The sequence below is a fragment of the Macaca mulatta genome, chromosome X (genome assembly GCF_049350105.2).
Source record: "Macaca mulatta isolate MMU2019108-1 chromosome X, T2T-MMU8v2.0, whole genome shotgun sequence".
Lineage (NCBI taxonomy): Eukaryota > Metazoa > Chordata > Mammalia > Primates > Cercopithecidae > Macaca > Macaca mulatta.
In genome coordinates, this window is record NC_133426.1 from 99,933,534 (window position 1) to 100,005,622 (window position 72,089).

Here is a 72,089-nt window from a genome sequence, read left to right on the forward strand (position 1 = left end):
TAGAGAAGAATATAAATGACCTGATGCAGCTGAAAAACACAGCATGAGAACTTCGTGAAGCATACACAAGTATCAATAGCCTAATCAATCAAGCAGATTAACATTTTAATATTAAAGGATATCAGAGATTGAAGATCAACTTAATGAAATAAAGTATGAAGACAAGATTAGAGAAAAAAGAATGAAAAGGAACAAACAAAGCCTCCAAGAAATATGGGACTATGTGAAAGACCAAACCAATGTTTGATTGATGTACCTGAAAGTGATGGGGAGAAAGGAACCAAGCTGGAAAACACTCTTCAAGATATTATCTAGCAGAACTTCCCCAACCTAGCAAGACAGGCCAACATTCAAATTCAGGAAGTACAGAGAACACCACAAAGATACTCCTCGAGAACAACCCCAAGCACATAAATCATCAGATTCACTGAGATTGAAATGAAGGAAAAAATGTTAAGGGCAGCCAGAGAGAAAGGTCTGGTTACCCACAAAGGGAAACCCATCAGGCTAACAGCAGATCTCTCTGCAGAAACCCTACAAGCCAGAAGAGAATAGGGACTGATAGTCAACATTCTTAAATAAAGGAATTTTCAACCCAGAATTTCATATCCAGCCAAAATAAGCTTCATAAATGAGGGAGAAATAACGTCCTTTACAGACAAGCAAATGCTGAGAGATTTTGTCCAACTGGATAAAGAGCCAAGACCCATCAGTGTGTTGTATTCTGGAGACCCATCTCACATGCAAAGACAAACATAGGCTGAAAATAAAGGGATGGAGGAATATTTGCGAAGCAAATGGAAAGCAAAAAATAAAAAATAAAAAATAAAAAAAAATAAAAAAGCGGGGGTTGCAATCCTAGTGTCTGATAAGACAGGCTTTAAACCAACAAAGATAAAAAAAGACAAAGTAGGGCATTACATAAGGGTAAAGGGATCGATGCAACAAGAAGAGCTAACCATCCTAAATATATATGTACCCAATACAGGAGCACCCAGATTCATAAAGCAAGTTCTCAGAGACCTACAAAGATGCTTATACTACCACACAATAATAGTGGGAGACTTTAACAATCCACTGTCAATATTAGACAGATCAATGAGACAGAAAATTAACAAGGATATTAAGGACTTGAAATCACCTCTGGACCAAGAGGATCTAATAGACATCTACAGAACTCTCCACCCCAAATCAACAGAATATACTTTATTCTCAGCACCACATCACACTTATTCTAAAATTGACCACATAATTGGAAGTAAAACACTTCTCAGCAAATGCAAACGAACGGAAATCATAACAGTCTCTCAGACCACAGTGCAATCAAATTAGAACTCAGGATGAAGAAACTCACTCACAACCGCACAACTACATGGAAACTGAACAACCTGCTCATGAATGACTACTGGGTAAATAACGAAATTAAGGCAGAAATAAAGATGTTCTTTGAAACCAATGAGAACAAAGACAAAACGTACCAGAATCTCAGGGGCACAGCTAAAGTAGTGTTTAGAGGGAAATTTATAGCACTAAATGCCCACAGGAGAAAGCAGGAAAGATCTAAAATTGACATGCTAACATCACAACTAAAAGAACTAGAGAAGCAAGAGCAAACAAATTCAAAAGCTAGCAGAAGACAAGAAATAACTAAGATCAGAGCAGAACTGAAGGAAATAGAAACATGAAAAACCCTTCAAAAAGTCAATGAATCCAGGAACTGGTTTTTTTGAAAAGATTAATAAAATAGACCACTAGTCAGACTAATAAAAAAGGAAACAGAGAAGAATCAAATAGACACAATAAAAAATGATAAAGGAGATGTCACCACTGATCCCACAGAAATAGAAACTACCATCAGAGAATACTATAAACACTTCTATGCAAATAAACTAGAAAATCTAGAAGAAATAGATAAATTCCTGTACACACACACCCTCCCAGACTAAACCAGGAAGAAGTTGAATTCCTGAATAGATCAAAAACAAGTTCTGAAATTGAGGCAGTAATTAATAGCCTACCAACCAAAAACAAGCCTAGGACCAGACAGATTCATAGTTGAATTCTGCCAGATGTACAAAGAGGAGCTGGTATCATTCCTTCTGAAACTATTCCAAACAATAGAAAAACAAGGACTCCTCCTTAACTCAATTTATGAGGCCAATATCATCCTGATACCAAAACCTGGCAGAGACACAACAAAAAAAGAAAATTTCAGGTCAATATCCCTGATGAACACCAATGCGAAAATCCTCAATAAAATACTGGCAAACCAAATCCAGCAGTACATCAAAAAGCTTATCCACCACCATCAAGTCAGCTTCATCCCTGGGATGCAAGGCTAGTTCAACATATGTAAATCAATAAATGTAATCCATCATAAACAAAACCAATGGCAAAAAACACATTATTATCTTAATAGATGCAGAAAAGGGCTTCAATAAAATTCAACACAACTTCATGCTAAAAACTCAATAAACTAGGTATTGATGGAACATGTCTCAAAATAATAAGAGCTATTTATGAGAAACCCACAGCCAACATCATACTGAATGGGCAAAAGCTGGAAGGATTCTCTTTGACAACTGGTGCAAGACAAGGATGCCCTCTCTCACCACTCCTATTCAACATAGTATTGAAAGTTCTGGCCAGGGCAATCAGGTAAGAGAAAGAAATAAATGGTATTCAAATAGGAAGCGAGGAAGTCAAATTGTCTCTGTTTGCAGATGACATGATCATATATTTAGAAAACCACATTGTCTGAGTCTAAGTCTCCTTAAGCTGATAAGCAACTTCAGCAAAATCTCAGGATACAAAATCAATGTGCAAACATCACAAGCATTCCTATACACCAATAATAGACAAATAGAGGGCTAAATCATGAGTGAACTCCCATTTACAATTGCTACAAAAAGAATAAAATACCTAGGAATCCAACTTACAAGGGATGTGAAGGACCTCTTCAAGGAGAACTACAAACCACTGCTCAAGGAAATAAGAGAGGACACAAACAAATAGAAAAGCATTCAATGCTAATGGATAGGAAGAATCAATATCATGAAAATGGCCATGCTTCCCAAATAATTTATAGATTCAATGCTATTCCCATCAAGATACAATTGACTTTCTTTACAGATAGAAAAATCTACTTTAAATTTCATATTGAACCAAAAAAAGAGCCTGTATAGCCAACACAATCCTAAGCAAAAAGAACAAAGCTGGAGGCATCACGTTACCTGACTTCAAACTATTCTACAAGGCTACAGTAACCAAAACAGCATGGTACTAGTACCAACACAGATATATAGACCAATGGAACAGAATAGAGGCTTCAGAAATAACACCACACATCTACAACAATGTGATCTTTGACAAGCTTGACAAAAAACAAACAATGGGGAAATGATTCCCTATTTAATAAATGGTGTTGGGAAAACTGGCTAGCCATATGCAGAAAACTGTAACTGGACCCGTTCCTTATGCCTTATACAAAAATTAATTCAAGATGGATTAAAGACTTAAGCATAAGACCTAAAACCTTAAAAACCTTATAAGAAAACCTAAGCAATATCATTCAGGACCTAGGCATGGGCAAAGACTTTATGACTAAAACACCAAAAGTGATGGCAACAAAAGCCAAAATAGACAGACGGGATCTAATCAAGCTGAAGAGTTTCTGTACAGCAAAAGAAAATGTCATCAGCAGGAACAAGTAACCTACAGAATGGGATAAAATTTTTGCCATTTAGATAAAATCTATCCATCTGACAAAGGGCTAATATCCAGAATCTACAAAGAACTTAAACAAATTTACAAGGGAAAAAAAAAAATCAAAAAGTGGGCAAAGTATATGAACAGACACTAGTCAAAAGAAGACATTTATGTGGCCAACAAACATGAAAATAAAAGGGCATCATCATTGGTCATTAGAGAAATGCAAATCAAAACCAGAGATACCATCTCATGCCAGTTAGAATGGCGGTCATTAAAATGTCAGGAAAAAACAGATGCTGGAAAGGATGTGGAGAAATAGGAACAACTTTAGGCTGTTGGTGGGAGTGTAAATTAGTTCAACCATTGTGGAAGACAGTGTGGTGATTCCTCAAGGATCTGAACCATTAATCCCATTACTGGGTATATACCCAAAGGATTATAAATCATTCTACTATAAAGACACATGCACACGTATGTTTATCGCAGCACCGTTCACAATAGCAAATACTTGGAACCAACCCAAATGCCCATCAGAGTGGATAAAGCAGTGTGGCACATAAACACCATGGAATACTATGCAGCCATAAAAAAGGATGAGTTCACATCCTTTGCAGGGACACTGATGAAGCTTGAAACCATCATTCTCAGCAAACTAACACAGGAACAGAAAACCAAACAGCACATGTTCTCACTCATAAGTGGGAGTTGAACGATGAGAACACACGGACACAGGGAGGGGAACATTACACACCAGGACATGTCAAGAGGTGGAGGACTAGGGGAGAGATAGCATTAGGAGAAATTCCTAATGTAGACGATGGGTTAATGGGTGCAAAAAACCACCATGGCACGTGTATACTTACGTAACAAACCTGCACATTCTGCACATGTATCCCAGAACTTAAAGTGTAATTAAAGAAAGAATATAAATATAAAAAATGTACAATTATTACACATCAATTATAAATCAAATACAACTAAAAAGAGTGAAGATTTACATGCACTGATGTAGATAGTACTTCAAAATATAAGAAATGAAATACGAAAAGTATAAAATAGTAGTGATGTTTAAAGACATATACATAGATATGTTTTCATATAAAATGTCAAATTTCAAGTAAAGTTTTAAATTATTTTGTACTTTTCAAAATATCTTCCAAATTTTCTATAGTGAACACATTTTATAATCAGAAGATGTAATAAAACAATATGATAGCTTTTAGTGAAGCACAATGCAAAGAAAATATGCTTAATCATCTTCAAACTAAGGTGATTAAGCATAATAATTTAAAAATGACAAATATAATTGAAGAGTAAAAGATGAATGAAAAATCACTTGCAAACAGTAACTTTTAATGACACTACTATGGGAAGCAATAGTCTAAGTATTATTTTATTTTCTTTATAAATTTGTGTCATGCAAAATTCAAAACTATAAATAATCTAGGAGAATTTATGTCAATGGGTTTCTGAAAATTCTTAGCTCTATGTTGCTTTATTCAAGAGGTAGTTTGTAATGTACCATTGCATAATAAATAAGTCTATTTGTATAGCAAAATAATGCATGTACACCTGGTACAAGATGACTTAAACCCTTCCTACTTCTGAGCTGGAGGCGAACATATACTTGGATTCATTCTTCAAGTGTATTTTTCCTCAAGTAAATATTAGCTTTACTGAAAATTTCTGATAATTTTTACTGTTGCTCTCTAATAGCTATATGATAAAAATATATCATGAGGACTAAACTACATAGCAATAAATAAAGATTTCCTAGAGAATTTGCTGTGTTCTTCATCTCAAAGAAAGGTATACTTCTAAATACTATGTCTTTTAATACTAAAACATTTCACTTTTGATATTTTGAAAATATAATCTATAAAAAACACAAAATGTAAAATTTTAAGTAATGCATAATTGTATTGAAATATTATACTGCAGGTTATATACTCTGCTTCTTCAAATCATGTTGTTTTCTGAGTTCAGATGTTCAAAGTATTTTCCAGATCTCGAAAACTCAGCTTTTCCGTCTTATAAATAGTTGGATCAAGATCTGTCAGCCTTCCAGTTTGCTGTCATCCTAGGTTCCAACAGACTCTTCTGTTTAGTGTAAGTCTCTTTGCTGAATTAGAAAAGAATGTAACTTAAATTCCAGCAATCACAAAGTTACAAATGAACCTGACTTATTTTCTTCATGGGTTCCACCTTCAGGCACTGTGTTTCAAGAGAACTAAAGGAAATAAAGCACTAAAGGAAATAAAGCACTGAAGGAAATAAAGAGACTTTGGGAACTTCTTCAGTTTGGGTTGGAGTGTCCGATTTAATATGTGATGACCTTACTTTTAGAGGGATGTTTTTTATTTTCCTGTGATCTATGTGACATTCTTTACAGACCTCATTTTCTGAATATTCAAAGAGGAAGGGATCAGGAAATCTCATTTTAACATCAGCTCCTATCTTCTTCAACACCTTAATTTTGAAATATTTTGTTAAAATAAAATATAAATTATAACTTCAAAAAGTCAGCACTTGCTCAGTTCTTTAAGGAGTTTCTTCCTAAATCATTTTTCTCCTTTCCCATCTTTGCCCCTCCTTTTGTTTCTCAGCTTTACCAGTTACCTTAGAATCCAGATTCTCCTTATTCAAAACCTCATCACTGTCAGGACATTCACTTTGTAATCTATAGGCGTAATCCCACATCTTCATACATGTGTTGGTGGGCTCAAACACCTCATAAAGTGAAGATATATACCTTTTCCCAGAGCCTGCAATTCCTGATAAAAAAAAAAATCAGCTTCTATCTTATTACATCACCCTGAAGCTTTTTAACGGCAGATGAACTGGCATTGCCAGATAGTGTGGCACCTCCAGGCTTGGAGCACTCCAGGCTGCAGAACGTTGACGTTTGCATCCTTTGACCGTGTTGTCACTTTCTTCGCTCACAGCTCAGGTTCCTTCCATTACCTTTTCAGTAGTCTCTGCTGCTGCTGCTTAGAGATGTCTCTTGTTATCTGAGTCTGCCACATTAAACAAAAAAGACCCAACATTTAGAATGACTAGGTGGATGCTCAGAGCCCAACTCAGGAGGGAAATGAGCTCATTAACAAGGAGGTGGTCTGGACTGCAAAGGAAGATAAAGAGGGGGTGGAGGAGCAGTCTGGAGGAGGAGGTGACCCTTTCCTTGGGCTGGGGGCAGCTGGCCTCGGCTTTGAGTTACAGCAACAAGAAACAGCAAACCATAAGGAAGGTGCAGAAGATGACTCATTGAACACTTCTCACTATCTTCTCTTCCCCTTAGCTTAGTTCCCAGCGGGCTGCTCCTTCTAACATCATTCATTGTCTGAGCCAGTGTGATGGGCAAACATGCAGCCCAATACGTGTGCCAGCCCACGAGTTTTCTGGCTCTACCCATCTTCCTTAACATGCAGAGGTGGCTGAAGCATCTACTACTGGCTGATTGCATTTCCGGTGTCCCATTTTACTGATGCATAAATCTTTGGCTCTCTGAAACCCTGCCCCGTCCCTAGATCTAACTTTAAAGTTAAAAAGAGCAGTAATAAAACCTTATCAAGAGATAAACTGGGAAAAAATACACTAATCCACAAAAGAGCGTATCTTAGTATAGTGTGCTTCTGAGTGATTTTTATCTTCTGCATTTCTGCTTCTATTTTGCAAATATTCTATAATAACATGTGTTCCTTTAATATGGAGAACACAGAAAGGGAAGGTGTTAAATACTTTGCTAAGAGTTCTAAGATGCAAAAAGTATATTGCATCCTATGCAGAAGTTTTAAGGGCTCTGCTCTTTGTGATGTCTGGCAAGTACAGTTTTTATCCAATTTGGGTACCTATGCATCAGGAGCCAGGTACACTATATTTGTTACATTCTTCATTTTAGTTTTGGCATATAAGTGAATCTGCCATATCCATTCTTCATGGATGCAAAAATCTCAAAAATAAAATAGGAACTGTAAAAAAAAAAAAAATGCAGTGGGCTAGACGCAGTGGCTCAGGTCTGTAATCCCAGTACTTTGGGAGGCTGAGGTGGGCAGATCACCTGAAGTCGGGAGTTCAAGACCAGCCTGACCAACGCGGAGGTACTCCGTCTCTACTAAAAATACAAAATTAGCTGGGTGTGGTGGCACATGCCTGTAATCCCAGTTACTTGGGAGGCTGAGGCAGGAGAATCACTTGAACCCAGGAGGCGGAGGTTGCACTCCACCCTGGGCAATAAGAGTGAAACTCTGTCTCAAAACAAACAAACAAACAAAACAAAAACAAAACAAAACAAAACAAAAAATGCTGTGGTATTGCTAGAAACAATAATTTGCTTCCTCATGTTGTGGAAAATCATAAAGTAAACCTAACTATCTGAACACGTGGTTGGTTAAATATGACATCGGTTTTAATATTTTTACATTATAGAAATTGGGGAGTGACTATTGTTAAGCAGAATAAAAGATGCTAAACTATATATGGTGTGGTATGGAAGACTATTATAGATTATTTTATGCCTAGAGAGCCAGAAATTCTAAAATCCTGTCTTACTTTGGCTACAGTTTCCTATGAGGTTTTCAAGGAAAACATATGTGGACCCAGAAATGACAAATGTGAAATAAGACACCACTTTATTATATGTTGTGCTTTTCCCTTTATGTCCAGTGCAAACTCCCTGGTAAACTGAGTTTAAGTGTGAGGGAACCTCCTCACACTTATCTCAAAGCAAAATCTTAGGATCTCTCTGTGATCAGCTGCATGGTGAAGAGATGAAAGCCTGGTGTCACCTGTAAGAAAAAATGAGTCAAGGTAGTGTGACCTTCCATAGCTTGTCTTACATATAAGTGGCGTTGTGAGTGAGGTACTCCTGCTCTCCCTCCCCTCTTCTCTCCAGTTCCCTTTGCCCCCTCCATTCCTTCTGCTACCCACCTTCCTCCCTTTCCCTTTTTCACCTTTCTTCTCCATCCCTCCTTTTTCCCTCCTCCCTTACCCACCTTCCTCTCTTTCCCTTTTTCACCTCTCTCTTCTTTCTCCTCCACCCCTCCTTTCTCCCTCCTCCCTTACCCATCCCCACCCTCTTCTACCTTTCCCTTCCTTTCCCTCCATGCCCTGTTCCTTCTCCTTGTCCCATTGCTCTCCAAAATCTTGAATGAGTGTCCTCCAACAGAAAAGCTAAGATGTGGGAAATACATCAGAATGTTAATAATAGTTATCTTTTTATTAAATTGTCCCCTTCCTTGTGATCCTCTACTTTTTTCTATGATAAGCATCCCTCTTTTATAGTCAGGAGAAAAGGCTAGATTTTCATAGTATAACACACTTTAATATTTATTTATTTTAAGTTGCAATAAAAGAACATGAAAAACAGTATCAAATGAAGTGATCATTTTCAGTGAAAGGGAAGGTAGAACATAATACAAAGAAAACATGGTATCTTCAGTTTACAATTACACAATATAAGATGAAGAAACTTTTTTAAAAATACTATGTCATATTAACACCTCGGTGGTAAACAGTAACATCATTATCATTAAATTTATAGGCCACTATATGTCACATACACAAGGTCTCAGTTGAATCAAATGTGGTCTTGACATTCTTAAATGTATGCTAATCTTTTTCAAGCAGTCAAACTTCAAAATACACTGTTTTAGTTACTATAAGTACTGGATTTCTATAGCAAACTAATGAAGGCACAGCTAGTGCAAGCAGATTTAAACGCTTAGTCTTCTGGGCTGGAAAAAAGAAAAAAATAAAGCACTTGCATTGGTACTTCATGAACTTTTTTTTTTCAAGCAAATATTTGTTTCAGTTAACAATTGTGACAGTTTCACAGCTACAGTCTAACAGAAACATGACCAAAGGACATCACAAAAATCAACACTGTAGCACCAAACTAACATGCTTTAGATAATTGACCACAGCTTACATATTTTGAAGAATATTATACTACAACAGTCTAGATAGAATAAACTGGCGCTTAGACACTTTTTAGGACAATTTTTAAAATACAGACTACCAAGAAACCACAAAAACATGACTATAAGGAATAAGAGTGTTCAGGTTACAGGTCAGGGTTTTACTTTTTTCAAGGCTGTATGAATCTGCTTCACTTCTTGAGATTTTAAGATTCTTGAAAGATCTTTCAGATTGACTTATTTTCTGTATTTCCTGTTTCCATAATGTTTGCCAAATTGATAGTAGGTACCATTGACTTCTCCAGTATAGTAATAGATTGATTTCAGGATGACATTATCATGTAAAATCTGCCCAATTTCAAAATCCTCATCCAGGATAGCATCTTCTCGTGGTTCCAGCTTCCCAATCATAGGAATCTCAGGAGGACTAAAGAAATTGAAGAATGATGCATTAGGAACCACTCTTGGCTGGATTTCAATTTCTCCAGTAGCAGTTGTGCGACTCTGAGTAGTTGTCACAGTAACATCTTTTCCTCTTCTCCAGTCTATCTTGCAGCCTTTGCAATCTTCAATTTCCCATCCCCAAGAAAAGAAGGGATCATTGTGATCTGGTTTTGACTTTATTATATATGTCTTCACCAGCACCTCATTTCTGAAGTATGGATTGGGTAGAAAATGAAATTCAAAGGTGTAACTTACAGGCTGGCCAGGTTTTGAGAACTTCAGGCTAACATCCGACAAGAACTTCAGAATGGGCTCATCATACTTCTGAATCATAGGCCCGAGCTTGTCAACATTCTTTAAAACAATCAGCCAATAGTCAGGAATGCCTTTAGGGTCTTCTCTTTTAGGCTTTCCCCTCCTAGCTCTTTTAAGATCTACACTGTCCTGAAGCCTTTCCTCAGGAACTCTTTTATGAGCCTCTCTTACTGCAGGCCTTGCCTTAGCCTCTGTTGCTTTAGGCTGTTCTTTATCATCTGCCTTTACCTGGGGGGCTTCTTTAGGATCTTCTTTTACTTCAGGGGTTGCCTCCATACAGTCTGCTTTAGAATCTGCTTTTTCTTCAGCCTTTATCTCAGGGATTTCTTTAGGAACTTCCTTTTCTTCATCTTTTACCTCAGGAATTTCTTTAGGAACTTCCTTCTCTTCAGCTTTCACCTCTGGGTTTTCTTTAGGGGTTTCTTCTTCCTCACCCTCTAAGGGAGGCATTTCACTAGGGGTGTTATCCTGCACCTCCTCATCACTGCTGAACTCCTCATCCTCTGAATTCCATTCACATTCTTCTTCTGTAGGCTCGTATTCTGCATTGATGATTTGAAACCGCCTATCATATAGAGGCTTGTTGAGTTCAGCATATTTTCTTTCAAGATCATGAATTGCTTTTAAGAACAGGGTGTCTACCTTGTCACATTCTTCTTGAATGTTTCTAAGCGCTTGCACACGATTTCTAACTGCCTGAGGCAGCCTATCCACGAAATTTGTTCCCAAGGGGGCCCGCCGCGCCCTGCTGGAAGGCTCAGGTACCCTCTTCTTTCTATATAAGCGGCTGCGGCTGCTAGTGCTGCCGCTGCTGCTGCTGCTGCCGCTGCCGCTGCTGCTGCTGCTGCTGCCACTACTGCTGCTGCCGCTGCTGCTGCCACTAGTGCTGCTGCTAGAGCTACTGCTGTCAGATTCTTCCCCAGAATCACTAGTCGAGCTAGCCATCTCCTCTTCGGCAACCCCATGGGCGACGGGTTCCGAGACCATTTTAAAATCTGCTTCTGCCATCTTGCAAGCCTGAAAAACTCTACCGCGGAGACCGCGCGACCAGAGATGGGCAGAAAATGACTCACGGATGCTTGAGTGGCGGCGGCGGAGGCCCGGGCTGCGGAGGTGGCAGCGGCGATGGCAGCAGCGGCGCAGAGCGGAGCTGGAGCTGGGGATGCAGAGGCCGGCGCTGAGGTGGCAGCGGCAGTGGAGGCCTGGGCGACAGCGGTGGCGGCAAGGCCTCTCCCGGCTGCAGCTACACAGTGCCGAGATGTACCGCAGCCGAATGGCGCAGTATGAGACCCCGAGATCTCTTCTCGTTTTAGATCGCGAGCCCCCTCCCCTCGCAGTCAGACCTCCCGTTAATTTCGTTCCCAGTGTGCCTTTAGTTCGCTCCTCATTTGCTGGTCCACCTTAATTGACAAACCGTACGCCCAACGAACGGCCAAACGCCACTACTCCTGGCTCCGCCCACCTTCCCAGACGCTGCTCGCCGGCTGAGGTGCGACCCCCTGGAAGGTGTCCCCGAGCCCCCCAAAAAGTCTATATTTATAGTTTTATAATTAAAAGAGGAAAAAAAAGCGTAGACATGAGGTAAAAATACCAGCCATAGTTCCTAACAAGGGCAGAAGAGGCGTGTCTTCCTTCTCCCATCCGCCCATCCTGAATTCCCGTTTAGTTTGTCACGGGTCTCTTGACAAAAATCTGTAAAAGAAAAAAAAAAAAAAAATTGAATGAAAATGGTCCAAATGGCGTCATTGGGTAGTGTGACTGTGGACGATTTAAAAACAAAACGATTTTCTCTAAATATTCTATGAGCAGTATTTTTACACTGGATAAAAAAGGGGAGAGTCGGTTATTGGCAGAGGGGGGAGGGACTAGACAGCAGGCGTATTGCATTCCACGAAGCTGATTTAATAAGTGCTGTCTGTGATGTTTGGCAAGCCTGGTTTATATCCATCTACAAGGTTTGCGAACCCATGTTGCCGTGAGTCAGTTACACCATTTTTATTATATTTCTCTTTTTAGGCTGGCATATTATATACCCCAACCTTGCTGCTAACTTGCCACGTAGCCCTTCTCAATGCTTGCAACAACCTTGTAGATAAAACAATGAGTGTATTAAATGTTAGGTAGTATTGTTAAAAAGCAAATGATTTGCGTTATACTTTTGTGCAGCAGGTTTCAATTCCAAGAACAGTGGGATGGGAGGGGGAATTTGTGCTAATGAATGTGCATCTTCTGTCAGTGTATGCGATGTCATCTGCCACCAATTTCCTTCTAATGTTGTAAAATTCTAGCCATACTATAGTATGATTTACAAGTCCAGTAATATGTGAATAAACTTTTGCAAAATGAAGTTTAAAAACGGGTATTTGTTATTTTTATTTACAGGATTTTTTTTTTCTGCTACAGAACAACTACCTTGGTACAATAAAAAAGACGAGTATTTACTTTTCATTGAAAGGTAAGGATCATATTTAGCACATTTTAAAGAATGACAAAAATTACTCATCTCCATCTGAATAAAAGTTTACAGGATGCAGTCATTTAGAGATTTATTTTAGATAATAATCTTGATAATTCTATGGAAACAGGAAAATCCACAGAGGTAATTTGGCATACTAATGTAGACAATAGCCTACTTAACCACATTAACTATCTTAACCTGGTCATAGAATACAAGTTGTAAATTAAAATATGAAATATGATAAATTATTCATTTCAAATGAGGAACTGTATTAAAGTTAGATTAATCTTTATAGAATTTGTGCTTTGTCATGTAGTCACGTTTTTAAAAGTTATGAAATGCTTTTCTGTCTCATAAATGCATTTACTTTTATTGTATATCTCTAATTGTCAAAGTCTGTGAACATTGCAAAGATAAAACCTCAATACAGAAAATTCCAACAGTAGTAAAAACACACAATCTTAACCACCAAATGATAAGAATTACTAGCATTTTGATGCACTTCCTTCTAGAAATTTCCTTGTGCATATACATACCTGCCTATTTATGTATACTGCTTTATCTATGTGATACCATATTATGTTTTGTAGTCTTTTCATTTAATTTATCAGTTACTAATGGCTATATTTTCATGGCAAATGATCAACATCTTATTTTTAAATAAGTGCATATTCCATGGAAATAATTGCCTTAATTTATTTGAACAGATTCCTCTTATAGGGTGGCTATTTCTATACCATCTCTCCCCTTATATACATATTATTTTCCTGCTATAATAAAAGTGTCCCTGGATACCTAAAGCATATATTTCTATGCACTTCTGAAAATTGGTCATAAGATAAATTCCTAGAAATGAATGGCCTGGGAATGATCATTTCATATTATGGAATTATTATTGTATACATATTGCCAAACTCTCTGCAGAATGATTATCACAATTTACAGTTCCAACAGTGCATAAAGGTTCATTTTTTTTGTCATTCAGCTAATATATTTTTGTGCCTGTCGTATGCTGGGCAAATGTGGTAGAGAATTGTAGTATAATGGTGAATGAAACTTACTAAGTGCATATCCTTTCGCTGAATAATTTTAATCAAAGCATATGTTATAGAAACAATGATTTACATCAATGGTGTTATACCATAAATATTGTTCTGAGACTCACTATTTCTTTTTAAATTATGGAGATTTTACAAAAAGTATGCTCTTATGTTTTAAACTTTGTAGCATCAGGAATTAGTATTTTAGAGTGAGTCATGAGGTAGGGATCCAGATTTTTAAAATACTTATTTTTATTAGCTAGCTAATTCTTCTAGTACCATTTATTTGGTAATCTTTCTATCTCCTGCTTACTTGAAATGCTACTTTGATCACATTAAATAAATTGCTTGGGTCTGTTTCTAAATTCTTTTCTGATCCATTAGTTGCAAACAACTAATGAGTCGGTGTTAAGATAACTTTACATTTTGTGAAAATGATATGTGTTCATTGATAAAGTCAGACAATACATTGAAATACAAAGAAGAAATTAAAAGTAACTCAAAATAAAACTGAGAAGTAATCACTACTTACATTTACATTTGTAATCAACATCTCCAAATTAATTTATCAATATTAGTATTTGTATTTCTTAGATTAGTGGTAAGATTGTGTTTTCATATGTTTATGTTTATTTGAGAACTGTCTATTCATATTTTTTGTTTTCTACTGAATTAAGCAAGAAGTTAATCAATGGTGAAATCCTAAAGGTAAAATGATTTTGGCCTTGACTTACTTAAGACAACTATGATTTCTTCAGGAAATAATGCATGATATTGGGCAAATGTGACTAAATTTCATATTAAAATTGGTTGGGTTTTTTTTTTGGGGGGATGCTTGGGGGTTTTTTTGGATGCTTTTCAAGGATTACGGATAACTACTTAACCACTCACACTGATCCTGGAAAAGTTTGGAATGGAACATGGAGATGAAAAATAGAAAAAAGCTTACAAAAGCATCATATAAAAATAATGTATTAATCAACAATTGTGATTTTCAATTTGGAATTATTTTTTCCTAGATATAGGCAATGAAAATGTTGAAAGTAGATGATTTTTTCTAATCACAATTCTCTACTTTAATTGTGTATCCATAAGTATCTTGTAACACACTTTTATTTTTGTAGCTTTTTTTTGGTTGATTAGTTTATTTAATTTTATGTAGTAGGTATCTAAAATAAAATAAGCTTTTTCTTCATAATCAATTTAATTGCTGCATTATATCCTATTTGTTCTACTGTGAAATGTACATATTAGTTTTATCATATCATATGCTTATTTTTCTTAATAAGGTTATATATAAATTATTTGCATAGTGATATGTTCTTTGTTCAATTACTAGATGATTTTTTTGTGGGACGGCGGCTAAATGTTAATGCTTCTACATGAGATGATACATAACACAGAATCTGATAGTATACTCAGACTGAACATAGTACATTAACATCTGTTGATACCTCCCTTAATATGAATATACACACAATCCCTTCCACCACCCACTCCTGCCACACAAACACACAAAGTGTATAATGACACGTGTAGCAGCATTATCTTTTTTTGTAGGTATCTAAGAAGCGAAGCATTGCAAGTTCATTTATTTTTGAATGACTCTTCCTCCTGTTCTTCTTGGACAAGTTTTATCTGAATATACAAGTTAATTCTTTTTTAAAAACCATTTTATTGATGTATAATAGGCACACAACAAATGTGTCTATCTGTGAAAGTATCACCACAGACAAAATAATGAAAATTGTATCATCCCTGAAAGTTTCCTCATATGCCTTTGAATCCCTCCTCTTGTCCCTAGACAATAGCTTATCTGTTTTCTGTTCCTATAGATGAATTTGCATTTTCTAAAATTTTATATAAGTGGAATAATGTAGTATGTTCCTCTTTTTGCCTGTCTTTGCAGAATTATTTTGAAATTTACCCATGTGGTTGTGTGTATCAGGAGTTTACTTTTCCTGTTTACTGCCGAGTAATTATTCATTACTTGGCAATACTATGATTTGTTGATGGGCATTTTTGTTGTTTTGAGTTCTGGGCTACTACAAATAAGCCTGCTATGATCATTTGTATATAAGTTTTGTATGGACATATGTTTTAATTTCTTTTAGCAAAATACATAGGAGTGGAATGACTAGATCACATGGTAGGTGTATGTTTCACTTTTTAAGAAATTACCTATTTTCCAAAGTGGTTGTTTTGCATTTCCACCAACAGTGCTAACATTTGATATGGGCAGTGTTTTAAAAGTTAGCCATTCTAATAAGTATTCAGTAGTATTTCATTGTGATCTTAATTTATATTTCTTTGAGAGTTCTTTATATACTCTGGATGCAAGTTCTTTGTCAGTTATAACTTCTGCAAATATTTTCTCTCAGACTGCATATTTTCTTTGAATTCTCTTAAGGGTGTCTTTTACTGTTTTTAAAGAGGAAACATTAGTAATTTTTATATTGATACATCATACATCATATTTTGGGGCACATGTGATTTTAATACATGAATACAATGTGTAATGGTCAAATCAAGGTAATTGGGATAAGAAGTTTGCAATTTTGATGAAGTACAATTTATCTTGTTTTTCTTCTATGGAGCATACTTTGGGTGTCATCTCTTAGAAATCTTTGCTTAACCCAAAGTCACAATTATTTTCTTCCTTTTTTTTTTAAGTTTTATACTTTTAGGTTTTGCATTTAGGTGTGATACATTTTTGCGAAAAGTACAAGGTATGGATTGAAGGTTTATTTCTTTTGATGTAGATATACAGTTTTTCCAGCACTGTTTGTTGAATAGACTGTCTTTTCACCACTGACTTGCCTTTGCACATTTGTCAAAAATTAGCTGTCCTTGTATATGTGGGTCTGTGTTGGACTCTCTAATCTGTTCCTTTGTGTACTGATTTTAATGACACAATCGGTAGTTATCCATTTGTTAGATACATTTGGGAAAGAATGAGAACAAAATTGTGTGATAACAGAATTTCATTACAATGGAGACAGTCACAGGAGCTGGATCTTCATCCTTGACCTTTCACTTCTGCTCCCAACTATGTGAGATAGAGGGTCAGATAACAGCAGTAAAAACCTAGAACAGAATAACAAAAAAAAAAAACATAAATGTTCTTCTATTTTGTGGAGTTGCCAGTGTGTAGATGTCTACAGCCCAGCCACAAGAATGGTAGTTAGCATTATTCAGGAGCACAAATAATGCCCTGTTTTTCTCACATCTGATAAAGAGAGACCTACTTGCTAAAATGGAAATATTAAGTAGAAAGTATATTCAAGCTGTTAATAAATTATGGTTCAAAAAAGAATAATAATAAAACATTGGTTGTTATGATGTTGCTATTATTAATAGTAGTAAATAAAACATTTGCTGTTTTATAACATTTTAAACGATAGCAGTGGTTTTCAAACAAAAATATTTCATTTTATACTTATTCTTATAATATGGATATACTCAAATGAACAGAAAATGGTATGTTGTTATAGATTTTTATTTTTTAAGGAACCATTTCTGAATTGCATTTCTAGCACTATACCCTTAACTGCATGGCGTTTAAAAGGGAAGTTAAAATTAATGCAATGTAAGGTAAGGAAAATTATTTCCCAATTTGGATATTTAACATAGCGCTATTTTTTTAAAGAAAATTTAATTGTCATGTAAAAATTACATATATTTTTGCCATATAACATGATGTTTTGGTATATGTATACATTATTGAATGACTAAATCAAGCATTTTAACATATATGTTACCTTAAATACTTATTTTTTTCTGGTGAGAACCCTCAAAATCTCTCTTACCTCCCTCCTGTCTAGCTGAAATGTTGTGTCTTTTTTTTTTTTTTTTTTTTTTTTCGCTTTGTCGCCCAGGCTGGAGTGCAGTTTGCCATCTCGGCTTGCGGCAACCTCCACCTCCCGGGTTCAAGTGATTCTCCTGCCTCAGCCTCCCGAGTAGCTGGGACTACAGGTGCATACCACCACACCTGGCTAATTTTTCTTTTCTTTTCCTTTTTTTTTTTTTTTTTTTTAAGTAGAGATGAGGTTTCACCATATTAGCCAGGATGGTCTCTATCTCCTGATCTCATGATCCACCCGCCTTGGTCTCCCAAATTGCTGGGATTACAGGCATGAGCCACTGTGCCAGGCCATGTTGTGTCTTTTGAACAGTAGCTCCTCAAACCCCCAACTCCCAATCGTCTGGTAACCACCATTTTACTCTTTGTTTCTATGAATGTGACATTTTTATGCTCCACATGTAAGTGAGATCACGTGGTATTTGTCTTTCTGTGCCTGGCTTATTTCACTTAGCATATTGTTCTCCAGGTTTATGTATGTTGCCACAAATGACAAGATTTCCCTTTTTAAATTCTGATCAATACTTCATTGTGTATATATACAATATTTTCTTTATCCATTTATCAATTGATGGACACTTAGGTTTATTCCATATCTTGGCTATTGTACATAATGCTGCAATGAAAATGGGAGTACAGATATCTCTTCAATGTATTGATTTCATATCCTTTGGATATATACTCAGTACTGGGATTACTAGATCATATGGTAGTTCCATTCTTAAGGTAGTTTTGAGGAATGTCCATACTGTTTTCCATAATGGCTATACTAATTCACCTTACCAGCAACAGTTTACAAGGGTTAGCTTTTCTCCACATTCTCACCAACACTTACCTTTTGTCTTTTTGATAATAGCTATCCTAACAGGCGTGAGATGATATCTCATTATGGTTTTAATTTGCGTTTACCTGATTAGTGATGTCAAATGTTTTTTCATATACCTATTGGCCATTTGTATGCCTTTTGAAAAACCTCTCTTCAGATCTTTTGCCCATTTTTTAAATTATGTTTTTTTAAATTACTGAGTTGTTTGATGAGTTCCTTATACATTTTGAATATTTAACCCCTTATCATATGTTTGGTTTGCAAATATATTCTGCCATTCCATATGTTGCCTCTTTACTCATTTACTTCCTTTATTTTAGGAACATTTTTAGTTTGATGTGATGCCTTTCGTCTATTTTTGCTTTTGTTGCTAATGCTAGTTTTGAATGTACAAACAGCATGTATTTTTCCAAATGTAAAACCACATCACAGAAGAATATTTTTACAAGGGTAATGAAGATTTTTTTGCCTGTAGTACTCATCTGAAGAATTTCTATCCTAAAATTCAAGTAAAGCAGACCTTTTTATTGCAAGTTTGAAAGTATTTTATTTAATTTTACTAAAAAGGAAGGAAAAATCCAGACTTTGAAAAATGAAAAATGCTTACTATATATAGATAGATATATCTTATGTGCATATGATATATATGTATATATCTTATATGATATCTTAGATATATCTATCTATCTCTCTATCTATGCAATGGCTATTTCCCCATTTTGCAATTTATTTGGACAAACTAGAAGAAGCCCAAAGTGACATTTTCTGCCGAATTTTTTCCAGAATATCCAAATATATTTAATTAATTTCATTAGGTACCTCCTCTGAGAAAAAAAATAGTTCTCCATTCTGGTAGATGTTTCTATGAAAGTATATGTTTAGTATGTAGTATAGACTAATGCTTCAGCAAATCTGCTGTTGATACTTTCAAGGGAATGATAGCTAACACTTCACAATTCTCTAAGAAGTGAGTAAACAAACAAGATGTCAATGCACTAATTGTTGCTTTTGGTTAAAAAATCTGCTTCTCAGAGAAAGAAGAAATAGATGCATGCATTCTCTAGATTCATTACTTTGATTTAGCAACTCTCTTAAAACAGGTGTAAACAAAATTTTAAAATGATAATATTGACCACGTTTGTCTGTCTTCTCTTATAACCAGCATTTGTCTATCTGAAAGAATGAGTATTTTTGTTTGTTTGTTTAGAGGTAACTGGATACCTTAATTAAAACTGTTTCATTATTTACATCATGAGAATGTGTTATAGCCTTCTTTGTAAGAAAGATTAAATATGACATGAAAAGAAAATTATGTAAATGTTAGACTAGTTGACCAATCTGCTTGTAGCAGCCCCCAAACTGCTCCTTAGCCTCTCAGATATGCTATACATAGTTCTTAGAAAGGTCTTTCTGAAAACACTTATATCCTTTCTCTAATCCTAAACTTTTAGTGATACTCCACTGTCTGGAATCAAACCAGTGTATAAGTACAAGCTGTGTCCTTTACCCTCTAGTGACCGTGGGCAAATTTCTTCACTCTCTATGCCTCAATTTCCTCATCTGTAGAATGGGGATAATAATAGTGCCCACCTCACAGAGCAATGGTGAGCTTGAAATGACATAGTACATGTAAAATTCTTATAACATGGTGCATGTCCAAACAGTTTTTACTAAACTTATCTTCTCCAGGAATAGTTACCCAATGGAACATAGTTCTTTAACTCTGTCTTTCCTTCAGAGCTTATTTGCTTGGGGTGTATTACATTTTTGTGTGCTTTATGATAAACATTATAACAGAGCCACATACATCATTTGTTGCGTGTACACACACATGTTCTTTTCCTATGTATATTTTAAATTTACCTAGGAGACGGACCAAGATATTTTCTTATTTATAATCCTCTGTCCTCTCTCAGAGAATTGCTCTGCACAAGAATACATTTAGTACTGTACTAATTAACTTCTTAAACAAATGAACTGGCTTCCTTGCAGCAGTACCAATTTTTTTTTTTTTTTTTTTTTTTTGAGACAAACTTTTGCTCTTGTTGCCTATGCTGGAGTGCAATAGTGTGATTTCGGCTCACTGCGACCTCCACCTCCCGGGTTCAAGCCATTCTCCTGCCTCAGCCTCCCAAGTAGCTGGGATTACAGGCATTCACCACCACGCCCAGCTAATTTTTGTATTTTTGATAGAAATGGGGATTAACCCTGTTGGTCAGTTGGTCCCGAACTCCTGACTTCCAGTGATTCACCTGCCTCGGCCTCCCAAAGTGCTGGGATTACAGGAGTGAGCCACCACGTTCAGCCAGCAGTACCATTTTTTACTTGCTGTTCAAATAAAATTTGTTTTAGCCTTTAATTGCATTCTAATTTAACAATTGTCTCTTAATTGTGCCTGATTTACTGATGCATAATTGTTATGCAACAAATTACATTAGTTTACTAAATTTTCAGGTTTTAAAGAATTGGTGTTTTGCCAACCAACTTCTAAATAGTAACACCTCATAAACTATTAACAGTTAGGAGGACACACAGAGTCTTCAGGAGAAAAATTTTGGAATCTAATGATGATCCACACTTAATATTAAATTAAAATGTCTGTTTATTTAACCCTTTTATTTCATTAGTATTTTATTTCTAAAGGACAATATTCCTAGATAATTATTGCAAAATTGCTTTACATATAATGAGCATTTAAAGGAAAATATAGATCAAATTACCAGAGCTTCTTATTTTAATAAACAGTACTCTGAATATCTCATAAAATGGCTACCCTAATGACCCAATTACTTTTATTCTTATCAGAATCTGTTGCTTGAATTAAGCATAATCAAACTTGCCACATTGCATTTTCCTGTCTCGTAAATTACTGAAAACAACTTCCCTCCAATTTCTTTGTTGTTTAAAAGATACTTTTCTCTGGAAAGTCAAGTCATATTTCTATTATAATTATAAAAATAATACATGCTTGTTTTTTGAGGAACCTCCATACTGTTCTCCAGTGGCTGTATTAGTTTACATTACTACTTAAAATGTATGAGTTCCCTTTTCTATACATCGTCACCTGCATTTGTTAATTTTTACCTTTTTTATAATAGCCATCCTAACTGGGGTGAGATGATATCTCTTTGTGGTTTTGATTTGCATATCCCTGATGATTAGTGATGTTGAACATGTTTTCATATATTTGTTGGCCATTTGTATGTCTTCTTTTGAAGTGTCTGTTCAGATAATTTGCCAATTTTTGAAAAAAACTTTTTTTTTTTTTTGCCGTTTTGAGTTATTTGCATATTCTGGATATTAATTCCCTGTTGGATGAATAGTTTGCAAATATTTTCTCCCATTCTCTAGGTAGACTTTTCACATTGTTGATTGTTGGTTTTTGTTTTTTGTTTTTTTTTTTTTTTTTTTGAGACGGAGTCTTGCTCTGTAGCCCAGGCTGGAGTGCAGTGGCCGGATCTTAGCTCACTGCAAGCTCCGCCTCCCGGGTTCACGCCATTCTCCTGCCTCAGCCTCCCGAGTAGCTGGGACTACAGGCGCCCGTCACCTCGCCCGGCTAGTTTTTTGTATTTTTTAGTAGAGATGGGGTTTCACCATGTTAGCCAGGATGGTCTCGATCTCCTGACCTTGTGATCCACCCGTCTCGGCCTCCCAAAGTGCTGGGATTACAGGTTTGAGCCACCGCGCCCGGCCTGTTGATTGTTTACTTTGCTGTGCATAAGCTGTTTAGTTTGATATAGCCCTATTTTTTTATTTTTGCTTTTGTCGCCTGTGTTCTTGAGGTCTTATTCATAAAGTCTTTTCCCAAACCAGTGTCCTGAAGCATTTACTCTATGTTTTCTTCTAATAGATTTATTGTCTTGTGTCTTACATTTAAGTCTGATCCATTTTGAGTTTATTGTTGTATAGGGAGAGAGGTGGGGGAGTATAGTTTCAGTTTTCTGCCTATGGTTATCCAGTTTTCCCAGCACTATTTATTGAAGAGTCTGCCCTTTCCCAATAAGTGTTCTTGGAGCCTTTGTCAAAAATCAGTTGGCTGTGGATATGTGGATTAATTTTTTGATTTTCTGTTCTGCTCTATTGAACTATGTGCCTCTTTTTGTGCAAGAAGTCAAATTTTTTTAAATACAAAAGTCAGTTATTGAAACATTTAGATGGTTGGGAAAATGCCAGAAACCAGAGCTTAAGGACATATCTGCCTTGTTAACTTAAAACAACAGAGCTGGTTCTCAATATGTAAAAAAAGATGTCCATAATAGAGTTTCAAATGAAAAAAGTAAGTTGTGAGACAATGTCTATTATTTGATCCCATCTATATAAAAAATATAGATGTATATATGTTTGTGCATGTGTGTTTGTTTTCATTTACATAGAAAAATGTCTGACAATATATACATCGAACCAGTGAAATTAGATTGAAGGAAAAGCTTTAACTTTTTATTTTCTATCTGAATCACTTTTTGAATTTTTAAAACAAGCATGTATTATTTTTATAATTAAAAAAACAAACATTTAAGACAATAATGAATAACATTGTTTGCTTAAATTGGGTCATTATTTGGTCAAAGCTTATATAGAGAGCTGAAACAGTGTTTCAATTACTACTTTTGCAAAGTAGGAACTATCTTTCACTTGAACAGCACTCATACAGGCTGCTCTGAGGTATCATCATACATGGGTGCCATGTAAATTGTACCATTTTTAAAGAGTTTATGCTTTATTCTGATAGGTATTTGAAGCTTTTATGTATTGTTCTTTCCAAATAGCATGGTATTTTCTTGGGATGACTATAAAGTTATCAGAGGCAGTACTATCCTCCTTTCCATTATGTTCACTGTCTAAGTTCTGTGAAATTACTTTTATTTTAATTGTTTCTTCTTATTTCAAAACTTCTGTTCTTTGGCTTATTGACTCATACAGCTGTTTTTAATGGAGAAAATGACTATTGCTTCTAGAGACTTTTCTTGCCTGAAAAATGAAGATCGTGAGTTGGCTAATCATTCTTCTGATAAGTTTATTTTTACTCTTGTAGGAAAAACTTGAGCCAATTTCTACAAATGTCCATTTTAATTTTACGATATCTTTTTTCCTATAGTTTTGTGATGATTTGAAGAAATTTCAACCTATAAAATATTGCTTGATGACAAAATCACTAGGCAGATTGCACTTTTTCTGCAAATGATGTGTACCTAATTTAGCTGCAAATGATCTATGCATGCTTATAAATTTATAATATGCTTACCAAGAGATTCTATTAATTCAGTAAGACTTATGCTTACTGGACTGAAATTTGAAGTCATGGGACCAACATTATTATAAAATAGTAAAAAGAAAAATTAATAGTATGCAAATTTCAGAGAGATAGCCATGAACACTGATAGAATATTCTAATAATTGTTCCCTTCTACACTGTCTTACGTTCCAATCATCATTTCACTGTTTAGACTTCTGTCACTTCGCACATGGATTATTCACCTCACCTTCATTTATCTTCCAACCTCAAGCTCTCTTGCTTCCCTTCCAACGTACATACTCTGAAATTAACCCTTTTGCCGGGCATGCTGGCTCATGCCTGTAATCCCAGCACTTTGGGAGGTCAAGGTGGGCAGATCACTTGAAGTTAGGGGTTCAAGACCAGCCTGGCCAACATGGTGAAACCTGGTCTCCACTGAAAATACAAAAATTAGCTGGGCGTGGTGGCAGGCACCTGTCATCCCAGCTACTCGGGAGGCTGAGGCAGGAGAATCACTTGAACCTGAGAGGCAGATGCTGCAGTGAGCCTAGATGGCGCCACCGTACTCCTGCCAGGGTGACAGAGTGAGACTCCATGCCCCTGCCCCCCCCAAAAAAGAAAAAAAATAAAAGAAATTAACCCTTTTAAAATGTAATTTTCTTCATATCATTCCCTTCTCTAAAATCTGCAGTCACTTCTCATTTAAAGCCAGCATGACATAGGGATAAGAACATCAGTTTTGAAGATTTAGAGTTTAAACTTTGGCCTGCCACATAGCCTCTAGTAGGTAATTTTATACAACTTAGATTCCATAGTCAAACATACCCACCTTTGCCAGTCGCTAGCTGTGTAGCCTTGGGAATTTACTTTCACAAATACATAGTCTTCTTTTCAGTGAAACGTGGAAAATAATACATAGCTATGTCAATTAGGACTTTTTAGTTACAAGCAACCGAAATAGACTCTGGCTAACTTATGTAATATTTAATTCACTGGAAAAATATCAGGGTCTCACAGAATCAATGGGAGGCTAGTGAGTTAGGTGTGGAAACAGGCAGAAACTGAAGTAGCCCTGCAGACCAAGGAAACAGGGAGTACAACATGGCCCCATAGCCAGAATAGTCTAATCATGATGTTGAGGCTGAGATAAACTGGAACATCAGTCATTTTCAATCCAATTATTTGCTACTTGGCTATAGGACGATGAGGCTGCTGGTCATAGTCTCACTTGACTACTGTAGAAAGAAAACAAGAGTGCCATGAGACACAGGAAATGGATTTCCATTGTCTAATGTACAAAAGATGCCCACTAGGCATGTGACCCACCAGTCACATAATAGTGCTTAGTGAAGGGCTGTTTTAACAAATCTAGACTCATTTATCAGGCATTCGTGGCCATTCACTTTCTGGCCTCAGCCTACTTTTTCAAACTTAGTTTTCCTCTGCATAAGCCCTGAATTTTCCTATCTGCTCTTCTCACTCAGCCCATTCCCACTGCCTGAAATGCTTTTGACCTGTTACTTCATAAAAAGATGTATGACTGCACATGCATGTTTAATAGCAGCATAATTCACAATTGCAAAAATATGGAACCAACCTAAATGCCCATAAACCAGTAGTGGATAAAGAAAATGTGGTATATATACAACAGCCATAAAATGGAATAAAATGGCCTTTGCTGCAACTTGGATGAAACTGGAGGCTCTTTTTCTAAGTGAAGTAACTCAAGAATGGAAAAAGAAATATCATATCTTCTCACTTGTAAGTGGGAGCTAAGTATGAAGATGCAAAGGCATAAGAATGATATAATAGACTTTGGGGACTCGGATGGAGGGATGAGAAGAGGTGAGGGATAAACAACTACGTATTGGGTACAATGCACACTGCTCAGGTGATTAGTGCACCAAAATCTCAGAAATCACCACTAAAGAATTTACCCATGTAACCAAAGACCACCTGTGCCCCAAAAACTATTGAAATATAATTAAAAATGTTTTAAAAGATTAAAAAGATATGTGATTGACACATAATGGTTATACATATTTATGGGTTACAACATGGTGTTTTGGTACATGTATATATGTTGCATAATGATCAACTAGGGCAAGTAACATATGCATCACCTTAAACATCATTTCTATGTGATGAACATTCAGTAACCTTTCTTCTAGCGATTTTGAAATATACAATGCGTTGTCGATGACTCTAGTCATCTTACTATGCAATGGAACACGGGAATTTATTCTTCCTAACTGTAACTTTGTAGCAATGACCAATCTCCTCCCATCCCCAGACGGACTCACTACCTTCCTCATCCTCTGTTAACCACTGATCTACTTTCTACTTCCATAAGAGCAACTTTTTACATTCTACATATTAGTGAGACCATGTGGAATCTTTCTGTCTCTGGATTATTTCACTTAACATAATCTTCTTCAGATTCATCCACGTTGCTGCAAATGACAGGATTTCACTCTTTTTATGGCTGAATAGCATTCCATTATGTTTGTATATCACATTTTCTTTGTCTGTTCATCTGTTGATGGACATTTAGGTTGATTCCATATCATGGCTATTATGAAAATTGCTTCAATAAACATGGGAATATAGATACATCTTTGATATACTGATTTTTCTTTTCTTTTCTTTTCTTTTCTTTTCTTTTTTTTTTTTTTTTGGCAGAGGTATCTATACCCAGCAGTGGAATTGCTGGATCATATGGTAGTTCTATTTTTAGTTTTTTAAGGCACCACCAAACTGTTTTTTCAAAATGGCTATACTAATTTACATTCCCATCAGTAGTGTGTAAGGGTTGCCTTTTCTCCAAATCTCTCATATTTTAATATTCAACTTATCTTTTCTAAGGCTTAGTTCTCCTTTTTCTGGTCCCTGAATCACTGATTTTCTGTTTCCTCATTTTCTTTTAATCATGTATTGCTTGTTAATATCTTTTTTCAATGGTAGTCTTGTATCTTTGTCTAACTATTTATGTGCCTCACTTTTCCCATATAGATTATAAACCCCTTGAGAGGAGAGATCATGTATCATTTATTTATTTGTTTTCTTGATAACCCAGTGTTATGTATGTAGTAGATGTTCATTACCTTATAATAAAAGTTTTTTCATTTCATTTCATTTTCTCGAAATCATTTTTGCCAAATGAACTTATGATGAATGAATGCAAGAATGTGAGTCATTAATTTAAATCAATACTAATTTAATTACCTACTGTATATGTACCACCATATTGATTGCTTTGGGGGGACAGAAAAAACAAACTTGAAAATTGCTTTAGGAGTAGCTCACAATCTGACTTAGGAGAGAAAAAAATACAAGTATGAGACACCCCCAGAACAATTATATAAATAAGTAAAATAAATAATGTAAAAATTTTAAATATCAGTGCTAAGGATATAAGAAAATGTAAATGCATGACTTAACTATATATATATACACGTATATACACACACATATATGTATATATATATACATATATATATATAACTATATATATATGTATGTGTGGTACAAGCAGATTGCTTTGTCTGGCATAAAGGGATTATGTTGGAAAATAGACATGGTATTGGAGAATACAACGGTTATAAATTTAGATTTAATATAATAGGTAACAGCAATCATTTTTTCATTTTTGCTTTTGTTTTTTGAGACGAAGTCTCACTCTTATCCTCGAGGCTGGAGTGCTATGGCACGATCTCGGCTCACTGCAACCTCTGCCTCCCGGGTTCGAGTGACTCTCCTGCTTCAGCCTCCCAAGTAGCTGGGATTACAGGCGCCTGCCACCATGCCCAGCTAATTTTTGTATTTTTAGTGGAGATGGGGTTTCACTATGTTGGCCAGGGTTGTCTCGAACTCCTGACCTCAGGTGATCTTCCCACCTCGGCCTCCCAAAGTGCTGGGATTACAGGCATGAGCTGCTGCACCTGGCCACAGCAATCATTTTTTAATTAAATTTTTAAAAATTTTGGTAAAAGTAATAGTTGATTAAATACAATAAAGTCCATATATCCAAAGAAACACTAATCTGCTGTCAATAGTGATAAATATTTATTGACTTAGAAAAATGATCATGATATAGTATTTAGTCATGCAAGCAAGTTACAAAATATTATGTATATAAACTTGTTTTTTTTAAATAAAGGGTATAAATATGCATTAAAATATCTGGAAGTATAATCAACACGGTATTAACTATGTTTACATATAAGTAGTGTACTCCATGGTTATTTTTTGTTTATCTGTATTTTTTTTCAGGAGATATTTTTGGTTGAAAAAATGCATATGTAAATTTAAAGACACTACAAGTTTTCAAGGACTGTGGTGATATGAAGATAGAACATGAGGTAGATTGCTTTAGGACCTATACATAAGGATATAAAACCAGCAAGACTTATTTGATGAGACAATGGAAAGGGCACATTTAAGAGATGCTTTGGAGAAAATCAGTTTTACTAGGTTTCTAATTTAATATGGGATTAAGATGAGACTGAAGACAACACTGAAGTTGTGAGAAACATGGGAAAATATAGGTACCACTAATAGGTATAGGAAAATTGAGAAAGAAAACAAGAGATGGAGGAGTTACCTTTTGCCAGGAGGAGTATAAGAGGTAACCAACTGTATGAGATGAAAACTGAAAAAAAAAAAAAAAAAAAAAAAGGCTTAGAAGTCAGGGCTGGAGATATAGATTTAGGTGTAAAGAGTGTTAGTATAGAAGTAGAAATTACGAAAATCGGTGCATATGGTGAGCCTAATAAAGCTAAGTAAGGACTTAAGAAAATCCACTAAATTGTTTTCATTTACTATATCCCTGTGTGTTTTTTAAAAACCTTTATTGAAATAGAATTACATAACATAAATTTCACTCATTATATGTGTATAATTTAATAATTTTAGTAAATTTATAGAGAGCTGTGTGACCATCGCCATAATTGTTAGAATTTTCCCGTCTCTCCAAAAAGTTATCTAGGGCCTGTTAGCAGTCAATACTTGTTTTTACATCCAGGCTTAAGCAAACACTCTTCTGGTTTCTGTCTATATAAATTTGCCTTTTCTGTACATTTTATCTAAATAGAATCATACAGTATATTCCCCCTCGTGCCTGGCTTCTTTCACTTATGTTTTTGAGGTCCATCCATGTTATAGCATGGATCAATAGTTTTTCTTTTTAATTGATGAATACTATTCCATTGTATGACTGTATCACATTTTATTCATCTGTTTACTAGGTGGTGGATATTTGGACGGTTTCCAGTTATTTTTGTTATTATGTGTAATGCTACTATACATGTTTACATACATGTATTTGTGTAGACACATGTTTTTGTTTCTCATGGATATATTTCTAGGAGTAGAATTGCTGTGTTGTATAGTGTATTTGTGATTAATTTGTTAAGAAACTACCAAAATATTTTCCAATGTGACTGTACTATATGACATTACCAGCAGCAAATGCACTGTGGGCCACTTTCTGTGTGTCCTCATCAACACTTGGTATAATTTGCCTTTTTTATTATGGTCATTCTAGTGTATATGTAGTAGTTTCTTGTTGACTTCTGATTTGCATTTCCCTAATGACGAATGATGTTGAACATCTTTTCATATCCCTTTTAACCATTTTGTGTATTTTCTTTGAAGAAATATTTATTCAAATTATTTGCCAATTTTTAATTTTTTGGTCTTAATAGTTATTGACTTGTAAGAGTTTTTCAAATATTCTGGATATGATCAGATGTATGATTTGCAATATTTTCTCTTATGTTGTTTTAATGATGACTTTAGAGTAACACAAGTTGATGAAGTACAATTTATAATTTTTTTTCTTCTTTGAAACATGCTTTCAATATTTCACCTAAGAACTCTTTGCCCAACCCCAACTCATGGAAATGTTCTCCTATATTCTCTTCTAGAATTTTATAACTTTAGCTCTTACCTTTAGGTCTTACATTTAGGTCTGTGATCTGTTTTGAGTTAACTTTTTATATATGATGTGAAGTGTCTAATTTCTTTCTTTCCAAAAAGGATGGATATACAAATGTCCATTTGTTGAAAAGACTATCTCACCACTGAATTGTCTTTGTCCTTTTGTAGAAAATCAATTGACCATAAATGTATGGATTTGTTTTTAAACTATCAATTCTGCTCCACTTATTTATATTATATGTCAACACCACATTGTCTTAACTGGCTTTATAGTAAGTTTTGAAATCAGAAAGTATGAGTCATCTGATTTTACTCTACTTTTTCAAGATTGTTTCAGCTATTCTGGATCCCTTGTACTCTTATATGAATTTTCCAATCAATATGTCCATTTTAGGATCAACTTGTCAATTTCTGTGAAGAAGCCAGCTGGTATTTTTGTAGGCATTGGATTTAATCTATCAGTCAAACTAGGGAGAATTGCCATGTTGACAGTGCTGATCCCTCCAACCCAAGAATATGAAATGTCTCTTTAGTTAGTTAGATATTCTTTAATTTCTTTCAGTAATGTTTTATGTTTTTCATTGTATGAGTCCTGATAGAACCTCTGAGCTAAATGAGCTGGGGGTGGGGAGTATGGGAGCAGCTATAGGTTACAGTTACTTACTATTCTTATCCAAAAGTCAGAGATTTTTCAAGCATAAATGCTTCTCAAATGGAGGTAGGTTTTTGGTTAATTTCCAGAGTACCAAAATGGTTGCTTTGTTAATTTTGTCCACACTTATACAGGTAAGTATTTGCATTATACTTACCGATTCCATAACCCTAATCGAAAATTCAAAATCCAAAATGCTCCAATAAATATTTCCTGTGAATGTCGTGTTGCCACTCAGAACCTTTTGGGTTTTGAAGCACTTTGGATTTCTGATGTTCAGATTAGGTATACTCAACCTGTAATACTTTTGGGGGAAAGAATTTCCTGATCTTCTCCTCTAGTCATAACTGGAAGTTCTGTCATCTGTGTATGTTTACGAGAATTTATGTTCCAAGTGCTTCTAGCTCCAAATGCTCAGTAACATAATATGTATTGAGATGCCAATTCAGTCAAAAAAACAGTTAAACTACCACTTGTCTTATAAAGACAAAACATTTAGGTTACTGAATAGTTTCCTTTTTTGTATTGAATAGACTCTATGTTTTAGCATGGTGATAAAACAGTTACTGAGATTGGCTACATAATTTAAGTAAACAAAAGATATATTCCAGCACTTCTTATGTGTTCAATACCACAGGAAATAATGGATGAATAAATCATCATTGCTGCCCTAAGGATCCTGTAGACTAGGCAGTAGTAATGTGCTGCCATTGAACCTTTATGGCACTGTCATATTTTTAATTATGTAGTTACTTGTGATTTATTTAATATGAACATCCATAAAATCTGTGAGGTTAGGAACCATGGTAGTATTGTTTACCTCCGTGTTATAAGCATTTCCTAGCACAGTGTTTGGAACATAATAGACACTCCATAAATACTGTTTGAATGAATGAGTGAACAACATGTCATGGAAATATAGGGTAGAAGGAAATTATTTCCTACTAAGAGGACCAGAAAAGTCAGGGATTAAAGGAAAGGTTTCCAGTGAAAGGAAACAATGATGATTGTTTAAAGTCAAAGAGTTAGAAAAGACCCAGAAATATCTGAGGAACTGTAAGGTATTTTCTAGGGCTGTAGCATAGGAGTCATAGTGATGAGTCAAGGAAGAAAAGAGAATAAGAAGAAGAAAGTTAAGGGGAGATGAGTTTGGAGAAGCAAGTGGAAGCCAGGGTCTTTCTGACAAACTAATGACATTTTAAAAAGTCAGGGTTTTATTTTAAAGTAGGTAACTAGAGTTGGCAGTATGGAAGATGGTCTGGACACAGAAAAGAGTAAATAATATGTATGCAAGCTGGGCAAACCCAGTGTACAATATTTGCATAGCCATCTGTATTATGTATAGGATCCTCCTAAAAGCTGACCTGAGAGAGAGAGAGAGAGGGAGAGAGAGTGTAATGTCACTGAGATATATATTCTTTAATTTCAAAATTTGCTTTGGAATTTTTGTTAAATAGAGCCACATGGTCCTCCCTTTATATCCTTGTGACAGCATGATAATTCTTAATATTAACAATTCTAACAATATGAAATTACATCAGTATGACACATTTGCCTTTTGGAAGTGTGCTCATATTAGTGCCATATTTGATTTTCACAAAAACTCACAAGATAGAGACAGCTTTTTTCATTGTACCAATGTGAAGACTATCCTAATAAAGGCTAAAAGATCAGCCTATGGTTTCATAACCAGTACAAGTTAAGATGCAACATTAGAACGCTTTTTGAAGTCCAAACCCCTTCTAAAGGTAGCATGCATCCATGCATTTTAGTAATAATTTTACTGCTTTTGCTTTTTGTAACTAATGTTTCTTATAAAAGTTTTATAAGAAAGTTTTAACTTTGAAATAACAACAAGGTTAGCATTTGCTTCTTTGAAATTGCTCTTTTGAAGTATTTCCACAGTGTAAAAAGTTGAATAAAGAATTACCTAGATAATAGATTATGAATATAATATTTGTTAAAGTTAAAATGTTGGTTATTATCCAGTACAATAAAGCACCTGTATTTTAGACCTTTTACAAAACCCAAGGTACATTTTTTTAAAGGGAAAGAACAAGTGAGCACAGAGAAAAAATAATATTGGGTTGGCAGCACAGGGATCATCTTATATGTTTAGAAGGTGAGAGTAAGATCAAGAGAAGCACAGGTAGAAATGCAAAATGCAGATGAAAAATGTCAATATTACTGAGCATCTTTTGAGAAAGATGTTACATGCTTGTTTATAATGGTTTCATATGGAATATCTTTTGATGCAGTAAACCACATTGAAAATATTCTCCAGTTAATATAACACAATGAAAAACTTCTGCCATGGGATTTTTACAATAATAAACTTTATACTAAATATTCTTGAGATCTCTTTAAAAGTTGATTGCTTGTACTTTAAAATTCGATGTATTGTGTGAAATCAATTCAAAGGGTCAGAAATTCAAGGTGAAATTAGGAAAAGTTTAAATCCCCAGTAAGATAAAACACCTGCAAAATTAACCCAAGAGATGACTGGTGAGTGGATAATTCAATTTGGAAGCACCCAGAGTTTTGATTGAGTCTGAAGGAGACACAAATAGACCGTGATTATAAATTGAAAAAGTGAAATCTAATCATTTAACAGGAGAATGAATTATCAGAAAGAAAACTCCATTAGGGAAAATCAGAGAGCTGGCTGCAGGTTTCCAGCACTGTCTAGGAAAGAGAGTGTCCTGATTAGTAGATTGGAATATTCCAGTCCCCATCTCAATAATGGAGATGGGTAAGTACATCAAATTAAACCTTGAGGCAGTGATCATTAAAAAAATCTACTGACTCCCTTTTTAATGATTCCAGGCTCACCAAGGAAAACTCTGATTATGATTTTAATGTGTGATATCCATACAAAAGTATGTATATGCTCTAATAGAGACAGAATATGCTGGTTATTAAACTAAACATTCCTGTGTTTATAATATTTACCAGTATAAGCTATTGCACGGGCATTCTGATTTATACTTAAATATCTTATGACTTTAGATAGGGAGAATTAGCCTCACTACTCCCGGTACTACTAGGACACTGACAGAATAGCAGTGTCTAACTGGAAGGAAACAAATATGTCTATATAGAAGGGCATGTTGGTGACAACATCCATCTGTTTGCAATTGGTAAAAGAACTAGGTGATGATAGAGAATATGCATATTTTTCCTATTCTCTGTATTGTTTTAATGTGAAATTTTTCCTATGGCAATGGTTTTCAGACTTTAGTTTCTGAAGACTTTTTTTTTTTTTTGAGATGGAGTCTCAGCCTTGTCACCCAGGCAGGAGTTCAATGGCACAATCTCGGCTCACTGCAACCTCCGCCTCCTGGGTTCAAGCGATTCCTCTGCCTCAGCCTCCCAAGTAGCTGGGATTACAGGCACATGCCACCACGCCCGGCTAATTTTTTTTTTTTTTTTTTTTTGAGATGGAGTCTTACTCTGTCGCCCAGGCTAGAGCGCAGTGGTTCGATCTCGGCTCACTGCCAGCTCTGCCTCCCGGGTTCACGCCATTCTCCTGCCTCAGCCTCCCGAGTAGCTGGGACTACAGGCGCCCGCCACCACACCCAGCTAATTTTTGTATTTTTAGTAGAGACGGGGTTTCGCCGTGTTACCCAGGATGGTCTCGAACTCCTGGCCTCAGGTGATCTGCCCGCCTCGCCTCCCAAAGTGCTGGGATTACAGGCATGAGCCACCATGCCTAGCCCCGAAGACATTTTTTAAATTCCTAGGTCTTATTCCCAGAGATTCGGATACACTTGGTCTGGGATGAAACACAGGAATCTGCATTTTTAAACATCGCTCTGTATAATTCTCATCCGGAGGGTTAATGAACTATGAGCAGCACTCTTATACAGAGGAAAACTTTCTTAAAAGGATGGTTCACCGCTGGGCAAAATGTCATGGGTTTCTGTTAGGTTTCTGTTAACTGACTGAATTGAAACATTCTAACCAGTTCTAAGCCTGTGATTGGTCAGAACTGTGTATTCAAACCACAAAGAGCATTGAGGAGGTAGCAGGCAGTTTGATAAGAATAACTGATTCGGGTTGTGGCTAGGGCAAGACAAAATGGCTGCCGTCTTCACCGCCATATGCTTGGAGGTGAAGAACAGGAAATAAAATCCTTTGAGGGGGCCCTTGCTGTTCTATAGCAGAAGCAAATAGGTAAGTGTCAATGGCAAGGGGTAGCCTGGGAAACAGAATCCCACTAAAATCGCCATCATCTTCTCATAGCCACCTCAAAACAATTTAAGTAAAAACAACGTGCCTCTTACGGAAGTACAAGTGTCCTTTCCAGTGTCCTTTCTCTCAGACCCAGATTACTGCCTCTAAAACTTCTCTGATACAAAATCTTGGAGCTTCTTCAAGAGATGAGCAATTATTTAATTGAATATATGCAGTTAGAATAGGATTCCGGACATAGGGGGAGGGGAAACTAAGAGCTGGAAATTGCTTAAGAGTAGTATAGGGGGCCGGGCGCGGTGGCTAATGCCTGTAATCCCAGCACTTTGGGAGGCCGAGGCGGGCAGATCACGAGGTCAGGAGATCGAGACCATCCTGGCTAACACAGTGAAACCCCGTCTCTATTAAAAATACAAAAAATTAGCCGGGCATGGTGGTGGGCGCCTGTAGTCCCAGCTACTCGGGAGGCTGAGGCAAGAAAATGGCGTGAACCCGGGAGGCGGAGCTGGCAGTGAGCCGAGATCGCACCACTGCGTCCAGCCTGGGTGACAGAGCAAGACTCCGTCTCAAAAAAAAAAGAGTAGTATAGGCTAGGGTTGCAACCAGGAAGTGTCCGAGCTAGAGTTTGAATTAATCAGACTTCAAAGTCTATATACCCCTTCCCTTGATTTTTCTAATTTTAATGTGTATAACAATCAACTGGAGTCCATGTTGAAAATGTAAAATATATATATATATATAAAATAGGCAAGTTAATATATTAAAAATAAAAATATGTTTTGAATAAAAAAAGGCAGGTGGTCAGTGGGTATTATTTGAGAAACACTTTTTCAGAGCGAAGTTGCTCAAACTTTTTAGTCTCAGGATTCCTTTACGCTGTTACAAATTACCAAGAACCTTAGAAAGCATTTGTTTATGTGGTAAATAATATCTGATATATAGTAGCTACTGATATTTGTGGTATTAGAAGTAAAACTGAGAAATGTTTACAATATTTAACCCGTTTGAAAATACCAAGAATAAACACATTACCTGTTAATCAGGTAACATTTTATAAAATATAATTTTATTTTCCAAATTAAAAACATTTAGGGAAAACAAGATATACTATTGCATATTTTTAAAAATCTCCTTAATGCCTAGCTTAATAATTCTCTTATCTGTTTCTACATTCAGTCTGTTGTGATATGATATTTTAGTTGAAGTATATGAAGAACATCAGACCTTACAAAAATACATGGTAAGAAAAAGGAGAACCTTGGAGACTCCCTGAAAGGATCTTGAAGATCCCCATGGTCATGAGACCATACTTTGAGTCCCTGTTTTGTAGGAATAGCTGTTTTTACTGTGAGAGAGTTCTATATTCATCAGGGTTTTTTTTGACAATCAAAGTTTAGAGAAACTGAGGATCATTAAAAATGAATTTATTTCTTAGATTACTTAGGGTGGGGAAAATTATTTTATAAATATTACCGCAGTCACTCTTTCATTAATTTACTTTATTAGGTTTAAAGTACTATTGAAATATAAAAAAGAAGTATAGGTGATGGGGAAGAATTTTGTTTAAAGAAATTGGGTTTTAGAACAATGATTAGATTGAGGGTAGAGTGGTTTCAATAGGCAGTGAGGAAGGAATACATTAGGTAGACAATTATAGGTAGAAAAAGTGGGAGAGCAGGGACCAATCTATAGTTCTTTATAGTAGATAGTTGTTTACAATTGAATAAATAACAATAATGGTAAGAAAGTGCTAATTGTAACTTTCTAAAAAAGGTGATTAATTTGCCTGATAAAACAATGTTTTGTTCTGGTCACGTACCTCTTCAAATTTTCTTACATTTTTCGTTACTCTAAGTTTTAGTTCTGTAACCTAAAATTTACTGCCATGTTAGTGCAACAACTTTGACAAACATTATCTTATTTCTCATTTATCTGTGGTAAAAGTGGAAGAACCTGAAAAGGAACTTAGAAAGAAGCAGCTGGGAAAGGTGAGAGGAAAACCTAGAGTGTGTGTTATCCTGGAAGCCAATTGAGGTAAGTGTTTCAAGAAAGAGGGAGTGATCCACTCTGTCAAATTACGCTAATCCATGAGGTTAAAATGAAGAATAATCATTGATCATGAGATTTAGTGACATGGAGGTCACTCATAACCTAGACAGGAAAAATTCCCATGGAGTGGTTGAGGTGAAAGTTGCATTGCTATGAATTCAAGAGAAACTGAGAAGAAAGGAGTTGAAAACTTTTTGTAAGTAGCTATTTCCAGGAGTTTTGCTAAAACAGTAAGCAGAGAAATGGAGCAACAGATTTTAGAGGAAATGAGGTTAATACAGGTGGTTTCTTTTGGTTTATAAATGAGATAAATAATAGCATGTATATTTGCTTATTTTTTTGAGAGCTTCAGTGGTGAACTCTCAAGACATTAATCCTTTCCTCATAGAATCCATTATCTAGTTGGGGGAAATTATATTAAATAAATGATTACACAAATAATTAGAGTATAATTACCACACCTAACTTTTTCAAGGACATCAAGAAAGACTTCCCTATGTAAATGATACTAAGGTTGCACTTAGGGAGGGAATAGTACTTGAAAAGGTCTTAGGCAGAGGGAATATGGCCTATCAGGGATACTGACAGAAAGAAGCTACTGAGCTTGAAGTACAGACAGAGGGGAGAATGAATTTGGCAGAAGATAAAGAGGAAGAGTTAATCAGTGGCTAAATTATTTAGGTTGGAGTTAATAGATTTAGTTAAGGTCTTTGGTTATTATGCCATGTACCTTAGGGATTCTTGACTTTTATGTGTTTGGCGTAACAAAAGTAAACTAGCCAAAACTGAAAGGTAAAAGATGGGACAGAGAAAGCAGGAAGGAAAGGTGAATTGCATTACCACTATTCATAATGCCGCACACATGACATTAGGCCAAGTCTATCTGTAGTTTCATCATCAATTATTTTTTCTAATAAATACTAAATGTATTCAGTATTCACAGCATTGAGATATTTCTGTCTAACTGATCAAATCATATAGTAAGCAGGTCCAATTTGTTTGTTAATATGACCAGTAACAACAGATTGTCATTCCCTACCTAATATCTTCCAGTGACTTTCTTTTAATCTCTTAAAAATAATATATTTTACAACTTTTTCTTATGAAATTTTTAAGCACTTGGAAAACCTGAAGACTAACACCTATATACCCATAATCTAGAGTCAAGAACTTTTATCATTTTGTTCTATTTGCTTTCTCTGTTTTGCTGCATAATTTGAAAGTAAGTTACAGACCTCATGATGCTTCATATGCACATATTGCAGCATATTTTGCCTAAAAATAAAGGCATTCTCTGTAATCTCAGTATTATCATATTTAAGCTACTTATTTTCCTATCATCTAATGCCTAATCAGTATTAGATATCTTCGATGCCTGCACCCAGTTTTTAAGTTTCATTGGAGTTTTTATACCATGAGAATTATTTATTTTAGGTGTACAGTTTGATGATTTACTGCAAATTTACAAAAGTTGTACAGCCATCATCTTAATCTGAAAACATTTCATCATTCTAGAAAGAAGTCTCTGATACATGTTTTTTTTAATTGAACTAGGATTAAATCACGCTTATATCTCTTTAAAGTTTTTTTCCTAAAATAATTTTTCTTTTAATCCATGAAATTGATTTTTAGAAGAAATCAGCTGTTTGTTTTATGGAATCTTCTACATTCTAGATTTATCTGCCTGTTTTCTCATTATGTCACTTAACTTTTTCCTCTATCCATCTCCCAACTGCCACTCCCAATATTTTCTATTAAAGTCCTGGTTAGACTCATTCTGATATATTTGGAATAAAACCCAAATTTGCTAATTATTTTCCTCCTCTAAAAAGTAAGCCCCGGCCGGGCGCGGTGGCTCAAGCCTGTAATCCCAGCACTTTGGGAGGCCGAGACGGGCGGATCACAAGGTCAGGAGATCGAGACCATCCTGGCTAACACGGCGAAACCCCGTCTCTACTAAAAACACAAAAAATTAGCCGGGCGAGGTGGCGGCGCCTGTGGTCCCAGCTACTCGGGAGGCTGAGGCAGGAGAATGGCGGGAACCCGGGAGGCGGAGCTTGCAGTGAGCTGAGATCTGGCCACTGCACTCCAGCCTGGGCGACAGAGCGAGACTCCGTCTCAAAAAAAAAAAAAAAAAAAAAAAGTTAAAAAAAAAAAGTAAGCCCCATAAAGCCTTCTCTAATACCAGTGTGTGGTTCACAGTAGGATCTCAGTACAAATTTGTTGAGTGAATGAATGAATCACCGACATTCAGATTATATATTTTTGCCATCCAGTTTCAACCTCAGCTTAAGACATTTTTCCATTTTAAATTTTCTCCCTCTGAGGATGAATACTGAGTGATCCCTCCACTTGGTTTTTCAAATCATGCCAGTTATGGAAATGTAGTCCTTTTTGATTCCAGTATGATAATGATAATATCAATTAGCACAGTTTTTGATGCTTCTGACCATTCCATGCTATTATTTTCAGTAGCCATCTATAATTTAGTTATGTTAACAAATGTACTCTGGCCTTTGGATTTTAAGGACATGTACATATATATAGACATTTCTAATGTGAGAAAATCTAAAACTCATATAAGTATATCCAGCTTCAATAAATAACTGTATTACTTTTGGCTGTTTCTCAGCCAGTATATTTGCATCAAATTCTCTGTTCTGTTTTCAGAAATACATTAAAAAATTTATGTGGGAGTGGCAGTTTGCAGAAGGCACTGATACATGTAAAACCAAGTAATGCTATTTAAAGCCATGCACAAATAGATATGTTTTGAATTATGTTCACTGGGAAAAATAGTAAAGAACTCCCCTGGTATTTTGCTTCCTATGCTTAAGGCCTTATCTTTGATAACTTGTTAGATGAGATGACAAATGTATCTTGGCACTAGATGCTAGGGAATTGTTGACATATTTTAGATTGCAAATCAGTTTGTATGCACAGTGCATTGCCTCAAAGGGTGTATTATGGTCCTCTACTATAAAATATATTGCTTTAGTTTAAAACTAAAATGTAGATGAAATTATAAGAAATAAATGGAAAATCCAGTTTGATCTCACCAAGAAAGTTTGAAATAATTTTTCATTTGCATACTGGTCAAATCAAAATAAAATTGATTTTAGGTGTTCAGTGCTGAACAACACTAGCTTAATAAGATTGTAATTTGAAGAACCTTGTCAAGGATTTCTACAAAACTTACAAGACATTTGTTAAATAGGAGCGAGGACAATGGGCAGAGAACATAGGGCAAACCTTATTTGTTTGGGTGTATTTTTATATGAGTAGTCATATCACACAGATGGAAAGAAACTAGTATTTTATTAGATTTGTTTCATGTAAGGTGACCCGTGGAATAGAGGGGCTGGAATTTTCAGCGCTCTAGGACATTTTGGTTACTTCATGTATAGTCATGTCCCACTATATCTGAACATAGTGCTCTAGAGCAAAATCTGTTGTCACGAAAGAATCAAGAAAGTTGCTAGTGAGTATCCAAAACATGAAATGCATTTTCAAAACAAGTACCTTCTTGGAAAATGCATATTTGAATTTGGTATTTGTGTATATAATGGTTTTCTACAGAGGATTTCCTAAAGCATTGACACTGGAACTATAGAAACTGTTGTTATTTAGTTCATGACTTCTTGACTAGGGTAAAGTGCTACAGGGACAAAGCTTGTGAATTTAGTTTCTCTGACGACCTTTACTCTTTTTATTAGACTATACTCTTAGACTTTCAAATAATTTCAGAAGTATATACAGGACAGATCCATTCCTGCTACTTGAGAAATAAATGGACTTTGTCGATGGTAACACAGTCATATCACCTAGATGTCCGTTATAGTCAACACAGTATTCTATATATCATCTTTAAATAATTCCTGTCTGGTGCCAAGTACTTAATTTAAACTTAATATGTGATTGAATGAATTGAAAACATTTTATATATTTTGTAGCTCTGTCCATTGAGAAGGCCTAGAAGAAACAATACCCAATAGCAATGAGCACACCCAGTGCCAAGGTCTTGTTTCCTATTATAGTTCTACAGTAAAAGGAACCTGGGCTCTGTAGAAATGGCTGATTCTAGGGCTAATGCAAGGGTTATACAAAATTATACTGGAGCATCTTGTAAGAACCAGCAAGTAAGGGAGTACTTAAGAAACAAAATGAGGGAGTTAATGTCAGAGGGACACAGGAGCTAACTAAAAGAGCTTTCCATGGCCAAAGCTGGAATAGTTTAAGCAACAAAATAAAATTGTATTGAAATATTACCCAAAGTATAAAATTAATAATCATGAATCCATACTCGTATAAATAAGTGACTTAACACATGGGGATTAATGGAAAAATCTCCTGTAACAGATGAGTTCCAGAAAATTTATGTGGGCATATCGCCATCAAGAAGTTGGAACGTAACTTCCCATTCTGTAAGTGTGGGCTGCACATAGTGACTTTTTTTCCAAAGAGTACAGTATGGAAATGGGAGGAGAATAATCTTAGAGTGGAGAAAGCTGATAAATACTACTTTGGTCAGGTGATCAAGGTTAGTAACCTTAGTGATAAGTTAGTAGTACATACCCTTGATATGATGTGATGAGAATGGTACTTTGCCTTTGTGTTATTTCTCCCAAAAACTTACAATCTAAGTATAGCTATGATAAAAAATAGTACTAGACAAACCCAAATTGAAAAGCATTCTAGGCTAGGCACTGTGGCTCACGCCTGTAATTCCAGCATTTTGGAAGGCCAAGGCAGGTGGATCACTTGAGTCCAGGAGTTCGCGATCAGCCTTGGTGACATGGTAAAGCCCTCTCTACAAAAAAATACAAAAATTAGCCAGATGTGGTTGCACGTGCCTGTAGTCTCAGCTACTCAGGAGGCTGATGCAACAGAATCGCTTGAGCCTAGGAGGCAGAGGTTTCAGTGAGCCGAAATGGTGTCACTGCACTCCAGCCTGGGCAACAGAGTGAGATCCTGTCTCAAAGATAAAATAAAATAAAATAAAATAAATATAAAATAAACACTCTATAAAATAAATATCTGATGATTACTCCTCAAGACAGTAACAGTCATCAAAAACAAATTCCTCTGCCACAGTTCAGAGGAGTCTAGGAGACACGATGCCTACTTGTAATATGGCATCTTAGATGGATTCCTGGGACAGTAAAAGGACTTAGCTGAAAACTAAGGAACTTTGAATAAGTATGGACTTTAGTTAACAATAGTGTGTCAGTATTGGTTCATTAGTTGTGGTAGATGTTCCATATCAATGTAAGATATTAATGGTAAGAGAAACTAGATGCAGGGGATACAGGAATTCTCTGTACAATATTTGCAAATTTTCTGTAAACCTAAAACTATTTTAAATAAAAAGCATGTTTAAAAATACATATCACTTGATTGGCATAAAAGCTAAACAATAGTGATGATGTGTTTTTCTGAACACAAAATTCAAAATGTCTTACTATATTAAGGTAAATGAGAGGGTGAAGTGCTCATTTCTTCAAAACAAACATTTGACAAAAATTTATACTTGGAGCTTCTACCCTCTCACATCATGCTTTTCTATCTTATCACTTCCATCTACAATATTTTGTTGCTTCTATAAGCTTTCAGATATCATCCTTAAGATGGCAGAGATTGACTGTTTGTCACTTGACAGTTCTGTAGAGGGAAGAAAGAGGAAGACATATTTTAAATTCTCACATTTTCCTTAGAATGACTAATGCTCCATGACAGAACTATGCTGGAGGGAATATACATGAGAAGAATTGTTTCCACACTGCACAGTTTTCTACCATGTTGATTCCAGTCAGGATAAGAGTGATAATTTCTGCTTCAGAACAGTCATGTTGACAACTAGAATAGGATGTGCTCATGCTTGGCTTTTATTTAGGGAAAAAAAGATATTATATTACACACCATTGCTAGAGCTATATATTTCATGGAAATTATGATATATGATTAAATTTTCCAAAAAACCCTCTTTATTTTTCATTTATCCTGTGACTTAGATTGCACTATTGTTATTTTCTATATTATCATCCAATGTGAAATGGCCAAACATATTGTGGTAATTAAAGATATTGTTATATGTGAAGATTATTGTCATTTTATAATTTGACAGACCCATGCCTATCTTAAATCCTTTCAGAAACTTTCTAAGATACATTTGTTTCAGCAGCATGGTAACTTACATGAGCTAGTGTGAACAAAGAACATTAAGGATTTTTTAAATAGGAGCCTCATCCAAATGCCCAGATATTTGCAGAAGAGTTGAATGTTTCAGATTAAGGCTTAGAGGAATTGCCAGCTACTTTGAAAAAGATGTTTCAACTCAAATTTATGTATCTGTGAAAATTTATCTACAATTTTGCATCTCAGTGAAAATTCATTGGAATTATTTGTAATCTTTAAATGATGTAGAGGTGGCCTTTAAAATAACTAGTTTTAGTGATATTTGTGGTAGAAACTACATTGTGAAACATTAAAATATCTTTTCTGTGAGCTTACATTTATATTGACATTTACCTAAGTATGTTTCATAACAGATGGTATAATCATTTTCAAAAAGGAGAAATTGAGATGATTACTAGTTTATAAAAGTAATATGAATATTTTGCACTGTATTCAGCTTGTCCTTTGTACCTCAAGGCCTTAGCATCTGATATTCCTTCTGCTTGGGGCATTGAATCAATTTTGGCTCTTTTATTACTCCCATCCTGTTTAACTGCTTTTTCTGGCTAGCTCTGGTTTATGCCACAGGTCTCAGATGATATGTCAGTAATTCAGACTTGACCTTCCCTTCTGAATTATGTCTCTGTTTCTTTCATAGCATCCTGTACTTTTCCTTCATCTCCCCAATCATGATTATGATTATATACTCATTTGTTTCATATTTGTGTAATAACTATTACCTTTACTAAACTGTCATATCCATTGCATAGTATCTGGCACATAATATATGATCAAAAGGGAATTGTAAGAATCAATGAACAAATATTATAATATCCAGATTACTAGCATGATTGTCACAATTTACATCTAACCTTTATAGGATTTTACCGTATTTCATGAAAATAAGTAGACGTACAGAAAATCAAGTTACTCTTGTTCTATAATAGAAATAGAGAAGGTAAGCCACAATGCTTTTAAAACAGAGTATTTGAGCAAGAGACTTTGTTGGTGTTACTTTTTCTCTTTTCTCAATATGATTTATCCTCTAGGAAAGGATCATACAGATTCTTCAGTTCAGAATAACTCCAGCAACACTTACATGGTGACAACACCCTCTCCCATTCTCTGCTGTTACTCGAAATTTTAATTACTGGTCTCAAAACTCCTATCCTGTCTTAATCTTAGCAGACAGACGACCTTGGCACCTACCACTGAATGAAAATGAAGGCTATTATGTGAGAAATACTTCATCTTTCTCCCTTTTACCTCCTACCACCCTCCAAAAAATCCTGCATCCATTCCCTTTCTTTATTCTTTGCCTCTGCTCTTGGGAAAAGAAATTCTTTCTACCTCTGAGTTTAATTTCATTCCTTTCTGTTTTCTCTGTGATATTGCCACATTAGCTATTTCTTCTCTTACCTATGTTTTTAAAACATGTTTTCTTTGTACTTTATCCTTCTAGATGCCCTCTGAATATGCTCAAGTTTCTTCATGTAAAAAAAAAAAAAAAAAAACCATAAAAGAATTTTAACTCCACATCTTTCATGGTTGCCTTCTTATCTCTTTACTTTCCATATCGACTCTGTCTATGTACTCTAGGTCTCTACATTCTCCTTTCAATTCAGTCTTTTAACCCACTGTCACCTGGCTTCTGCCTTTACCTCTTAGTTGAGATTGCATTAACAAAGGTTACTAATGACTTCTTAATAGCTAAGTATAATGGACATTTTCAGATCTGAATTTGACTGATCTGCTGCATTTAATACTGTTGTCTGTAACATCTTTTCTATTTTTATGAATTTTTCAAAGGTAAGGATACTTGCTTTTTGTAGAAAATTTAAACATTACAGAGTCATAAGGATTCTTACGCTTACCTTGAAACTTTATTCTCCCTGTGTTTCTGTGACTCTTTTCTAATACTGGTCCTGCTCTTACCACTCTGGCTAATTTCTTAGCGTATACTTTGTAGGTTTTTCATTCACTGCCAACCCCTTGCATGTTGGTGTTCAATTGGATCCAGTGCTCAAACATTTTTCATTTGAAATTTCCCTGCAAAGTAATTTAGTTTTCTATCGTGACCCTAGCTATCACTCAGTGACTGCCAGCTCAGTATCTCTAACTCAGATCACTTTCCAAAGGGCCAATACCCATACATCCTCTTTTTTACATGCATAATTATTCATAAATCTCAGAGACACTTCAAACTTCAGGAGTCCAAAATGGAAACTACAACCATTTCTTGAAGTCTGTGCCATTTTCTCTATTACCTAGTCATTGTCATTGCCTTTGGTCTAATGTGTCAAGCCAGAGCCTTACCCCAGATTCCTTTCTCTTTTTCACCCTTTGTATCCAATTTGTCACTAATTTCAATAGAATCTTCTCAACATATCTCATATATTTCTCAGTATTATCATTCACAGCGTCGCTGTTTGAGTTCAGACTCTTTCATTTCTTGTCTACATGAAAACTTAAGTGATCTCATTGCCTTCTTTCTTAACCTGACTTCAGTCCATCTTTTACTCTGTAAATAATTGTCCTTAAACACTCAAATATGACCATATCATTCTTCTGCTTAAAATAATGTCTCCCCATTAGCTTCACTGTAAATCCCACAGGAGAGATTCCAACCTCCTTAGCATACCACCCAAAGCATTTGTTACCTGGCCTTTGCCTATCTTTCTAGCTGATGTCAGGACTAGGTCTCAAGGAACTGAAATTAGAATGGATTATTCTATTGTGTCAAGTAACAGAAAGAAGCTGCCAGTTGAATATGAACTGAAGTATTTAAGATTTTCAGATGGTCAAATCAGAGACACGATGATATTTGAGAGTAAAAATGAAAATTACAGAAAGACATAAAAGGGCTGCCTATAACTAAAGAGGAAGGAGCATAAGATCAAGAACACAGAAAATAAGATGTTGGAAATTATCATCAAGAGTCACTGAAATGTCTATAGCATTGAGCTTATGATGGATCGGTATGCTAGGTTGACTTAAAGGTTCACATTTAAGATGGAGACTGATAGAAAAATCTGTGATATGTCTGATCATCTTTCTCTTCTATATAAAAGACTTTATTGGCTCCCTATCAACTATAGGACAAAATCCAAGATTTTCAAATGACCTAAGAGGGCCTCCATATTTAGGCTTCTTTTTATCTCTGCAAACTTACCTCCTTCCCCCGGCCCTCTTGATCTTTAGGTTCCATCAACACTAAATATCTGCTGCTCTTTTCTCATGATTCTTCTGCCAAGATTGTCCTTAATTTCCTCATTTTCTGGGTAAATGCCTGTTCATTCTTTAAGACCCTAAACAGACATCACCACCTCTAGAATGCTCCCCCTGAATCTTCCTCACTCCCAGAGTTACTCATCCATCCATCCATGCATTTATTTGTTTGTTTATTATTGAGAAAATATTTATTGAGTGCTTAATATGGGCCAGATTCTATGTCATGTAATGGGAACACCATGGTGAATAAGATAGGCCACACATGACCTTTAGCAGTGGTTACACGTATAACAGAATAATCAGAAATAAAATAATTACCAATTTCATAAATGTTTTGAATAAAAGAAACAATGAACTATCATACAGAAAAATGAAGATGAGCATTAGACAGAGAGGCAAACCACTTTAGTATAAGGTTAAGCCATAAAAAGTTGTTGCTCTTTAAACTGTTTGTGTCCCATAAAATAGTTTTACATAGTTTAACCTAATAGTTGACTTTCTGAGGAATTGACATTTAAGCTGAAACCTGAAGGATGAGGTGGAATTGGCCATGCTGGCTAAGCCTATAATTCAGCATGTTTCAGGAACCAAATGAAAAGAATTGAGAAAAAGAGTGAGTGAAACGAGACAAAAGTAAGAGACAGAAGTAGGGCACATCATGTAGGACTTTATGGGAGATTGGATTTGATTTTCATTAAAATGTAAAGCCACTGGAGTTTTTTAAGATCCCTCTGTTTACAGTGTGGGACTAGAATAAAAGGGAGTAAGGGTGGAAAAATGCTATTAAGAGGTTGATGTAAGGAGAAAATTTGGTGTTGCCTTATTTGTGCAGAGTTTGGAATCAGACTGCCTTCGGTTAAATCCTGGATATGCCATTTATTAGCCATGTTACTTCATGTTCAAATTTTGAGTTTTACTCGAATTCTCTAAACCTCGGTTTATCTATCTGTGAAACAGAGACAATGATAGGACCAACTTCATAGGTTTGGCCTTGAGATTGAATGAGATAATCCATTGCAAACACTAAGCAGTCCTTGATGGAGAATAAACACTAACTAGGTACTAGAGATTAATAGCCCAAGTGAGAGATGATAATGGCCTGGACTAAGTTGACAGTATATTTGGGGACAAGTGAATGGATATGAGGCCTATTGTGGAGGTTTAAATATCTGGGTTTAGTAATGTATTGGATTTGACAGTTGAGGGAAGGATTTTTCAATTATGACTCCTGGACTTCTGTCAAAAGGAGTGGAGAGGGTTGTGTTGCACTTTCCTGAATTGGCAAAGGTCTGTGTGGTACAGATTTTAGTTATATGAATTTCTCTATGAATACTATATAAAGCAGGAATGAAATAAAGGAAAAAGGTAAGTATCATACAATGTGAGAGAAAATGGCTGTTAAATATTTTAAGGGTCTGTCAGAATCTTACATGAGGTACATGAAACACTTTTAGTTTATATTATGTTTATACCACAGTGTCTGTAATATGTAAAATTTTTAAATGTATATATTGTTTGTTCCCATGGTATAAGATTTTGGAAATTTCTACTGTACTATGTGATAGGCAGTGAACAATTAAGCTTGTATGTTTCTTTTGTCTTTATATTAAAGGTGATTTGTAATCATTCCATCTGCTTCTCTTACAGAGTGGAGCTTGCTTAATATTTCTCTAAATAAAGAATTTAAGGAGAGCATCTATCTTTGTTCTCTTTGGCAACTGAGAGTCTGCCCTTGGAAACATCAGGCACCATGGGGAAGCGGGATAATCGGGTAGCCTATATGAATCCTATCGCAATGGCCAGATGGAGAGGCCCAACTCAATCTGTGGGCCCAACAATCCAAGATTATCTAAATCGACCCAGGCCCACCTGGGAAGAAGTAAAGAAACAATTAGAAAATAAAAAAACAGGCTCAAAAGCATTAGCTGAATTTGAAGAAAAAATGAATGAAAATTGGAAGAAAGAACTTGAAAAAAGCAGAGAGAAATTATTAAGTGGAAATGAGAGCTCATCTAAAAAAAGAGAAAAAAAGAGAAAGAAAAAGAAGAAATCTTGTCGGTCTTCATCTTCTTCATCAAGCTCTGATTCTTCAAGCAGTTCTTCAGATTCTGAGGATGAGGAAAAGAAACAAGGAAAAAGAAGAAAGAAAAAGAAGAACCGTTCATACAAATCATCCCAAAGCTCTACGTACGAATCAGAATCAGAGAGCAAGGAGTCTGTAAAAAAGAAAAAGAAGTCAAAGGATGAAACAGAGAAGGAAAAGGATATAAGAAGCCTCAGCAAGAAGAGAAAGAAAAGTTATCCTGGTGATAAACCTTTATCATCTGAGTCCTCATCTGAATCAGATTATGAAGAGGATGTGCAAGCAAAAAAGAAGAGACGGTGTGAAGAGCGAGAACAAGCAAAGGAAAAAGTAAAGAAGAAGAAGAAGAAACAGCACAAGAAACGTAGTAAGAAGAAGAAAAAGAAGTCTGGATCAAGTCACAAGTCAAGATAACATCAAGAAAAAAAGCAAGAATGAGTTTGCCGAGTTTCCCTGTGTTAGTAGAATTATTTCTGGACTTTGAGTTGCCTGTCAAATCCCACTGTGCCAGAAAGGGGCATAATGGCTGCTGGCAACTTAAATATACATTTTTCTTTGTTTGCTTGTCCTTCCTTCCAATGGTTAATTCCTCTGAGAGCTAAAATTCTGTTGTCATACCAGTGAATAAAATGTTTGAAATTAAAGTAAAATGTGTTAGATAATGAATAACTTTGACAAAAAAAAAAGTGTATCTAAGGTTAAATGTATTTAATTTGAATACATCTTTGAAATACCATCATAAGTGAAATATAAACGTAATTTCCAGACAATTGTAGTTGGTGTTTTTGATGCAAGGACTTAATATTGATGTCTCAAATTCCTTGCTTTTGTAGATAAGTTTAGTTCATTTTACTTTTTTCTTTTATGAATCTTTGTTTACATGGGGAAAGAGCATGTGGGGTGGGAAGGGTAAGTGTTTGCTAATCACTGTGGCTAGCTGAATAGTGTGCCTTTGACTCTTACACATCCTATTTTTGCCAGAGCAGCAGCCATCCTTTTCTTACTTTATGAAATTCTGGGGTGTTGTATGCTGCTTCAAGTGAACAAGAAGGACAGAAGTTTACAGCATAAGTAAGCCCCCGTATCTATGAAATTTACCTCTTCTTCAGCACTGTTTACTATACAGTACTGAATAATATTTAGTATTACAATATTACATGATTTGAAATAACTTTATACCCATTTTGTATGGGAATCATTCTAAACAGACCCTGATGTTTTTTGATTAAGAAATATTCTGAAAATTTTTTTGCATGTTTTATACTGTTAAGTTTTAATTATCTGACCATATTCTATATAACTGGTGATCCTTTTTTAAGATATGATTTATGCTTAGGATATAAGTTTCAAGTTTGTAGTTTCTTAACCTTGCTATATTAATTTCATTACTGTATTTAATTGCACCCTTGCCAAAATATTTAGCATGTGAGAAGGTTTTTTTAAAAAAAATATGTAATGCCTTCATATTGAAGCTGGTTACTGTACGCAAGTTGAGTGCCAGACCTCTAGTACGCCGTGTGTTACATGAAACTACTGCCAAAATCTTAGTAAGATTGTTGTTGAAAAGATTGTTGTCTTAAGCATTAATATTGAATTTATATAGAAGTTAAATGTAGGTGATAATGACATCATTGATCTTCCTGTGTCCATATTTTACTACAATTTGGTGCCTTGTATCTGTTGCTGATTCACTTTTACCACTAGTGTAAAAATAAGTGAAAAAATATTTTTACTTTACATTTTTATATATCAGAGTAACATAAATTATAAATTTGTGTCTCAAAAACCACCTGTGATGGAGGATGTGCTAATTGTAATGTCATAGGTACAAAGTATTTTGGCATGATGAAAGGCTCAATAGCTATTGTTTTTAAATAGCAGATTTTATCTCAGCTACCTTCAATCACAAGTAAAATTATAAGGATAAAAAACATCTGCTACATAAATAACATGTTGGCTTGCCAAATTTTTTGCATTGGAGATACTGGAATCTCTCATTAATGTTCTTGGAACATATAGTGATGCCATGTTAGATCACCTTGGAGCTTCATAACTTTGGCTTTTTCCTAAGAATATATGTTTATGCTGATAAAAACTATTACATTTATGGGATATTTTGTATCCATATAGAGTTTTTCAGAATTGTTCATTAAAATGCTTTTTATAAGCTTATATTATTTGTAGAATATGGCAAAAGCATTTACAGCTCATCGTATATCTATCTGCTCCCATTCACTTCCAAACCTCTTGTAGTTAGGCAATGCCATTTGACTACTTCAAGCAGAGGGATTGTAAACAGAAGTGATGTTCTATTTCTATTTTGGACTGTAAAAAGTTCTGCATGACCCTCCAGTTTTCTTTTGCCTGTCATGGTGACCTGAAAGCAAGATGTTCCAAATGGCATACTTACAAGACGGATGCAACCTGGATCCTTAGGTCGCTATTTATAGAAGGGACCTGACTGGAGTGCTGATGGACTTGCAGTACATTTTTTAAATGTAATAAATAAACTGTTATGTGTGAAACCACTGAGATTTGGGGTCTTTTTATTACTGCGGAATCACCTAACCTAATCTGACCAATAACACAGAACTCTAGAACATCTATTTCATTATTTATGTAAAATATCTCACCTCCTTGTATCACATTCTTCCATAGTCTACAGATTGACTCAGAAGTGATATTTATGCCATAGTAGAAGGAAATACTCATTTTATTTGCATTGGTTTTTGTGTAATGATTGAGGGAGAGAGTGGTCTACCATATTTCATGCTTATCAGAAATGCTGCCTAGGAAATAAAACTACATTATTCTGTTGATTGCAGTAAAAAAGTTCCAGTAAAGTGTTTGAGAAGGAAATTTTAAAAGTACTTATGAGGACTTGATGAAGAAGAGGAATGGCATTTTTTATATTAATTATAGAACTTATGGCAGAGACAAGTGCTATAGAAATATGGAGGATAATAGACTGCATAGATTTAGTTGAACATTTAATATGTAGCTTCTAAATTAAGAGCAACATAATTTTGTCCCTATTTGAAAAGCACTAAAGTGGTTATTAGTGATCTGCCTTATGTGATTAGTAAGGAGTATAGCTTTAGCTATAACATTCAACTCACTTTGGCTATGGAAAGGGCAGCAGTGAGAGAGTAAATAAGAAAGAAGATGGCAGATGGGAAAAATCGATACACTCTAAATTCACAATTTAATTTTGATCACAAAAGGAATTTGAAACATCTCAGGCTTCAGGTGAAGATTTAGATTGGAGATAAGGAAACAACAAAATTTAGAGTTCTTATTTTTTATCTTGTGACAACTCTCTTGATAATTATAAATTTATTTTGAAGAAAAGTTTCATTTGACATTGTAACATTTCTGTAGTCATTTCTGTTTGGCCCTATTTATTTTACAAAAAAAGACATATTTAATCTGAGATACAGGTTTGTAACTACATCATGTCTCATGAAAATATAGACAACCATTCAAAATCATCTATGTAATTTAATGTTGAACTGACTTTCTCATTCCTGCCTGAGCTGCAAACAAAGTGTGTTCTTTCATCATATGGCTCTAGCACTTTTTCTTGACTCTTCATGCCACTTAAGTTTAATTGGCTTTATATTATGTATTTTGTAGACTTATGGACTCTACGTGTTATGAGCCTCAGCTCTCAGCTCAGCACAAGGTTGGAATTTTCATTCTGCCATTTCTTGACATGTGACCCAAAATAAGTTATTTCACCACCTCCATGACACAATTTCTTCATATACAAAATCAGAGAAAATGGTATCTGTATTAAACCATTTTTGCATTGTTATAAAGAAATACCCGAGGCTGGGTAATTTGTAAAGAAAAGAGGTTTAATTGATTCACGGTTCTACAGGCTGTACAACATGGCACCAACATCTGCTCAGCTTCCGGTGAAGGCTTCAGGAAGCTTACACTCATGGTTGACGGTGAAGCAGGAGTAGGCACCTTACATAGTGAGACAGGCAACAAGGGCAAGGGGAGAGGTCCCAGACTTTTAAACAACCAGATCGCTTGTGAACTAACTGAGTGAGAACTCACTTGTCACCTAGGAGATGGTACTAAACCATTCATGAAGGATCAACCCCCATGATCCAATCACCTCCCATTAGGCCCTACCTCCAATATTGGGAATCACTTTTCAGTATGAGATTTGGAGGGTACAGACATCTAAACCACATCAGTACTTATATCTAGGATTGTTATGAAAATAAGATAAAATAACATTGAAAGTATTTAAACGTTCCTGGCACATAGTAAATGCTCAATAAATGTGTTTTTTTCATCCTCCACCTCCAATTATCATCATTATCACATATGACATAATAATGATGATTTCATTATTATGATATCACCACCTCCTATGCTGCATTTTAACTTTTTAAAAAGTAGCTCCTGCTTCATCTTTTAACTCTAACAATGATAATACATGGCGTTTTGCATATAACGGGCGTCTCCTAATTTTCATTAAATTGAATTAGTTGATCAAGACTTGGGAGAAAGAAAACTCTGAATGAATGTAGTGTACTAGATGTTGTGTGTAAGCTCCTTGCCTTACATTTTACAGCAGCTGAATTGAGATATAATTCATATACCATAAAATTCACCTCTTTAAAGTATACAATTCAATGGTTTTTAGTGTATTTACAAATAAATGGAGACATAATCAGACTTTATAAAAGACAGACTAGGGCGATTAAACAGTCACTGCTCCTGCTTTATGGACATATATTTCTGGACCTAAACAAGAATTCCATATAACCACAATGTTAGAACATGTAAATCATCTCAAAAAGAAACTTTGTACCTTTTATCTTCCCTACTCCTACCCCACCCATTCTCTCAAGCCTTAAGCAACAACTGACATACTTTCTGACTCTGTATATTTCCCTCTTGTGGACATTTCATATAAATGGAATTATATAATTATGGTCTTTTGTGACACTTCTTTCACTTGGTATATTTTCAATATTCATCCATTATTTGGTATGTATTAAGAGCATTTATATCAAGATAAAAAGAAAGAAAATCTAATGCAGTCCATAGAATTTCTGCTAGAACCAAGAGAAAAAAAATCTTCCATATTTAAATATGCCAGACATCATTAATCCGACTTGCACTGATTTAAAAATACTGATTATACAGAAGGCTATTGAGAGTTTATACTTCTTGGATGTAAAAATATTCAAATATGAATTAATAGAGAAATTGGGTCAATTTTTATGATAGATACAGGTAACATTAACCCAGCATGAGTATGATTTGTGTTCAGAAACTTGGCAAGTTAAAATTGTTTTAAGGAGAGCATGGATATGCTTATTTTCCCTTCAATAAGCTACTACTCTGAATGATTTAGTCAAGAACTCTAGTGTTTTGAAATGTCTTTTCCCAGAAGCTGTTTACAAAGATCAAAGACACAGATTATCTCCCTTCAAAGAAGTCGTTGTAATCCTTTTTTCCTTTAGTGCCCCCAAATAGCTTTATTACTTAGTATCTCATTTTCAACCCATCCACCCACCGTCCCATCTTCATTCAATTACTTTAACTAAATTTGTTTTTAAGATGTGTCCCATTTACCCACTACTCAAACCTTCACAGGATTAATTTATCTAGACACTATTCAGATATAATACACAAGAATATATTTTCTCTATTGTAGTCTCTTTACTGACATAAATATTTTACTAGTACAACAAACATAATACGAAGTAAAGAACCACAGCTAAGGCCCTATTACATCTATTACAAATGAACAGGGGGAAACCAGTGGATGAAATCCACGAGCTAGTGTAACTCTAAATGATCTTAATAATGTTCCAGTACATAAAAATAAGATAAAAATAGAGATAAATGTCAACCAAAAAAATGGAGACTTTACAAAAGACATACTATGGTCATTAAGCAGTTACTACTCCTGCTTGATGGACATGTATTTCTGGACCTAACCAAGAATCCTATATAAATAATTTCTATAAGTCCAATGGTCTTTTGTAATACCACATAGATCTTTATCTATCATATTCTAGAAGTCATTGCAATCAATTAGCAGGACAGGATTTGATTATCCCCAATATATAACCATATATGCACATGTATAAACCCTTTAAAAATTTCTTGTAAATATCTGTCATATACCTGCCCAGCCACTGATAGCAGGCTGTAGGCTGTACCAAGAGCATTCCCTGGGAGATTGCATCAATCAGAGATCCAATCATTTAACAGATGGCACACTCCAGATAATTTGAAAAGGGTTTATTTACAAAAGGGCTACTTACAAAGGTGTTGGTAGAGTGTAGGAGAACCACAGGGCTAGTGCGGTAACCTTGAGGGTAGTAACAATGAGCTATCACTACTTTTAGACCCAAAGAGACTAAAACTGAGCTGTCATTTAAACAAATAAATACTCTGAGTTCACTTCCTTTCTTTCTTCTGATCTTTTGCCCTGCTTCCCCATTAGCTGATCCCAATTGGAAATCAGAAGTCATGGGATCTCATTGATGTTATCTATACAGGTCAGCCTCCTCAGGCAAGGGAAGGTGAAAGAAGGATAGAGAGTGGAGCTGGAGGGGCAAATGAAAGGTATACCCAGGACTGCACACCTTTTTTGCACTTCAGCATTCATTCTTGTCCTTCGACTGAGTGAACATTTTATGTCTCCAGCCAAGAAGTTTCATGAAGTCACACAAGTTTCATATCATCTCAAGGTGATGTCAGTTTGATCACACTGCAAGTAAAATATTAGCCACCACTGACATTATTCATTAAAATAGTGATGGGGTATAGGAAGGTGAGAGGAAAAGGAACATAAAACATAGTGCTACATCTTTCTCTTCTGTAACTGTTCATGAGGCTAAATAGGTTTCCATAGCTACCTTTCCTCTCCATTCCATGCTCCCCTTACCCGCTGCCAGCACCTGGATGGATGGGGTTCTTTACCTACTCGGGTATAACAAACCTTTATTCCTGATGGATCTGAGACTTTGTGGTCCTGCCTTTATTGGGTTGTTGCAGTTTTCAGTTGACAAGGACAATTGGACAAGGGAGTAAATAACAAGAGGTGCCCCAGTGGAGTACTTGGATTCTAAACATAATCCTCTTGCTGTCATTGTGTAGCGACAACCCAATTTTCCCCTAAAAATACAACCAATTACCTAGTCCGATACAGTGACTCCCTTCTCTACTTGTTGGTTTAGTGGCATCAGGAGCTCAAAAAAAGGCCATGGGGGTAGTCTCAGCTTCCTACTCATCAAACACGTGATTTTTTTTTCCTTTTTTTCTGGTAGAAATATTCTTCCATTTAGTACACTAGGATTTCCAAACATACCAAGACCAAGACTGTGAAAACGGAAAAAAAAAATGTTCAAGGAAATTCTGAATTGTACTAGTAAGAAGAGCCCCTCCTACCTACCTTTTAATTCTTTGTTATGAAAGAAATTGCACCACTTATTGGCCACATGGTTTAAGCCACACGTTGTATTGTTCAGAATAGCGTCCTAACCTTGCAGGTTTTTTTTTTTTTTTTTCCCAATTTGGAATAACAAATTAATCTTTAGTAGGCTATATAAGACCAGTTTATTCTGTGGGTGTGAACTCATTACTATAAATGTGTCCTATGGTTAAAGACAATATTGTGTGGGATGCCACGGCAATGGATAAAGGCATTCTGTAAGTCCAAGAACAATTGTGCTGACCTATCGCATCAAGGACAAAGTTTTCTCCTTAATAAGGGAAGGGGTCCAATATAATAAATCTGCCACATGCTAATGCACGGCAAATTATACCATAATAGGAGTTCAACATTGGCCTTTGCTATTAGCAGGTTGGGCAGTCAGAAGAGTTGGTAGCCAAGTTAGCTCTGGCAATGGAAAGACCATATTGCTGAGTCCATGTACACTTTGTATGTTAACCCATTGAATAAGCATCAAGGTAACTGGGGAAAGGTTGACTCATTGAAAGAACAGGCCCAGCTGATTATTGAGAGCCTCCTCGGATATGGATACCCCCTGGCTGGCATTTGCATGGGCTATGAATGTGTTTACACTATTCTAAGAGGAACCATTCTAAGAGGTTCATCCAAGTACCTTCCCCCATTCCCATGACTTCTTTTTACTGATTTCCCAATTATGATCTTTCCAAATCCCTAACCAACCTGTTAGCCTTTGTTCGTTAATTGATCTAAATCTATATGTCAAGCTATCTTTCCTTCCACTGATGTGTAAAACCACATATACTGCCAAATATTCTGCTAACTGGAAGGGTTTCCTTTCACCACTGTTTTTCACAACCATTTCTTCTTGGTCATATTGGCATAGCATGCATATCCATAGGTAAATCAAACCCACATTTTCTCCTCCTCTTTAACTACTCATGAGGAACTCCTCATGGGGTAAAAGGTGTGGTTGAGGGCAAGTGGCAAAACAATATAATCAAGTAACATTAAAGCCTGAGATAATTGTCCATAATTTTAATATACTATTTTTAGAGTAATTTTAGGTTCACAGAAAAATTAACCAGAAAGTATATAGAGTTCTCATATACCTTTTTTCCTACACATATACAACCTCCTTCACTATCAATATTCCATACGAGAGTGGTACCTTTGTTACAATTGATAATTCTTCATTGACAAACCATCATCACCCAAAATCCATAGTTTACATTAGGGTTCACTCTTGGTGTTGTACATTCTACTGATTGTGACAAATGCATAGTGGCATGTATCCACCATTATAATATCATACAGAATGGTTTCGTTGCCCTAAAAATTCTCTGTGTTCCATCTAATCATCCCTTGCCCCTCTATAACCACTGACAACCACTGAAGTTTTTATTGTCCTCACAATCTTGCCTTTTCCATATATCATATTGTTGTAATCATATGGTAATGTAGCCTTTTTAGGTTGGCTTCTTTCACCTAGTAATATGGAGTTAACGTTCTTTCATATCTTTTCACAACTTGATAGCTCATTTCTTTAGAGCACAGAATAATATCCCCTTGTCTGGATGTACCACAGTTTATTTGTCTATTAACCTAATGAAGCGCATTTTGGTTGCTTCCAAGTTTTGGTAATTATTAATAAATCTACTATAAACATCTGTATGCAAAGTTTTGTGTGGCTATCAGTTTTCAACTAAGTTAAATACCAAGAAGTGCGATTGCTGGATCATCTGCTCATAATTTTTATGTTGCCTTTCAAATATATTTAGGCCAGGTATATATCATTTCTATTTTATAATGAAAAGTTTCTGTGCACATCCAAATTCATGGTTATCTGAATCAGATATCACCAATTAATGATGAGCAATACAGTCTTTTCTAGGGCCCATTCATAAAGCAGGAGCTGCTTGTCTAATGGAAATAGGGTAAGACTTTTCTCTTAAACCCAGAAATTCTGTGCTATTTTTGTCCAGTTGGAGTTACCAGAGATCGCATACAACATCTCTTTCTGCCACAAAACTTTGCATACCTTCAGGACCTTTGGCTCATAAAGCCTTAATAGTCAAGCATGTTGCACTGCAGCCTGGAACTGAGGGAGAGCCCATTCTTTTCTAGCACTCACTTAAAATTAGAAGCTCTACAGATCACCAAATAGACTGTCAGAGCAGCATGCCAAGTGTATTATATGTTGCCTTTCAAATTCAAAGAGGTCCGCCAAGCATTATGTCTCGTGTGTGTGTGTGTGTGTGTGTGTGTGTGTGTGTGTGTGTGGTGGGTGGCTGGGTGGTAAAAGGTAAAACAACTTGTCTCTCATTTTGAAAGAAATTTTCCCAATATACCCTAGACCACTGGACTCTTCCCTAATGTGGCAGGTCTTGAACTTCTGTGTAATTTATCTTCCACTCTCTGGCATTCACATGTCTTACTAAGGCATCTATGGCAGTGTTATTGAAAGTAATGGATTCATGTCGATTCATGAACTGCTTGTCATTAGTCTACGACAAGATAAATAAGAAAACTTATATTTTTAAACAATCATACAGAAATAATGACATACTTGTAATATCCAAGTACATAAATATTTTTCTAGTATTTTATTTTTATTATATTTTACAAACCAAATACCGCATGTTCTTACTTATAAGTGGGAGCTAAACACTGAATACACGTGGACACAAAGATGAGAAGAATAGACACTGGGGACTGCTTGAAGGGTGAGGGTGGAAGGGGGCTGTAGGTTGGAAGGCTACTTATCAGGTACTATGCCCACTACCTTGGTGATGGGATCATTTGTACACCAAGCCTTAGTGTTATTTGATTTACCCATGTAACAAACTTGCACATGTCATGCAACCCTTGAATCCAAGATAAAAGTGAAAAAAGTGTCAATCTTTGATGAAATTAAAAATAATTAAAATATTTCATTGAAAATTTTAAAAGATATTCTTTGCTAATGAAATTTGATAAGAACTGATCTATGGTGCTTGCTACTTCTGATCAGCAGGTTCAATTAACATAATTTAATCCAATTAACATCAATCTAATGGGCCAAAGTGATAATCTGTGGTATATCAAGATGATCAAAGTCTCTTTGGACTATATTTTGACCCAGAGCACCAGAGCTTTCAGTCCTGAGGTGATACAGTAAATAATATATTATTGCCTATTCCATGGAAATATACACTGTTTTTGATAGTCCTAACTGATTGGAAGGTTAAGGGAAAACATTCTACAGGTAAGTAGTTGCGTACTTGAATCCAGGAGCTGTGTTGATTTGCTTCAGTAAAGATTCCACATCTGAAATCATGCCTGTAATTGGCATCACATCCTGATTATTTGCAATAGTTTACTGTCATTTTCCATGATCCATCTGGCTTTTGCACCAGCCAAACAAGCATAATAAATGGAAATGTTACATGAATCATTTCCTCTTCATCTCTAAAGTCTGATGGCAGCACTAATCTGCAAATTCCTTCAGGGTTTTTGGTTATCTTGCGGTCCCCCTTCACATTTTCTACCATAATAGTCCTTACCCCATGAGAAAAGGAACCATTGTGGAGATCTTGCAAGTTACTTTTTATGCCTATTCCCACTATATACTCTGCAGCCAGTGAAATAACCATGGAATGATCCTACATTTCAAATGAATATATTGTAAAATAAAGCCAAGACTCCATCTATCATCTGATTTTACTAAGCCCGTACTTCTACCAGTGGAATACAGTGGCATTTTCAAGTATCTAGGCATCAACCCAAATTCCAGGTAAGTAAGTATTAATCCCCAGAAGCTAAGGCTATTTTTCATCCCCGAGGGCAGTTACTCAGACTAATGGCTGCAGGTTTCACAGGAGAAGAACTGAGGAAACGTTTATGGTATAAGTCTGTAACCATATTGCAGGATCCCTCCTCAAAAGTTCACAGTTTGCCCTCAATTGAAGGTCTTGGAGAAGACCTGACTGACCCTGAGGAATTGGAGAAGAGCCCATGGATTCACACTGTGGTAGCTAAAATTAGGATTCTAATTGTTTTAGAATTTTCCACCTTTATTATCAACTAGCAACTTAGTAGGATACCAGTCTACTGAATTTCTAAGGACCCTGTGATCAGGTGGCCATTGCCACAGTTTGTTTTAGGTCGAAACACTCTGATTATCATTACAATCCCTGGCTTTTTGAGAAATTTCACAGAACTTGATAGTTAAATGCTGCTACTTCATCTCTACCACACCAGGATGCCATTATTTCCATTGACTTTAGGAAACCCAAATCCATCACATTTCATATTCTTCGCTGGTTTACAGAGTTCTGCCACTACAGAGTTAAGATTTTACATAATTGATGCACCAGTGTTTCCATTTCCCTGGGTTTTTGGACTTTTTCCTCTAGTGCAGTGGTTCTCAAATATCAGTGTGAATCAGGATCACCTGTAGGGTTTGTTAAACCACATATTACCGGGTGCTGCCTCCAGTGTTTCTGATTAAACAGTTCCAGCTACCCCGGAACTAATAATTTAGAATGATAACAAGTTCCCAGGTTAGGCTGACGATGATGGTCTAGGGACTAATTTTTGAAAATAATTGCTCCAGTGTATGCCAGGAAAATAGTAGCATTTTAACCTCATTAACTGTAGTCCATTATTTAATCCAGAATTTATCCAATCTAGCAGATTGTTATTAGGTAATCCAAGGTTCTTCAGCTGCCTTATCAACTACTGTATCCTAGGTGAATATGGTCATGTCAATGCATTTAGTTCATTGAGTCTTAAATTTCACCTGCTTTGCTGAAACATTCTTATGATTCACTCCCATACATGCCCTCCACACTCTCTTATGGGCCCAAAGACAATGAAAGATGGTAACTTACAAAGAGGAATAATTCCAATTTGTGAGGCAACCAGTCCTGGTGCTACTACTGAAAGTGTTTCATGCAGAGAGGCTGCCTTTACAGGCAAGAGAGTTGAATGGACACAAGAAACCTGAACTGACCTCACTGGGAGAATGCCAAGAGAATAAATACGCTGGGCTCACAGTGCTCCCTCTCTCTCCTGTCTCTTTTGAGGATTCTCATTTCGCTAAACCCAAGGGGAAGCTAGAGAGCATGGGAGCCTATTGTTGTAACCCATTGTAACCCATAACTGTTAGTATCCCAGGGCAGAAATCAAAGGGTAGAGTAGAGCTGATGGGGCACATAGATATTGAGAATAGGAACCCATCCATTGGTGATCAGTCTATTCCTGTGGAAACTTGAGCCCTAATAGGTCTTCTCTTCAGTCTGCTCTCAAATCTTATTCATCTTGTTGCCTATGTCCTGAATCTGACTTGACACATTATCAGTTCACAACTTGACTAACTGTATAACGTATTCAACCGACTAGCTGCCTAATATATTTCCCTTGGTGTGGTAATCATTAGTACTATTCAATAGATATTAATGGCTACCCTTCTGAGCACATGGTAAGATTACACTGGTGTACCTCCTTCTAGTTTGAGGTCACCATGTCTATATGCCAGAACAGATGCTCTCTCTATCCCATGTATATTTAAAAGTATTCATAAACAAAGATTGAGAATAATCTCAACTTTTAAGTATAGAACAATTATTTGCATGTCTCTTTTGAATGCTCATTTTAATTGTAAAAATGACTTTATATAAATTAGTATTTAGATAGAACTAAGAAAATTTGATGGTAGTAGTAGAGAATGGGATGAACTTGAGCCACTAAAGTTTGTCAAAAGGAAACCACACAAATTAGGAATATTAACATTTTGATATCTTGGAGCTAAGAGGTTAAAACTGAAAAGCATAAAAATTCTGCATTGAAATAAGAACGGCAACATTAACATGAGAAAGGAAAAATAAATTGTAGTACAGGCATACAAAAATATATATAAACAATTTCATATTTTGCTCATTGATAAATGCATATCTGATAAAAGTAGAAAGTTATCCATGGGAATGATCATTACCAAATTCAGGATGTTGGTTACTTTTGGGTGTGAGGAGGGAAAGTTGATTGGGCAGTGGTATACCAGCATATAACTTTATTTGTAATGTTTTATTTCTTAATCTAGGTGGTAGGTACAAGAGTAGGTATGTGGTATCATTCTCTCTAACTTCTTATATATTTAACATATCACATAACAACGAAATGGAACTACAGTCATGAAAACTCCTTTCTTTATTTTATTTAATCAAATAGTTATGTGTTTATGAGCTATTGAAAAAATTTCTGATATTTTGCTGATTAGAAAATTAACTGCTTCCACTCTTGATTCTTGGCTAAAGCTGTGGAAGAAATCAAAATCCTGTCATATTGGACTTTTGTTCTGAATTATGGATATAGCTATATTTTCCTTTTGCACAAGACACTGCTATCAACATCTCCAATTATATTTAGAGACACTTACAAATAATTCTTATAAAACTAACTTTGACATGACTTAATCACGGTTAATTGTGACAAAAATCCATGGCGGAGATGAAAAATGCTAAAACAGTCATACCAAATATGTCTTTCATTACATTATTTATAAATCATTAACCTAACTTTATTTCAAGCATTTAACTTAAGAAAATGTTTTTCAAAATATGATGCTCGGACTACATGTATCACAATCACATGGAGTGCTTGTTAAAAATAGATTTCCCAGCTCTGAGTTGCATGCTAGACTTTCTGAATCAAACTTTCTAAGTATAGGTCTGTGATTCTTCATTTTTAACAAAGTTTTAGGACAAAACTTGAAGAGTGACTTCTATATAAGAAGTGGTTTGTGAAACAAAATGGAAATTAATGGTACTGTATGTTACATAGTGGGGTTTCTACATGAGAGTAAGGGAAGTAAAATCTTAATAAAATTGAACTTAACTGCAGAGAACACTCATTCAACACATACATATATATATAGGGGGCCTACTATGTGTCTGACACTGCTAGGAATTAGGATTAGAGTGGTTATTATGATATAATCCTAATAGACATGCAAATACATCATTATAATAAATTATTATTAGTGAATTTATAGTGATAGGCACAGGGGAAGGACACGTAACCCAAACTGAGGAAGTCAACAGTGTCTTTCTGGAGATGGTAATACCTTAGTTGACTCTTAAATAATAGATATAAGCTGACTTAGTGAAGAGAGAGATGTGTGGGGTATATGCATTCCAAGCAAAGACGTGGGGGCACCTGACTTATGGATAAAATAAGCTGAAATCCTTATAAATTCTGGACTTATAAATTTTCTACCATTTCTGCTGTCTAATGTCTCACTTGAAGATGCCACGTTTTCCCAACCCTCTTCCTGGATTCAGGTTTTTAAACTAAATCATGGGTACTCCCCATCTCCAGAAAGGGATTTGGAACTTGACTCAGTTTTCCCATTCATTTATTCTCCTGTAATCCTCAGAAAATTTGTTCTTAGCAAATTCAAGATCATGGTGATGACTCCTCTAACAATGTGGTTTTTCAGTTCTGATACCTATCTTACACTCCACCAAAAATTACTCCCAACACTCCCGTAATTCCCTCTCATGAGCCCACCCTAGACATAGTAAACATCTGGAAAAATGCAAGCATTGAATTCTTGAATTCAGAAACGACTCTTTCTTGTATCTTTCTCATATCTTTCCACTTCCACTCTCTACTGTTCCACTCTTCTACTTTCTATATATTTAACCTGTGATCCCTCCCAATTCTCCCAGGTGGCAGGCCCCTCCAGTCTTCATTACCTTCTCATTCTCTTCTAGATATCTTGTCAACTACACCTTCAGGCATGAAGCCCTTCAATTTCCATTTTTATTCACCATCAAATGTATCTTCAAAGAGTCTTGCCTTTGTCCCTTCTCATTCTTTATTTTCTACCTGAGAAATCATGTGTATTTATGAATATGATGCCATTTTTACCCTGAATGAGCTCAGACTGTCACTGTAAAGGAAATTTGTAAAAACAAATTGATAACACAAAGCAAGGTAAATTGTTTCAGCTATTAACTTGTGGCTGATATTCCCCAGCTTTACAACTCAAGCCATGATCTATCTCTTCTGAGCTTCAGACTATATATTCAAACCCTTGCTGGATAATTCCATTTTCATGTTCTCTGGGGCTTTTAACTCAAGATGCTCCAACTGAGCCTATTATAACCCTATAAATTTTTTTGTAGGTCTCAACTTAATGAGTTCTATCTGGATAGTTATTAGTTGCCTTATCTTGGCTATTTAAAAAAGGCTTTAAAGTTAATTAATTTACCTCTGAATACTTCCTTGACTGTATATCTCCACTGTAAAATAATAATTATTATAATAGTTATACACACATACATCTCATAGGCTCACTGAGACGAATAAAAGTGTTTATGTAAAGATCTTTAAACAATGCTTTGTGTATAGTAAATCCAAATACCTGTTATTATTTTCTAAATATTATTTTTAGGTAATCAGATATTTTCAATTTGTCTTTGAGTTATTACTTAGGGTGCACATTTTTTGCTTCTAAACATTTACTCTTTTTTATATTACTAATTTAATTGGATATTCTCACATTTTTTGGCAGCTTGATATATTGTCTATTATTTTATAAAAAGTCATTTGAAAATAAGTTATAATTTCAATTAGTGAGTTACAGAATTTAAAGCACATCTAATTCTATGTTAATAATTAAATTTTTATTCCTTTGCTATTTAATTTTTGTTTAGTGTTATCTGTGGTAGATTGACATTAGTTAAAAGTATCATGCCACTATTGTTTCCCTCATTTTCTCTTTGTTTCTGGTAGTTTCTAAGGACTTTTGATTTACAGATTTCAGCCTTTCTTTTTAATTTTTTTTTACTAAAAACATGTGTCTTATAAGCAACATATAATTGAATTTTATTTCTAATTCAGTCTGAGGTGTTATAGGATTTGATGGATGAAGCTAGGCCACTTACATTTCTTGTGATACTTATTGTATTTTGCTGCCATACTATATAGATTATAGTTTGTTCATTTATTTATTTATTTGCATATGGACATCCAATTGTAGCTGTAGGCCCAAGGTCCTTGTTTCCTCGTTGTTTGTTAGCTAAGGCAGGTCTTGGCTCCTAGAGTGCAAGTGCACATGCATTACTTCTCATGTTTCCATGTGTTCCCCTCCCACTACAGTGGATAGAGTCCTGGCTATGCTTTGAATCTTTCTCACAGTCCCTGATACTACATCTCTCTGACCTCAGCTGGAACAAGTTCTCTGCTTTTAAGGGTTCATGGAATTACATTGGGTCCATATGGAAAAGCAAGAATAATCTCTTTATAATTTTAATGTTGGTCACCTTAATTACATCTGCCAATTCCTTTTTGCCATGCCATGTGACATATTAACAGGTTCCTAAGATTTGGATGTTGAACATCTTAAGGGGTATTCTATCTACCAAAATCCACCCTCTGGACAACAAAACATTCGTGTCCATTCCAAATGAAAAATAAAACATTCACTTCATTCTAAGTTCCTCAAAGATCTCATTCCATTACAATGTCAAAACAAAGTCCAAAAATAGCATATAAATCTCATCAGCTCAAAAATTCCAAGTCTATTCATCTAAATCAGTTGTGGATGAGACTGTGGCTATAATTCATTAGATACAAATTTTAGGGCATAATTCCTCTCCATCTGTGGGCCTGTGAAGTTAAAGAAACAAGTGAACTGCTCCCAAAATACACTTGTGGCACAGATATAGGATAGCAGTTACAGTGTAGACATTTTATTTCCAAAAAGGGAAGATGGATAGTAAAAAATAATCAATAATCTAAAACAGTTTTGAAATTAGTCATTCGAACTCCCTTATAGTTCAATGCCTGGAAATAATTTTCTGTGGTTCTCAGCCTTGCCCTCGGTTCTCTAAGTTCTGTCCTGTATGCTCTTGGTTCTGTCCTCTAAGTCATTCTTCCTTTTTCATTGGGAGGAAGCATTGTTTGAAGCAAAATAGCTTTATCAGCCTGCTTACTGTCAGCAACATTTTGCAGATTCTCCAGCCTTCTTTAATTACTTACTCTCTCTGTCCTTTTCAATCTAAGCTGACAGTGTTCTGATTATATACAATTCTCAGGAAGTTTGTGGATCTCATCTTGATGTCACAAGTATTCATTAGACAGAAGTTAGGTCTACAAATCTTTTTGGATGATTCTCTATGCTTGGCTTCTGCTGAGATGTCTAAGGGATACCTAGACCCTTAAGATACCTAGAGGTTCCCTGATTTGTTTAAGGGGATCAGTGGGCCACACCTTTAATCTTTTCAAACAGCATTTTGTGTGACTGAATACTCTGACTTTTTGGCATCTGAATAGATTGGAAAATTTCCTAATCATTAATTCCTGCTTTTTTTTTTTTTAATTTTACAATCCTTTCCTTAAGTTCTCTTTCTTCTCTTTATTTTTACTATAAGCAGTGAGAAGAAACCAGGATGCACTTTAAAATTTTGCTTGGAAATGTGAGGTAAATGACCAGGACTTTCATTGACAAGTTCTGCTTTTCACATAACTGCAGGATGTAATTTCACCAAACTGTCTGACAGTGCATAACATGGGTCTCCTTTCCTTCAGTTTACAGATATATGTTCCTCACTTCTCTCTGAGCCTTAACCAGTAGTATCATCCGAGTCTAGATCTCTGTTAATTGTCTGTTCAAGTGATTTAAGCTTTCGCTAGAGTGATTTACAATTTCTCTTAAGTTATCTTCTCTTCCTTCTGAACCCTCACAAGCAGCATCAGTATTTCTACTGACAGAGTGTTAAAGTCAATTTAGTCTTTTTATGTCATACTCCTCAAAGTCTTTCAACCTTTATTCACTAACCCATTCCAAACTCACTTCCACATTTTTTGATAGTTGTTATATAAACGCCCCATTTCTGGTACCAAAATATGCATTGTTTTTCTATTGCTGCCATAACAAGTTGCTAGTTATTTAACAGCATAAAACAACAGCCATTTATTATCTCGGTTCTATGAATCAGAAGCCAATAACAACATGATTCAGTAGGGTCTTTTGCTCGGGGCCTCACAAAGCCTAAATTATGGTGTCAGCAGAGCTGCATTTGTTTATTACTGGAAGATCTGTGAAAAAAATCTACTTCCAAGCTTATTCAGGTTATTGGCCATATATATTTTCTTTCATCTGGAGCACTGAGGTTCCTCTTTCCTTGCTGAATATCATCAGCTGGGGCCGGTCTTTGCTTTTAGAGGTTGCTCACATTCCTACTCATGCTTTCCATGTGGCCTCCTCTAGCAATGGCATGTCAGGTTCCTCTCATTCTTTGAATCTCTCTGACTTCTTATTCTTCTGACTCTATCTGACTCCAGCAATAACCTTAATTACATCTCCACTGTCTCTTTTGTAATATAATAAAGAATATTCACAGGTTCCCGGGATTAGTTCATAAACATTTTGGGGGGCCATTCTATCTTCTACAATATTTTAAATATGTTTAACTGGAGAAAAATAGTCATTTTTTCCCCTGTTAACATACCTTCAGATAGTTTATTTTTATACTTTGTCCAGAGGTTTAGTTGTAATCAGTGGAAGAGATAGGCTATAGTTGACTTACTCTATCTTGCTTTGGACTTGAAGTCCTTATACTAATTTTTAAAAGGGTTTATTGAGTGCTTTTATGCACTTGGCAATGTGATATACAAGGCAAAAATATAAAATGTTGTCACTTCAACATCAATCAAGAACTTATAACTTTTTCTGTAAAAAAATCAAAGCTCATTAAATTCTGAGATTGTGTAAACCTGGGCTATAGTCCTTTCTCAAAGAATGGATTTTCTAAAAGTTAATTGACTCTGTCCTCCTGTAACTGAAATTTGTTAATAGAGTTTCATCAGAAAGAGAGGACAATGTAGCTCTTGAAATAACAGCATATTCAGGAATAGCTAATTTAGTTTTCTGAGTGACCTTAAAAGCCTGTACCAATTAAAGGAAAATTCAAGATATTTGAAAACTGCTGCTATAGAAACAGCCTTGTTTCAGCATTTCCAAAATGTTATTTGTATGAGTTTGATGATGAATATTGGGGAAAGAATGAGATCTAAAAAGGAAGAGAGCACACGTACCAAAATAAATTTACATACGTACGTGTGTGTGTGTATGAGAAAAGAAATATGAAATAAAGAAAAAGATGGAAACAAAACAATGATAAACTTAATGAACGTGTGAGGAACTCTTCCAAGGCTGTTAGTGTCTTTAATAACAGATCAATGGTTTAAAGGAGACAGTGTTAGTTATTTGGTTAGCAGTTCACAGGAGTAATTAGTTAGTCTAATCAATATTGCAAGCATAAATTGCCACTGTTTGTTACAAGTGCTTTAGGAAGATTTCTCTCATATTGAGTTCTCAGGTTGATATAACAAAGAATCACTAGTGCATTGGTTAATAGCACAGTTTCTGAAGATGAATGGTATCAATCTGAAGCCTGATCCTAAACCATCTGTAAACACTTAGGCAAGTTATGTAACCTCTCTGTTCCTCAGTTTCCTGATTTGTAGAACATTAAGACTAAAAGAGCAGTACCTGCCTCATTGGGTTATTGTAAGAATTAAATGAGTTTTTATGTGTAAAAAACTCAGAATAGTATCTGCCACATAGGAAGCACTCTGCTAGTTATTATCACTGCAGCCATCAACAATAACGAGTGGGATGTTAAACGTAATTGTGTCTTTAGGGCACAGGCTCTTGAAGACGCCTATAAGTCTAGTGTTAGGAGACAATGTAAAGGTAGCAGAGCCTATTCTCCATTGTAGTCATGATTTTGGGGGGGCTTTGGAATAATTTTTAAAAAGATACAGACTCTGTGACACATAATGTTAAAATATTTTTTTTTTCTTATTTCATAATACCTTCAATGCTATAGGTTATGAGTCAAAGTCTGGTTCGAGTCTGAAAGAGAGAGAGAAAGAGACAGGGAGAGAAAGACATAAGTTTTCATCAAGATTTGCTAGAAAGTATACTTTATGAAAGTAGGAATTTTGTTTTGTTTTGCTCATTGATATATCACCGACCCCTAGAACAAGGCCTAGAGCAGTACACAGTGGATATTCACTAAATATTTGTTTAAAGAATAAATGTTATCAGCAGTTGAGAGTAACCCCCCAACTCCACTCCTCCTCCAACATAATACTAAATTATTCACAAAGAACGTATGATTTTAGAGAACATCTTGTAGCTGTTTGCTACTTTCACAAATTGAGAAATTGAGACTTAGGTAGAATAAATAATTTTGAAATGATAAGAGATGCATAACTGTGATGCCACCAATTATGACTCAAGGGTTGATACTCAGACTACTTTACATTATAGCCTCTTGGAAAATACAGACATGTTTCTCAGTGGCATACTTAATAAATTGCACTTGTTTATCTATGTTTACTTGTAATAAAAAAAAGCACTAAAGCAGTGGACTGTACACCATGCAATGGAGAAACTATAATTGAGAGGTGACTCAAAGAAGGGATAAAACTAAGGCACAAAACAGAAAAACTGAGGCATAGAGATCCACAATGAGGCTAGAGAAAGATGATATTTCAACATAGCATACTGGACCAGGACCCATTCTCCCCTTAGCAGAGCTCCAGGAGTCTATCTTTGTTGGGGATGCTGAGGAACCATTTTAGGAAGGCTCCTGTTTTTGTCTTTTCAACATATTAAAGATCTGCCCAAAATATCCTAGTTTTCTTTTACAGTGAAAATCATGTCATCATGTCATTAAAGCCTATTTCTTTGTACACAATGAAGACCATTATTACCACCTCATAGAGGAGCAGGAAAAAACTAATTTATTTAACTTCCATCTTTTTTTTTTTTTTTTTTTTTTTGAGATAAGGTCTCACTCAGTTGCCAGGCTGTAGTGCAGTGGAACAATCATGGCTCACTGCAGCCTCGACCTCCTGGGCTTAAGTGATCCTCCTATCTCAGCCTCCTGAGGAGCGGGGACCACAGGCACATGCCACCATGCCCAGCTAACTTTTGTATTTTTTTTTATGGAGACGAGATTTTACTATGTTGCCCAGACTAGTCTCAGACTCCTGGGCTCAAGTAATCTGCCTGCCTCAGCTTCCCAAAGTGCTAGGATTACAGGCATGAGCCACTTCCCCCAGCCTAACTTTCATCTTAAAGATAGAGAGGAAATGTGCCTTCCCTTCGTTTTGAACACATAAAATGTGAAGTATTTTATCCAGCTGCTAATTATCTCAGAATACTTTAAAAGGATGTCACAAACCCCTATTTTTTACATGACAATCAATTTATAAACTATTATATTAAAATTATAAAAAAACCAATCTATTCTCAAGTAGCTTAAGAAATTATATTCCTTTCCCATTGGCTTATATTCATTAATATATCTATATAGATATCACGCAACACAGAGGTCTTCCCTGACTACCCTGTCTATAAAAGCACCCCATGATTTTCTATTTTTTTATCCTACTTTTTTTCTTCATGGCAGTTTTCATACCTGATATTATACTTCTGTCTATTTCCCTCAATATACTATAAACTCCATGAGGACTTATACCTTGCTTTTGTTTATCATGCATCCCCAACACCTAGAAGATTATCTGGTATATCTCTATATCAACAGCAGCAGCAGCACCCTGGAAATTTTAAACATGAAAATTAGCAGGCCCCATCCGAGACCAACTGACTCAGAATGTTGTGAGTGAAGAACAATAATCTATATTTTAACATGTCTTCCAGGACATTCTGATCCATGTCTTTGAAAAACACTAATAGAAAAATGAAAGATTAATGCATTTAGGCCTGATTGCTTTCAATGGGCAGACATTTGCATAATGACTTTCCTTTTCTTCTTTAATTCATAGTTAATTAAATTGGAATAGCATTCACATCCACCTACAAAAAAGGCTACATATTAATATTTGGATGTATGGTCATGGCCTATCTGGACTATCCAGATAAGATAGGATTTGACATATCTTAGAATAATCGGGCAAGTTACCAATTTATTATCTTCACTCATATAAATCCCCGCTATCGCCTCCCTGCCCCAATAATTTAGTATTATGTTGAATAGTTTAGTGAAGTCTCCCAGTATTACTGTGTGGTTATCTAAGTCTCTTTGTAGATCTCTAAGAACTTATTTTATAAATCTGGGTGCTCTTTTGTTAGGTGAATATATATTTAGTATAGTTAAGTCTTCTTGTTTAACTCTTTATCATTATGTAATGCCCTTCTTTGTTCATAATTATTGTTGGTTTAATGCCTGTTTTGTCTGAAATAAGAGTAGCAACCCCTGCTCTTTTTGTTTTTTTCTTTGCTTCATAGATCTTTCTCCATCTCTTTACCTTAAGCCTATGGGTGTCATAGCAGGTGAGATTGGTTTCTTGAAGACAGCATACAGTTGGGTCATTCTTCTTTATCCAACTTGTCATTCTGTGTCTTTTAAGTGGCTATTTAGCCCATTAACATTCAAATTTATGTGAGAATTTTATCCTGCCACTATATTGTTAGCTGGTTGCTTTGTAGACTTGATTGCATAGTTGCTTTAAAGTGCCAGTGGGGTATGTACATAAGTGTGTTTTTGTGGTGACAGGTAACAGTCTTTCATTTCCATGTTTAGCACTCCCTTAAGGACCTCTTGAAAGGCAGATCTAATGGTAACAAATTCCCTTAGCATTTACTTGTCTGAAAGGGATCATATTTCTCCTTTATTTATGAAACTTACTTTGGCTGGACATGAAATTCTTGCTTGAAATTTCTTTAAGGATGTTTAGTATAGGTCCTCAATCTCTTCAGGGTTGTAAGGTTTCTGCTGAAAAGTCCACTGCCTGATGATGTTCCCTTTGTACTTGACCTACCCCTCTTCTCTAGCTGGCTTTAATTTGGCTGCTGTTGTTTTCTTTTGCATTGACTTCGGAGAATCTGATGACTATGTGCCTTGGGGATAGCTATCCTTTATAGTATGTCACAGAAGTGCTCTGAATTTCCTGCATTTGCATGTATACCTCTCTAGCAAGGTTCAGGAAATCTTCACGGACAATATCTTCAAATATGTTTTCCAAGTTGCTTGCTGTCTCTCCATCTATTTCAGAAATGTCAATGAGTTCTAAGTTTGTACACTTTACATAATCCCATACTTCTTAAAGTTTTTTTTCATTTTTTTAATTATTCTTTTTATTTTTATCTGTCTTCATTGATTTGAAGAAGCAGTCTTCAAGCTCTGAAATTTTTCCCTCAGCTTGGTCTATTTTGTTATTAATGCTTCCAATTCAATTCTGAAATGCCTGTAGTGAATTTTTCATTTCCAGAAGTTCAGTTTTGTTCTTTCTCAAAATAACTATGTCATGCTTCAACTCTTTGGCCATTTTACTTTTTTCCTTGGATTGGGTTTCAACCTTCTCCTATATCTCTATGAGCTTCCTTGTCATCCAGTTTCTGAATTCTACATTTGTAATTTCAGCCATTTCAGTTTGACTAGGAATCATTGCTGGAGACCTAGTGTTGTCATTTAGAAGTAA

At 35.5% G+C, this 72,089-nt stretch overlaps 2 protein-coding genes across 2 annotated transcripts; one reads left to right on the top strand and one right to left on the bottom strand.

The window, feature by feature from the left end:
- Positions 1–9,053: 9,053 nt before the first annotated feature.
- Positions 9,054–11,694, bottom strand: NAP1L3 (nucleosome assembly protein 1 like 3). The gene is given in 1 exon segment (NM_001265658.1): positions 9,054–11,694. A coding segment is annotated over 1 exon segment (1,530 nt). The 5' UTR covers positions 11,394–11,694; the 3' UTR covers positions 9,054–9,863.
- Positions 11,695–12,256: 562 nt separating this feature from the next.
- FAM133A (family with sequence similarity 133 member A) lies at positions 12,257–50,659 on the top strand. Its single transcript, XM_015127775.3, has 4 exons — positions 12,257–12,360; positions 12,768–12,840; positions 36,535–36,624; positions 47,692–50,659. The coding sequence occupies exon 4, from the start codon at positions 47,795–47,797 to the stop codon at positions 48,539–48,541; it is 747 nt and encodes a 248-aa protein (XP_014983261.1). The 5' UTR covers positions 12,257–12,360; positions 12,768–12,840; positions 36,535–36,624; positions 47,692–47,794; the 3' UTR covers positions 48,542–50,659.
- The last annotated feature ends 21,430 nt before the right edge of the window (positions 50,660–72,089 follow it).

What these genes read in the sequence shown, in the direction of transcription:
- FAM133A (XM_015127775.3), top strand. Translation starts at nt 47,795, where the DNA reads ATGGGGAAGCGGGATAATCGGGTAGCCTATATGAATCCTATCGCAATG.